Raw genomic sequence first — 72089 nt, forward strand, 5'->3', positions numbered from 1 at the left:
CCATTGCCACCATCTGGGGAGTGAACCAGCATTTGGAAGACCTCTCTCTGCTTCTGCCTCTCTGTAACTCTGCATTTCAATTAAATAAATCTTAAAAATAAATAAAATAAAAAATAAATCTTGTAGGAATACTCAACAAGGATAAATCCTAACTCTTTAAAAAGAAGGAGGAGAAGGGGAAAAAGAGGAGGAAGAGGAGGAGGAAGAATAAGAAAGAGGAGAAAGGGAAGAAAAAGGAGAAGCTGCCCATGTGGCACAGTGGGTTAAGTTGCTACTTGAGACACCAGCAACCCACATGAGTGACCCAGATGGAGTTCCAGGCTCTTGACTTAAGCCTGGCTTCGCTCTGACTGTTCCAGGCATTTGGGGAGTGAACCAATGAATGGATGAGCTCTCTCTCTCTTGCTTGCTCACTCTGCCTTTTAAATAAATAAATAAATTTTTAAAAAATGAAAAGGAGTCAATGCTAATAATTGAATTATTGTGAAAACTCCTAGCAAAAGATAGCAAAAAGATGAGAATGCATGCTTGAGGAAAATACCAAGGGTATGGCTGGACAACTTTTTACTACAGCAATTCGGAGCAATTAGGCATGTGAGAATGACCTAGGGATCCAATAAATTTTCTCAGCAGAAGCCATAAATATAGATAGGCTTATCCAGGAAAAATCTGTGAAAGACTCTTCTTTTTTGCGGATTTAGACCTCTGTGAATTGCATGAGATACCAAGAAAGTTTTTAAGAATGCTATGAGCCCCCAGCCGGCACTGCAGCTCACTTGGCTAATCCTCTGCCTGCAGCGCTGGCACTCCAGGTTCTAGTCCTGGTTGGGGCACCAGATTCTGTCCCGGTTGCTCCTCTTCCAGTCCAGCTCTCTGCTGTGGCCCAGTAAGGCAATAGAGGGTGGCCCAAGTGATTGGGCCCTGCACCTGCATGGGAGACCAGGAGGAAGCACCTGGCTCCTGGCTTCAGATCAGCGCAACGCGCCAGCCACTTCGGGGGTGAACCAACAGAAAAGGAAGACCTTTCTCTCTGTCTCTCTCTCTCTCTCTCTCTCTCACTGTCTGACTCTGCCTGTCCAAAAAAAAAAAGTGTTATGACCCCAGAAACAATGGGATCAAAGCTCAGAAGTGGGGCAAAATGATGGCTGTGACTTCCAAAACCTTACCTGCCTGCAGAGATGTGCTAGCCTTCAAGTAAAAGGGGGAATGACCCCTCTGATGAACTAAATTATATATTGCCCATCACAAAATTCATAAGTCACAAGTGACTCTATTTGAAGATAGGACCTTATTTAGGTCAAAGGAAGCCATACGGATGTGCCCTAATTCAATATGACTGGTACCTTTACAGGAAGAGAATAGGACACGGGCACAGAGAAAGCAGACCACGTGAGGACACAAGAAGACAGTCACCTGCAAACTGAGGAGAGAGGCCTCCGAAGAAAGCAACCCTCTTGACATCTTGATCTCAGACTCCTGGTCTCTGCAGCTCTGAGAAAATCAACATCTCTAGGCTGGAGCTGTGGCATAGAGGGTAAAGCCACTACCTGCAAGGCCGGCATCCCATATGGGTACCAGTTCGAGTCCCAGCTGCTCCACTTCCTATCCAGCTCTCTGCTATGGCTGTTGGAGCCATCTGGGAAGTAAACCAGTGGATGGGAGACCTCTCTCTCCCTCTCTCTCTCTCTCTCCTCTCTTTGCCTCTGCATCTCTGTAACTCTGTCTTTCAAATAAAAATAATAAAATAAATCTTAAAAAAAAAATCAACATCTGTTGTTTAGGCTACCCAGCCTTGGCATCATGTTAGGGCAGCCTTAGCAAAGTAATCCAACTCCCGAGGTGGCTCAGATGCCAGTGGGGCCTCTGCAGGCCTAGAGGGAAGAACATGGGACCTGAGGATTTTACTCAGGCCTGGAAGGTAATAGAATTGGCCCTGCTCAGTTGTGGTTTTACTTGGAGCAAGTAGTACTATTACTGCTTCCATTTTCTCCCTTTCAGAACGAAGAAGTCTATTTTATGTCGTTGCTTTCTAGTCTCATTGACAGAGAGGAATTTTGTCCCAATGAATCACACCTAGAGTGTCACACATGACTGGCTTAGTGATGAGATTGGAGACTTTCTGAGTGGATGGTAGTAAGATGAGATTTGGAACTTTACGCCGGAATGGCTTAGGAATGTTGGGGTGGGACAAACATAGTTTGCACATGGGAAAGACATGAATTTTAGGAGTATGAGAGTACACTAACATGGAATGAGTAGTGACCCTCAAAAGTCATGGTCAAGTCTCAACCCTTCCTATATTGAGAAGGTGACCTTTCCATATGTAATAAGTTAAGACGAGGTCATAATGGGTTATGGTAGACTGTAAATCCAATGACTGGCATCCTTATGGGTGAAGAGAACATAATGAGATTCAGAAGACACACAGGGAGAGAGATCTGCAAAGATGGGAGCGCAAAGGGGTGTGCCACAGCTCCCAGCCAAGAAGTACCCCAAGCATTTCTGGGAGTGCTCAGGAGCCAGGCAGAGTGAAGGAAATATTCTTCCCTAGAGTGTTCACAAGAGCATTGCCTGCTGACACTTCAGTTCCCACTGTCAGCCTCAAAAACATCAAGAAAACATTTCTGTAGTTGGTAGTAATTTAGTAAGACAGTCCTAGGAAAGCGATACACACCTCTCACAACTGTATATGTAAGCATGGGATTGGCATTGGGATTGCTGTACAGTTCTGTTGCCCCAGTTCTGTCATTTATTTGTGTCTTTTACACAGCTGCCTCTTATTTTTGTCCAACTTCCCTTTCTCTTGCCCTCTTTATTTCTTCTGCCTTCCCCCCCTGTTTCAAATCTGGCTTCTGCCCCTTCTATCTACTTTTCCTCTTTTTTCCTAAAACTTTAAAACTTTTTTTTCCACCCCTAATAAAAATCTACTTTCTGGGGGTGGACGTTATGGCATAATGGGTTAAATCACCACCTGGGATGCCTACATCCCATATTGGAGTGGTGGTTCAAGTCCTAGCTACTCCAGTTCCAATCCAACACCGTACAGATGCATCTGGGAAGCAGTAGATGATGGCTCAAGTACTTGGGTCCTTGTCACCCTCTTGGGAGATCCAGGTTGAATTCCAGGCTTCTGGCTTTAGCCTGGCCCAGCCCTAGCTGTCATGGCCATTTGGGGAATAAACCAGAAATTGGAAGATTCTCTCTGTCACTCTGTCTTTCAAATAAATAAAATAAATCTTTTTTTAAAAAAAAAAAAAAAAGCAGGCAATCTGCAAATCTCTTTTGCTTCTATCAAGGATACTTCCCCTTCAGCAGGAATCCCAGAATGAAGACACACAACGGAAATGCAGCAGATCTTCAAAAAACATGGAGCATAAAGAGGAAAGCAAATTACCCTGACATTTTGGGATTATTTCTCACTGCAGCAAAACTTAACCTGGCCAATGCTTTTCCTACATTTCCTAACCTTCAATGGGAACACCATCCATACTCCCTTTTACCAATGATAAAAGCCAAACTGCTTAGCCTGGTATCTAAAATACGTGTAGCCCTAACCTATCTTTCTCCTTTTGTATTTGTTTCTTTTGCCTCAAATGTTATTACGAGAATAATGACAGTGAATTACATCATCCATATTATATTTAGCAGATCACTGTACCCATTTTATTACTCTCTTGTTAATTGCTTCCCGTTTGTCAAGCCTCTCCTGAAGATTTGATGCAAGGTGTATTCAAGCCTACAGAAGGGCTGGCGGAGGGGGCCAGCATTGTGGCCAGAAGGTTAGGCCACTACCTGTGACACTAGCATCACATATCAGAGCACTGGTTCAAGCCTCTGCTGTTCTGCTTCTGATCTAGCTCCTTGCTAATGTGTCTGGGAGGACAGGAGACTCCACCTATGTTGGACACCCCAAGGGAGTGGACCAGCAGATGGAAGATTCTGTCTCCTGTCTTTTCTGTCTTTTCCTCCCTTTCAGATAAACAAATAAACCTTTAAAACAAGCAAAAAAAAGAACAAGAACAAGGGCTGGCAGAGGCTGGCTACCATTAACTCCAGCGAGAGCCTGTATTCAGAAACTGAGGCTGTGAGTTCATAACCAAAAGTCAGCCGAGTGACCCGAAGGAGTCCGGTGCAGGGATGCAATGGTCACGTTGGGGCCCTGGGGAGACTGAAGAGCAGCTAAGCAGAACTGAGACCCAAGTGTTGGAAGCAAGACCTACTGAGAGCTAACCATCGAGGTCAAAAAGACATAATGAGGTGTTATGCACTGAGCTGCTTCCCATGTGTATTGAAGCCCTAACCCCCGATGTGGCTGTACTTGCAGATAGGGCCTTTAAAAGGGTGAATAATGTTCAATGGAATCCTAAGGCTGAGGCCCTAGTCCAACAGGATGTCTCCTTATAAAGAAGAGGAAGCGGCACCACACACAGAGTGGGAGAGGTATGAGGACCCAGTAAGAGGGCCAGCCACCTGCAAGCCAACGGGAGAGGCCTCAGGAGAAAGCAAACCTGTCAACACCATGTTCTGGACTCTCTAGTCCCCAGAACGGTGAGAGAATAAACCTGCTGTGTAAGCCACCGGGTCTGTGGTATTCTGTTACGGTAGCGCTAGCAAACTAACACAGAGGGTAAGCAGGGAACAGGGCCATACAGGCCAAGCCCCGGTCAAGATTGTTAGGGACATCCTGTTGTCACTACAGCTTCCCTCCACCCACATTGCCTCCCTACCCATGGTTCTCACTACTCCCCGGGAATCATGGGACCTTTGCCACTGGGCGCATGTATTTTCTCTCAGACGCCTAAACGGCGGGAACTATGCTATTTCTCTCATGACTCAACTGGAGATTCGTACCATGAACAAAGAAGTGCATTATATGCTTGGGCTTGATTACATTCATCACTCGGCATCCACAGGGGCTTGGTTCCAGAACACTCCCAACCCCTCCACGGAGGGCAAACACTCAAGTGTCCCACATAAAATGGCGTGATATTTGCATATAACCCATGTGCATCCTACCATATGCCCTAAATCATCTCTAGATTACTAATAATATCTAATACAATGCAAGTGCTATTAAATGATTATTATGCTGTATTGCTTAGGGAATAATCACACGGAAAAAGTTGGTACATATTCAGCACAGATGAGGGGTTTTTTTTTTTTCAACAAATTTTTTTTTAAGATTTATTTATTTGGGGCTGGCTTTGTGGCATAATAGGTCAAGCCGCTGCCTGCAGTGTCGGCATCCCATATAAATGCCAGTTTGAGTCCTGGCTGTTCCACTTCTGATCCAGCTCTCTGCTATGGCCTAGAAAAGCAGTAGAACATGGCCCAAGTCCTTGGGCCCTACACCTGTGTGGGAGACCCGGAAGAAGCTCCTGGCTCCTGGCTTCAGATCAGCACAGCTCTGGCTGTTATGGCCCATTGGGGAGTGAACCAGTGGATGGAGGACCTCTCTCTCTCTCTCTCTCCCTGCCTTTCTCTGTGTAACTCTGACTTTCAAATAAATAAATTAATATTTTTTTAAAAAGATTTATTTATTTACTTGAAAGGCAGTTACAGAGAGGCAGAGCGAGAGAGAGAGAGAGAGAGGTGTCTTCCATCCACTGGTTCACTCTCCAGTGGGCCGGAGCTGTGTCGATCTGAAGCCAGGAGCCAGGAGCCTCTTCCAGGTCTCCCACATGGGTGCAGGGGACTTGGGCCATCCTCTACTGCTTTCCCAATCCATAGCAGAGAGCTGGATCAGAAGTGGAGCAGCCAGGTCTCGAACTGGTGCCCATTTGGGATGCCGGCACTGCAGGTGGCAGCTTTACCCACTACACCACAGTGCCGGCCTCTCAAAATTTTCAACCTGTGATTGGTTGAATCCACTTACACAGAACCCATGCATACTGGGCCTGGTCCTTCCCTGGATTAGGAGTTCTTCACATCACAGATACCCTGGCTGGAGCAGGAGCTGAGTGGGGGAGGTTCATAGTAGGCTCTGGGAGCTGGCTGAGGCTTTCATCTGCTTCCCACAAGAAATCCCAACACTAAAGAGTTAAAAGCAGAATTCCAAGTTCGCTGCTGGCGTTTGTGGTGCCTCTGACCAGCACTGACATTCTATGGACCAATAACGTGAGAAGCTCTTTGTCAAAGTTCCCCGTCACATTTGGAGACTGCACACATTTTCTAAATCTGATCGACAGCCCCAGCTGGTAGGTGGGTGTTGTTGTGGGTTTATTGTCCTCAGCTCTATGAGCTGTAAACCGTTTTAGAAATGACAGCTTCAGAAACAATAAGCGTCTGGATAGCTGCCAATGAAAATTCCCAAAATAAAGTCATAGTTGAAAGACATTGTGAATTCAAGGGCCTTTTATGTATTTTTAATTCATTTTTCTCTCTTATCTAGTTGGATTTTTTTAATTATGTTATAGATTAATAAGAAAATCTGTAGAAATGAGTCAAAATTCTCAAGCCTTGCCCCTTACAAATGAGCTTTTACATTTAAGAGATGTAACCAGCTTGCTTTAACCAAATAATTTGTATATTGACAGTTTCTATTAGAGAATATATTTTGATGATTCCATAGGAAACAGAAAATATCAACTTCAGTAGTAAGTAAACAGTTTGAATCCATCAAATCTTTTTTCCATAGCCTTCTAGCTAAAACGTCCTCTACATTCTCATGGAATTGACATAATTACCTGAATCAACCTCGTAGAGACCTCTCAGATAAAGGAGAAATGCTAGCTAGAACAAACAGTGTTGGGTCCCGAAGAAAATTTCCTTTAAGCAGCCAGGACATGATCCTCAGACAGGCCTTAGCACATATCCTGCAACAGTCCTGCCACGCCTGTGCCCTGCAGGAGATCGCTGGAGAAATGGTGCCTATGCCTCCCACACTCCTGACCACAGATGTGCACAGAGGCAGGGGAGAAGGAACGTCGAACACAGCCCATCCCTTCACGCTTCCTCTGAGGAGCCGGCCAAGGAAAAACATCGCATTGTCTAGGGCAAAAGGAGGACGTCACATCCTTTCCTCCTGTCCCTGGAAAGGCAGCTGGGAGTAAGTCATCCTGATTCTGGAGCTGTGAGACGGTTCCCAGCTGCACTGCGACTTGTTTTTGGTTCCTAGGCAAACTGCCCAGTTTCCTCTGCTCCCAAATTCCCCCAACTGCAAACTAGAGATAATTCCTATTACCTCTCACTCACAGTGTTTATAACATAAAGATGGCAAATGTTTCTAAAAGTGCTTTGAAAGATTAGGCTGAGGGCATGTTCGTCGAGATTGTCTGGAATTATAGTTGGGAGGTTTTGTTTATTTCTATTTTGTTTTGAATCATTTTGTTTAGTTTTTGGTCAGCCTTTGGCATTCCTTTAGAAAAGCTAAATTTAATTATAACCATTCATCTGATATTAATGCAATATTTACAATGTGCAAAGCTCTGTGTTAGGCACCTGGAGACTAAAGAGGAGCTGCATCCTCTACCTTCAAGGAGCCAATAGCATGCTCAGAAAAAGATAGGATAAAAGTATTATAGCTCAGATATTACAGTAGAGTAGTACAAGTGTAGCCCTTGATCAAGGTAATTGATTTGGGAACCATTCAGCCTCCCCCAGCTTTTATTTCTTCTTATGCAAACCATAAGAACTCCATATATTGAGTGCCTGGTAGGTGGTACAGAGCGATCTATATAGTTATATTCACTTACTTAAAACTCACAATGACTGAGCTAGATAACATTATCGTTTTCATATTTGCATCTGCATCTCATAGATAGCCCTGAAGCTGAAAGGTGTTATGTATCTTGTCCAAGGTCACACAGTTAGGGAGTAGGGAAACCAGGACACAAGCCCCAGCTACCTGTCCACCACACCTGCAGACTTCACCACTATACCACACTACCCCTCAAATGAGAACACTGTGAAATTCACCTTGGATACACTTGTGAGGATCAAGTGATGCAATGCATAAAAAGCTGTTAGCACGATGTCTGACACATAATAAACAAGCAGGAAGTGTGGAAGTAGCAGTAGAAGAAGAAGGACCTGTATATAAATAACCAGAATGCCAGGTCAAAAATAAGCCACCACCTCCGGTCACATTTCAGGAGAAACTTCTTACAGACCAACCATTCAAACATGGCATCACAGTAGGGAGCTGTAGCAGGAGAACAATCTATATACTGCAACATCTTAACAGGGCTAAGGAGTGATCTACGATACAAGGAGTGATGGCTCACGTGCACGGTAAATTTCTGAAGCTCATTCAAAGAGAAGTTAAAGGATCTGACGGTGCTGTGCTATTAAAACCCAGAGTACCCGTGAGAATGGCACTTCCAGAGTACATCTGCTGCCATTCTGCTCCCCGCCCCCACCCCCATTTAATTCCTACCCCCCAATTTCCTTTAGGAAGAAACAACAGCATGGAGCTTCTTTTCAAAGTCTTAAAATAAAACTCCCCCCAAAAGGGATCTTGCTTACAAAACCTTCCAGAAGGGGGGAAAAAAAAAAACGCATACAGAGCCAAGTGCTTATATTCTAGCCAAGTTATGAGACTGAGAACAAGGGCTTCCAGGGGAGGGCGGTTAACTCCCTCCACGCCAGCAGAGTTCCCGGCTTCCCTCCGGGTTTGCGCTCCCTGTGCTGCACATCGCGCCCTCCTGGGGGCCAGCCTGCTGGAGAAATCCAGGAATCTGCAACAAAAACGATGACAGCCTGTGCCGACCTCCAAATTCTCGCCTGTCACTTCAGACCCTGACTAGTTGACAGAACAGCAGAATTTCAACTCCAATAGACTTGAATGCGCTTCTGGGCAAAGAAGCAGAGCTAACGAGGGAAGGGATTTAAAGAGTTTCTCTTGGGTATTTGTCAAACTTTGATTTCCTGGCTGTGTGCAAAGCGGGCATTCAACTTCCATCTTCAACCAGGGCTCTCTGCTCCAGTCAGCTACCTGAAGGTAAATTTTAATAAATGTATTGTCTTCTCTAATTCCATTTATTCAGCTGATTTGCATGACCTGATAAAGCTAACGCTTTTGCCTAAATACTAAAAAGTCATTTGTTTATTAAAAACCCCTTCGCATGATTTAGAAAAAAAAACTACCAATAGAGAATTTTATCACTTGTTTTCATATTTCCTTTCTTCCTTCAAAATTGAACAGTAAGTATTAATAAATGACAGTGGCTTTAGTAAAGACCAAGAATACAAATGCAAAAGTCTTGTTAGCCAGCGTAGCATTTAGATGTAGTGAAGCCTGAAATACTTTACCAAGTATATAAAAGAAACTAAAAGGAAAGTCATGTGTTTTTTTAACTTTCAAATCAAATGATTTTTATATTTTCCATGTTTAAATTATCTAAAAGCTATTCAGTCACCACCCTATTCCTAGTCTGTACCCAAATGTGGAAATGAGATATTCTGCTTTTCCAAAGCGTAGGAAAAACCCCATTAATATATCCTTATTTGATTATTTTTACATCTTTGTGACTGTTATCCCTTTCCTAATTCCCTCTTATTGCTTTATAGCTTTCTCTTGCCTCCTACTATTATTTGATAAAACGCACACACAGACATAAAATTTCTCCAATTCCCAATGACGTTTCATTTGGAAACGCCACAGTGGGAGATGGGGTATTAAAGAGCTAAAGAGATCATGATGGTTGTACTATTGTCAGATATTAGCATAAAAGCAATACTGCAAGTCCTGCTCACTCATTCCTGCAGCTGCTGAAGGTCACCCTGCAGGAGAAAACCATACTTTGATCTCAGATCAATAGTGCTGAAACTCTGCACCATGAGGTACTGCAGAAAGAGCATCTCTTCTGCTCTGCGTTTCATCTGTAAAGAGGTTAAATATGTCACCTTGGCATAGTATCTGAGCTCTCCTCTGGCCCAGGGCCTAAGCACACTGAACAGAAATGTCCATTCAGTCTAATTCAACAGAACTCTCTTTTTAAAAAAGTCCCCCCTTTCTCGTGGACACCAGCTTTTTCAGTTCACAGCTTACTCAAACCTTGGTGGGTATGAGTACTGTAAACTATGACTATTAAAATATGCATATCTGTTAGGGAAGACTTACATTGGTATTTCTGATCATACAGCAGGACTTAGCAAAGCAGCACAATCTATATCATCTACTTATAGCCAATCAACAAATGCTGTTTTCCGCATTTTGGAAAAGCATATGGATGTGTTACTCATGAATACTGGCTTTTTCTTTCAGAGAATTTTGGTGCATTCCGTGCTCAGAATATGCTGGTAGGGATTCCTTTCCAGGTCCTTTGGGACTTAATCCCCAATATCCTCTCATGGCACAGTTTCACTTATCATCTAAGTAAAAATAATAAACGGTGATGACAGAGATGAAATGACTGGTGATATGTATCTGGACAAGTCCAAAACATCATTCATTTTATTTCCTCTTGGCTATGTTTACTCAGTTGGCTTGTAACAGGGCATGGACACTGCTAGCTTAGGGAAGGTTAGCACAATGTCCAGGACACACTGGGAAGCGGTTTCCTCCCAGAAGAACACAGACAGCTTGTTCAAAGACCTGATGTCCTTAGCCCTCATATTTTACTCCAGAATGATCTTCAGTGGAAGACACAGGGAACCTCACAAATCCAGGGGAATTTCCCTGTAGGCCTGGCTACCCAAAAGATGCCCAACCAGGTTGGGGTCCGGTTCTTACAAGACCTACAGAGCACCTTCTGCCAAACACAAAGCTGAACTTGCCATGGCAAGGCCACCTGGGCTAGCCTGGGTTTTGTCTTTGGCATCAGAGTGTATGACCTTGACTGATTGCTCCCAAGGTAAGGAGCAGGTCCAACAGAGGGAATGAGATCATGGACTGGTCCATATTTGGCTGCATAGACCTAGTTTATAGAAGACACCATAGACCTGGTTTATGTCCAGGCTTTACTACTAAATAGCTCTGTGACTTTGGCAAATGCCTTATCTCCTTTGTGCCTCAGTCCCCTCATTTGTGGAACGGAGATCATAAAATAAGTAGCTTCCTCAGAGATTTGCTGTAGGAATTGAATTCAGAAAGGTATGGCCCTAGCAAAGCCCTGCAGAAAGAGAACTGACTCCAGGATTTCCCTCAGGGTTTCTTTCTGCATCTGTACACATTTTGCTCTGTAATAAAATGCCAGTGCCAGGTCTATGCCTGTGAGGCAGCTCAGCAACGTGGACAGAGCGTAGCTTGGGAGCGTGATACACTTGGGCTGGAATCCTAACTCTGCCTCTGACAAGCTGTGTGAGATTGGGCCATCACTTCATGCCTCCAGGACTCAGTTTACCCACCCAAGAAGCAAAATGGTGGTATTATCCACAATTTGCATTGTGGTAGGAATCAAAGATGTTTATCCAATGCCAAGTATAGCACCCAACAGAGATCTAGACCTGGAGCGGGGGTAGGGATTTTCCTGGCTGCCTAGCAGAGGTCTTATGTCAGGGATAATGTAACTGGTCCCAAAATTGGGAAACAAGAAGGAAATAATGTTTGAATTGTCTTTTGTCTTTAATCCAAAGAAATGTGGCACTCCTGCCGTTCCCTGGGGAGGCTCCACATGAGGCATTTGTTACTGTGAGTCCCTACCACTCCTTCAATTAGCAGCTTCTTAATGGCCAAGTCAAAGGAAACCAAGGAGAGTTTGCTGAGTCGCCTTGCCAGTGCGCAGAGAGAGAAGAAAGGCCGCGGTGCAGTCAGTTCTGTTTTATTGGCCTACTTGGACAGGGGAGAAGGCCTCCAGCGTTTTTCCTTTCGTGTCTTTTCTGAAGGCAAGAATGGGGTTTTGACTTGTTCTAGGAGGTTATTTTTTCCTCTTCAACTGAAATTCAAACGAAAGGGGCTTTTTTGTTTAGCTTTTGTCAATGTGTTTTGTTTGGGTAAACCTCTCCCCCATGTTCCTAGCATTGAAATGTCAGCTGCTTTTTCTGGCTGTGTGTAGCAGGAGCACCCTGTCGTCATAGCGATGAAAGGGGATGGAGAGACTCGGGCCTCATGACTCTCTGTGAAACATCTCTTAGTCTGCTTTAAAATCCTTCTTTAGAAATGCAGGCTCCAGGCATGGCCTGTTTCCCTCCTATTATGCAACCAACTTACGTACACACATTGCAGTAGCTAAATGTTTCCTTTAAAGGTTTAGTGAATAGGTATTAAGAAGATGAACAAGAAAGCTATTAAAACCATGGCCAGTTTACTGTGGGGTGCAGGGGAGAAACAAGAGCGAAGGCAAAAGAAGAGAAATAGACACGGCTTCCCTGATAACACATACTGTAAACCTACTTTCCCAGATCCCACTGCCTCCTCCTGTCTTCATGATGGGCCCCACAGTAGTATAGCAGTTAGCCAGGGCAATGCTGGGGCAAGCTGCCTGGATGCGAAACTCGGCCTTCATACTCTCCACTCTGTCTCTGTTTTCCCATCATCCAACCCATGGTAAGGGTTGGATTCTGAACTCAAAGCCTCAGTCTCCCCCATTTGTTAAACAGAAAACGCGGCCAATGCATAAGATCATTGTAGGATTAGCTGTAATAATGGATGTAAACTCTCAACAAGTAGTGGTTATTGTAATTCTTTCCATGGTTACATCTAACTGTAATGGGAATGGCCTTTTTGAACTTGAAATCTCCCAGGAAGTAAACTGTAACCAACAGTGGCCTCAGAATTATCATGGCATAAATAAGAACCTTGAGTTTCTAAAGGAAAAAAAGAATATTATGATTTGTCTACATTGTTTTCCTCAAATTGGTTAACACTAGGGCAAAAGGTGTTAAAACATCTTTCATCAAAATGCCTTTTATTAAGGTTTCTGTTTTACTTTCTGCAGTGTTTTCTGGGTCACGCAATTATATAAGTAAGTAATAATTTTATCTTTTGGCCCAAACAACTAACGTATTCCATGTTGTATACCTTGTGAAATGCCAGAGATGCAAATGGAAGTCAGAGTAGAGAGGGGCTGTGCTCTTGTGGAGATCAACGTGTCCCTAGGGAGGCAGTCACTAATCAAATCATCACATTAATGAAAACTGCATATGCCCAAAACATAAGGTGACCTTGGGCAGGAAGCCCTCTTTGATTTATCCAATGAAACGATCCTCCACCAAAGTTTTTGGTTATGATATTTAATCTATTGTTACACATACATATTTAAAATCTATTTCACTGTAAATTTTTTTACTTATAAAAATTACTTTTCCCATTCTCACAGTGCATGAAATAGTTTTGTTAAAACTCTTCATAAGCATCTGTAACATCAGAGTCCATGTTCACTGGATCTACTCTGTATGACCTGGTACAGAGCACATGTTGTTTGTGACACACCTTTAGAAACCTGCTGATGCTGCAAAGTTAATCCGCAGGCCCAAGTCCTCAGTCAGTGGTGATGCTGACCATAGCACTTTTCCCAGTGTTCTGTAAAGGGCTTATATTAAACCACTTGTATCTGCAACGGTGATTTTCTAAAATCGGATAATTCTAACTCTTGTAATAATGAAGTCATACCTCAAGAATAACAGCTAAATCTGCTTTGAATGCCTATGTCTTGTTTCTCACCTATTCTGCCAAGGTGATATTTCTAAGAGCAGTATTACTTGGAGTCTGCCTGTCTTGGAGTCCCCCTCCTGGCTGCAGCAGAGTTAAATAAATCTTGTTTTGTTAAAAATAAGCAAACAAACAAGTATTACTTGAAATCGTTTCAGATTCTTTTCCCAGATGGTACTTTGTTGTTCAAGATGAAGTAAAGGAGACAGTGCCTTATAATGTGAGAGATGTTAGAAGCACTTAGAAATATAAAACAAATCCCTCTTTTCCATAGCATGATTGGGGGTAGGGGGAGAGGGTAAAAAGCTCACATTGTATTTGAACACATACAGTATGTGATTATATACCGAAATGAGTGCCATGAGAGCATAGGAGCCTGACCTTGGGCCAAGGTCACCGAAGGCTGTCCCTGATGTGAAGACTGAATGGAGGTTAGTTCTGTGTGTGTGTGTTGTGTGTGTGTGCTCAAGCATGTGGTGGTTGGCCGTAGATGAGAGGAGTGGGTGCTGGCAAGAGAATTTCAAGGGTGAGAATACCTTTTTCAAAGACCCTGTAGCAGGAGCGATCTCTGGCCAATTTGAGAAAGTCAGAGAAGGCCATCTTCTCCAAGAGCAAGGGCAGGCCAGTGAAAGCTGCACACCCTAAGCATCTCGTCATAAAACCCTCTTCCCCGAGCACTCTATGTATACATCCACTGCCAGATTCAGCTTTAACGTATCTATGATGTCTCTGTGGAACTCTGGTTACCAAAGCCCTGGCAGGTGGAAGCCGCATCTGTCACTAGCTGGGACCCGCATGGCAGTAGGTTCAGTTAGGAAGGATGATGGCAAATGAAGATCAGGAGGTCCAGAAAAGTCTGGATTTATCACCTATGCTCCCAGGGCTGGGACAGCTGGATGGTGACTCAGCGGAGAACTCAAAATAGAAGAGTATCTTTTACAGCCTTCAGATGACTTCAATGCCAAGCCATAGACCTCTCCCCAGAGACTCATTAATACTTTAAAAGCCCTAAAGCATCAGAGTTAACTGTGGATCAGGTAGCAGCACGTATGCACCAGCCAAAACGTGGCAAAGAGATTTGCTCTCAGATAACAAAGTCTTTGCCTATCATATAAAAACAAGGGGAAGGAGAAAGCTCTGTTGGAGCCTGATCATGAAGTAGCTATAATCATTTTGTTTACTACATTTTCCAGAAAGGAAATTTTTCCATGGTTATAATGCTTACTAAAAATAGCAGCCTACAAGCTTCCTCTGATATAAACGAATTCAACAGAAGATACCTGGCCTTATTTGGAAGCATAGATGTCAACACTTCAGGAAATTATATGCTATTAGTAACAAGGAAAAAAAATTAGAGGTAAAACAGTCAATGAGAATCTCTCCTTCTTCCAGGGTACCTGGTATGTCTTTCTCAGTTCAACTGACTTTAGACAAGAGGAGATAAATAATATCAAGAGATATCAAGTAGTCATCATGTACCTTGAAAAACCAAAAACATTAAGCAAGTCCCCTTGGTCTGGAGGGAGGGAGGAGGTGTTGTGAGTTTTGCAGAGATTTCCAGCTCAGGAACCAAGGATGGAGGGTTTGGTTACCTGGGGATCTTAACAACAGAGGAAAATTCAATCAGAAAGTCTTGAGGCAATAACTACCAGCACAATAATTTTCAAGGAGTCATTGACGTGGCTGATATAAAGGAAGACTCCTGCTCCCTCTTCCAGAGGTACAATGACTGTTTTTGTATGCTAGTTGCATGTTCAGATAGCTTGCTAATGCTTGGGAGAAAAGGAAAAGAGAATGAGGATCAAAAGAGAGAGGACTACAGTGAAACAAGGAGTGGCCAGGGGAGACAGATGGTTATGCTAAGTAGATGTAAGAGGTGAGGTAATATGCAGAACTTCAAAAATAAAATGTCTTTAAATTCAATGTTCTGAATTAAATAGTGTTCTAAAAAAATTGGAACTGAAAAGAAATCAAATGCAAAAATAGAATCCAAACTTACTCTAATGTGAATTTCTAGAAAATACCATAGAAACTGAAATGGAAGCAATTATAAAAAAAAAGGTACACATGAACCACAGTACCCAAAATGTATTCTGGCCATATAAGTCCACTACTAGACCTAAATGGAGAATAATGTTTTAGAATGATGTTGTGCCAAACTTTAGGAATAGAAACTACAAGACAAAGAGACAGGGAACAGTCTCAGGGTTTCATTCAGGGAATGCCCTGTGTTTCCTACGAAATCCAATGTCCCACTAGTATTTGACTACCACACACACACAGCTTTCCACCTTTTACCTGGAACACCATGCACTAGACCCAAAGCTAGGATTGTTCCATCAGAGACTGGAGATGGTTGACCACATGCATGGCCATTTCTACCTGAGACTGTTAGACCCCTCTCTGCAGACTTGGCTGGGCAATGTTTTCAGCTGAAGGAACAGACATCCAGGCCTCTTTCCTGGCTTTTCCTGGGACAGAGCCCATAGAGCTGCCAAGAAATCTAATTACAACTTCCTTTCATGGTAAAATCCAATTACAACCTCTCCGCTGGTGAAAGCCAGTCTTTGCCACAAAAGGAAGATAAGTAAAGGGGCCTCAAGCAGTGGTGCCTGTGTTCTGCCTTCTCTCTTAGGCACTATGCAGAAAGGTTGCAATGACCATGACCTTGACTTGACTTGCCTTGTTTAGGAACAGCAATCATAAAATCTATCACTACACTTCCCTTCCATAAAAAAGACAAATATTTTCATATCTAACACCAGGTGATTTTCTCAAGTATCCCTTAGTTAGGCAAAGCATATTTTGAGCCAACACTTGTTCCCTCCCACATATACACATTTTTTTTCAGGCAGATGACTTTCCTTATTAAACCTGAATAACATGTTAAACAAGGAAAAAAAGGAGTTATTGAGGTCCCTAAACTTAATTGACATAAATGTAGACAGTACATTTTGTTTTGGGTTTTTTTTTTTCTTCTTCTTACTATTTGTTTAATTCTTTACTTAGTGGAGTGTTAAGCTTATGATTATAAGATAAACTCAAGGTATATCATTGTAAAAATTAAAGAATAAGAAAGGAAGAAGGAACAAAGGTGGGAGTATGGGGTGGGGGGAGGGTGTGAAGTCTCACTATGCTCCTAAATCTGTATAGATGAAACACGTGAAATTTGCTCAACTTATATAAATAAAAAATTATATACAAAATGTATACACTTCTCAAAATGATAATTTATGGGAATTTTTTTTAAAGATTTACTTATTTATTTGAAAGTCAGAATTACACAGAGAGAGGAGAGGCAGAGAGAGAGAGAGAGAGGTCCAATAGTTCACTCCCCAATTGGCTGCTACGGCCAGAACTGCGACGACCCGAAGCCAGGAGCTAGGAGCTTCTCCCGGGTCTCCCATGTGGGTGCAGGGGCCCAAGGACTTGGGTCATCTTCCTCTGCTTTCCCAAGCCATAGCAGAGAGCTGGATCAGAAGTGGAGCAGCAGGGTCTCGAACCGGTGCCCATATGGGATGCCGGTATTGCAGGCCAGGGTGTTAACCCACTGCACCACAGTGCCGGCCCCAGGGAATACATGTTTTATAAGTATGTACCCAAATCTATAATTGCAGAAATAATAAAATTACTAACTACATTCTAAACTATTCTCTACCACTACTACATAATTACTAATATTCCACTGAAAGTGTATAAAATGCAGGTTTGCAGTTCATAAAGAAAAAACAGGCAAAATTTTAGAAGGAACATGTGGCCAATTAAAAATTTTTTTACCTGAAGATGAGTTGAGTGAAGAGTGGTAAATGGTTATTTTTTTTAAAATAGAGTAAACTTTCCTCTAGATTCAAATAAAAGTGTTATGACCCCAGAGTTAACAAAAGTCGACAAGGATAAGAACACACCATTCAAAGTAACCCTCAAAGGGCAGGCACTTGGCCTAGCACTTAAGATGATACCCAAGACACCTACATCCCATATTATCATTCCTAGGTTTGGAGTGTTCCTGATTCCAGCTTCCTGCTGATGTGGACCCTGGGAGGCAGCACTGATGGCTCCTGTGGTTGGGTTCCTGCCATCCATGTGGGAGACTTGGATAAAATTTTCAGCTCCTGGTCCCTGTTCTGGCCCAACCCTGGCCATTGTGGACATTTGGGGAGAGAAACAGTGATGGGTTTTCTCTCTCTCTCTCTCTCTCTCTCTCGCATGCGCGCGCTTTTCTTTATCTCTGACTCCAAATCAAATAAATAAAATTCTAAATGGAAAGCCCCAAAATAACCTCCAAATAACTCTCAAAGTAAAGCATTTTTATGAAATTTGTTTAATTAGAGTTTCCTATTCACCTATAGGAACTCATAGAGAAGTTGACCTCAGATCTACAAAAATGTAAAGAATTCATCTTAATTATAAGTCAGCAAAATCTGTAACTGGTGTGAAGATGCCATGTTTGGTCAGATGCTCAGGCTTTCCTGGCACATTGGAATCTCAAGCTATTAGTGCAGTGGATTCCTCCAACCTTTCACAGGGGCCAAACAACTCAGCTAACTCTCTCCAACTGAATGCAGCATTCTGGTAGAATTAAACACACACACACACAAAATACCAGCTGAACCTCCAAAAATCTCCTTTTCTCTCTTTCTTCCCTGATCACCAACTCCAGCAGCGTAACAATAGGCTTTGAGGCCTAAACAATGGGGGACAGGTTTATCTCTTTCTAGAAAAGCTTTTTAAATAATTCCCTAAAATATGGGAGGAAAGTTCTAGAAGCTTTTATTTTAGACTAGGAAAACTTTTCTTTAAAACTTTGACACAGTCATCTTGCATTCTAGTAGCTTTGGGGACAGACTTGGAAGATGAGCAGGGAAGTACCTGCTTCAGCTCACTGATTCTTGTGATCTGAAAACAATTTAAAGTAAATGAGCTCAAGGGGAAATGTTTGGCCGGCGCCGCGGCTCACTAGGCTAATCCTCCGCCTGCAGCGCCAGCACTCCGGGTTCTAGTCCCGGTTGGGGCGCCAGATCCTGTCCCAGTTGCTCCTCTTCCAGTCCAGCTCTCTGCTATGGCCCTGGAGTGCAGTGGAGGATGGCCCAAGTCCTTGGGACCTGCACTCGCATGGGAGACCAGGAGAAGCACCTGGCTCCTGGCTTCGGATCAGTGCGGTGCACCAGCCGCAGCGGCCATTGAAGGGTGAACCAACGGAAAAAGGAAGACTTTTCTCTCTGTCTCTCTATCACGCTGTCCACTCTGCCTGTCAAAAAAAAAGGGGGGGGGGGATGTTTTCCTACAATTTGAAAAATGTCTTCCTATAATCTGATAGGATAAGGTTACTATAGCCTAAGATCATTATAATATTAAATTCTCTTTCCCACAAGGTGATTCATAAAACCAGCCCATGTTTATTCTGTGTTGGGTTATTTGTTCATTTTTCTCAAGTCTTATGTGTTTGGATGGTAGCCAAAGTAATGTCTAAGGCTGCAGCCATGGCTGGAGGTGGCTGCCTCACATCATTTCTTCCTAGCATGTTGACAACAGAACTAATATAAGGGCACTTCAAAAAGTTTGTGAAAAATACAATTTTAAAAATTGGCACAAAAAAATTGAAATCTATGCATGGCCTTCACAAAATATGCATTTTTTCCATGAATTTTCTGAAGACTCCTCATATCTCTAGGGATCCATAGCCCAGTTCTTGAATGTGATGTGTATATTTCAGAACCATGCAGCCAAAAATAATTATAACCATCCAAAAAAATTAACATATCTTTGTATAGTGCTATTCATCCAAAATACAACTGTGTTTCAACTCGGCAAACTAGACTACCCTTGATCAGGTAAAATTCTATATATTCTGAGACTAAACACCCAAAAACAGTTTTCTTGGAATCATGTTTAAACTATTCAGTCAAGGCAGGAGTTTGGCCTAGCAGTGAAGATGGCACTAGGGATGCCTGCAGGTTCACTGCAGGTGCCTAGGTGCAACTCTTGGCTCTGCTCCCAATCCCAGCTTTCTGGTAATGCACACCCTGGGAAGAAGTAGCTGATGGTTTAAGTAGCTGAGCCCCCACTATCCACTTGGGATATGTGGACCGAGTGAGTTCCTGGCTCCCGGCTCTTTAGCCTGTCCCAGTTCTAGTGAATCCATGATCTCTCTCTTTTTCTCTTTCTCTACATCTCTCTCCCCCTCTTTAAAAAAAATTTTAATGTGTGATCAAACAGAGCAAATGAGTTGGGTCTCCTTGGTATGGAAAAGGACTGGAACAGAACAGAAACAAGCAGAAGGACTCACTTCCCAAGAACCCAGATTAATCCTGGTGTCATAGCCTCCTAGAGATTGCATGAAGAGAGGAAAGGAAGAACACACTGAAGTGAAAAAATGGCATTTTCCAACAAAAATTCATCTAGGTCTAGTTATCCATATTTTCTTCTAAAGCTTTTCAATTCGTAGCATCTTCAAATCTTGTGATTGTATCTGTAAAATCACTTTGTTGAGTGCTGATCACATTTGAATACCTCGCAGCTTCTGGTTCTCTCCAAAGATGAGGACAGCTAGTCTCCATTTAATAAAAAAAAAAAAAGTCTTCCAGATAAGGCAATTCTAGAAAGACTTAGAAGAACACAGCCCTGAGAGTAGGAGGCAGCTTTATTGGCAGCGGACGTGAAAATATTCAAACCTATGAATCCCTACCTTTGAATTAAGTGTTGTACCAGTCAAGGACCCAGCAAGGAAATGATGGATCCAGGCAGGAAAGTGGAATTTGGGAATTTGAGGAGAGTTTAACTAAGGGATTCTTCACCACAATAAGGGAAGGGTGTAGAGAAGTCAAAAGAGGTTGCAAGAAGAGGCAAGGAAGAACGAAGCTACTAAGTGCAAGGGGTGGGACTATTTTCTGAACCCAGAGAGGACGTGCTATGAGAGGGGATCACTCAGAAGGGCTGTGACCCTCAGGAGAGGAACACAGTCACAGAGGGGGACCTGAAACAGATATGCTGACATTACTCTCCTTCCCTCAACCCCTCCTCGCCAGGACTGCCCATTGGCTGAACCCAAGAAACCTCTGGGCAAGAGAACCTGTTGGGACCATTCACACAGGTCCTGAACAGCTCAGGGTAGAGAGGGGGAGAGTGCACATGGAGGAGCAAATGGAAGATAGCTAAACATGCAGAGGGGAATCGCTTCCCAGGGTGACAGAGAAAGAATAGACAGCTGTGGACCAGTCAGGGACCAGCCGTGCACCAGCTGTGGGCCAGCTGCCTGCTTTCCTTGCTTCCCAGAGCTTTCTCTCTGAGGGCATAAACAAGCTCTGGTTTTCCACCCTATTTTCAAAGGACTTCTCAAATTCCAGCCATGAAGTCCACTAGGGCTTATTTAGGAGAAGGCAGGTAACGAGTAATGCTACACCACTGGGGCAAGTAATTGTTTCTCTGCTAAATGTGTTGGCTCTCAGCAAGGCACATGAGAAGTTTCAACCATGCCCTGAATCCTAAGGGGACTTCTGCTTGGAGGGACTTACTTTCCCAGTTGTTCACACAAGAACTGAATACTCATCAAAGCATACCACTGTTCCCAGAGGGTCCCAACACCATGAGAATGAGGCTACTTGGAACTGTTCTTGGGTATTATTTGCTGTTTTTCTTAGTCCTGGAGGAGAACTACCTCCAATGAATAATTCTTGATCCATTCACAGAGCTGAAAGCACTTGAGATTCCTCCCCCAACTAACAGAATTTAACATCTGACTTACCCTATTAGCAAAAGAGAGACCATTTCCACAGAATCCAAAGCGGTTGTCTATTACACCAGTAGAGTTTCACTAATAAGAGATATTAAAATAAGAGCAGTCGGAGGAGAAAGCCAAAACCATAGGCACTCGGGAGAAAGAAATTCCAACAAGGTAAAGAATAAAATAAATTAAGGAGTAGAAAGAAGAACTAAGGGCAGAAAAGGAATAGGGCTAATCTACCTGGTCATTTCAAGAGCTAGATTTCAAAAGGTGAACAACCAAGCAATCAACAACAGGAAGCACCCAAGTCACTATTAAGTCCTACAATGTCACCAATGCCACCGGCCATTGGGAGAGCCATCCTTAGAAATGGATTCAGGATTTGTGAAGCCAGAACTTTAAAAAAAATGTATGAGACCCTCTTTTTTAAAAAACTGAAAGGTCAAAACCATGTACAAGATTTTGTAGCGAGCCTGTGCAAAGGCACCCAAAAATTAAGTTTCTTAATTTTGAGGTGCATCCATTCTGGCCATACTTAGATAACCATACCACAAAGAATATGAAAAATATAGTGTGAGGGGATAAATAAATGTAAATTTGAGAGACCCCTGCAATCACAGACAACACAATAGAAGGACAGATATCATAATAGGATTTGAGCAAAGCAAAATTAACATGACCAAGATAATTTCTCCCACTACACCATGAAGCAAAGTGGTGGAGACTTCCTGAAGGCAAACGCCGACCCCCGCCCTGAAAAAAAGAAAAAATCAAGACCTGCCCCTATATTTGCATGGCTTGTGGAAATCTGGAATGAGACATAGTGAGATTAGCAAGCATTAGTGAGCGGTTTAATGAGAGGAGAAACTCTGAAAGAAATGATGAAGAGGTATGGAAAGGTGGACATTACACAATCTTGCCTAGGATAATCCTGCGGTCATAAGCCTCTAAATAGGATTTCAGTAATCTCTCACTTATACATTACAGAAGAAGAGAGATCTGCTCATTTTCCCTGAGCCAGAAAGGGAGAGAGTTTTGAGAGTGTCCCAGAAAAGTCATCCCTTTTTGGTGCAGGCTTCCATGACTGAAACAGGCACAGTGCAAAACTGTGCAATGGCAATGCACTATGTTCATGAAGTTCCCCTTGGATGGATATTTCTAGGAAGTAGAGGTAAAGTCATAGGTGGGAAAGCTTGCATGGCACCTAGGTCAAGTGCTTATTACCACAGTACCTGGCAAAAGTGATAACATCTCAAAGATTATATCAGTACTATTTATATTAATGAAAATATTTATAAATATATAAATATTTATACACTCATAATATTCATTGTATTTATATATTTAGTTATATAAATTATATATTATATGTATGTAAAATATGATATAAATATATAATGAGTATATTTATATAAATATTATATCAGCTACTATTAAATAGTCAATGATAAAAATTTACTTTTTCAGTAAAATAATATCTTGATGAACATATAGGATTCTACTATTAATGACTACACTTAAGGATATTCCATGTAAAATATTTAATATCTATTTCAATTATTGTTGTTTACAAATGTAGTGACTTAAAATGGCAACGATTTCACAATGTCTCATGATTTTTTGGGTCCGGAACTTAAGCAGGTCAATTGGAAGTACTCAGCTAGTAAATGAGCTGGTCTGGAGTGTACAGATGGCTCCACTCACAAGTCCTGTGCCTTTGCAAGGCCAGGTGGCAAGCTGGGGTTGGCAGGGACTATGGCACAGTGACTTCTGTGGCATGTTGGTCTCTAACACAGTGGCTCAGGGCTTCCAGAGTAAGTTCCAAGAGATGTAGGTACAAACTCCAACGTTTAGCCTAAGAAGTCTGCCTCAGTCAATTGTTCATGTATGTCACTAAGGCCAGTGCAGATTCAAGGGGAGAAAAATTAGGCTCCACCTCCCAGTGGAAGAAATTAACAAAGAAATTTGGAGACATCTTTACTCTATCACAAAATTTATACATATTAAATGACAAATGTAAGAACTTGCCTCAATTTCACTTTACCCCACTTAGAATGACTAGCATTCAAAAATCAAAAAACAATAAATGTAGGTGAGGATATGGGAAAAAGGTCCCTCTTGGTAATGTAAACTACTACAACCATTATGACAATAGTGTGGCGATTCCTCAGAAACCTGAAATAGATCTACCATATGATGAAGCCATCCTACTCCTGTGAATTTATGGAAAGGAAATAAAGTCAGTATATGAATTTCAGCTCAATTCACAATAGTTAATACATGGAATCAACCCAGATGTACATCAACTTATGACTGGATAAAGAAAATTTGGCATACGTACACTATGGAATACTACTCAGCCATAAAAAAGAATGAAATCTTGTTTTTTGCAACAAAATGGATGCAATTAGAAACCATTATGCTTAGTGAAATAAGCCAGTCTCAAAGAGACAAATATCATATATTTTCTCTGATATATGACGGTTAATAAGAATACAAAAAATTTACAGGAATGAGATGGACATTTTGTGATATGATTGTCATTTTTGGCCCTTGTTTATACTCCTGTGGAACTGTGATCTTCTTACTTTTCACTTGTTGAATATTATGGTTAGTGGTGAATTAATCCTGTGAATATAGAGTGGATTAGAATTATGTCTTGGCAAAAACTGATAGAGAGAGGGGAGGGGGAAGGGGAAGTGGGGGAGAAGTGTGGTTGTGAGGCTAAACATACCTATGGAATGTCTAAAATCTGTCCTGTTTCTATTAATAAAAGAGAAAAAGATAAAATTAGGGAAAAAATTAAACTAATTTGAATTAAGTTTGGAAAAAAAAAGAAAAGAAAAAGAAAGCCATCAGGGGAATGGTGAATATGCTCCCTACCACAAAACAATAAAATACTCTACTTTCTCATTGGAAAAAAAAAAAAAAAACTTGCCTCAAGACATCTACAGATGGAAGTTGGAATAGAGTTGACATTTGTGCCCAGAGTTTCATTTGGGTGTCTGTCTCAGTGGTACATGGGCCAGCCAAGAGAAGAACTCTAGGCATTTCACAACCCAATTGCTGGCTCCCCACACCGTGCCCCATCAGAAAAGCCACACTCAGAAAAAGCAGTATAACTGTCACCTTTTTAAGTTCTAAGTGAGGTTCTCCTAATACTTTAGCAATGAGATACCCTGTCCCCAACAAAAGGCAAAGGCCCTGCTTAAAGTTCCCAGCCACTATAATTTTTAACCTTCCTGGATTCATGACAAGAAACATTGATATGAAGGAAACAAAGAACGTAAGGACTCTAAGTAACAGGATAAATTAAAGTCTCTTTGAATTATTAATTATTAGGGTTATTAAGCCATCTATTCTATGAGTGCTTCAAAGAAATGATATCTTTCATTTCATTTTTAAAGTATTTTCCATTTTTATTTATTTATTTAATATGTTTGAAAGTCAGAGAGATACAGAGAGGTCTCCCATCCACTGACTCCTCAAATGCCTGCAATACCCAGGGCTGAATCTGGCTGAAGTCGAGAACCAGGAACTCAATCCTGGTCTCACACATGGGTGGTAGGAACCCAACCACTTGCTATCTCCCAGAATGCATATTAGCAGAAGCTGGAATTGGAAGCAGAGCCAAGACTCAAACACAGGCACTCCAATATGGGATGTGGGTGTCCCAGGCAGCATCTTAACCACTGCACTAAATGTTTACCCCTCTTTCATTTTACTTTTACAGTGGGTGAAATTACCAAATGACTACATTATCACAATTGAGTCTCAAAACAACCCTAGATACAGTTTAAAAACTTGCCATGGGGCCCCAAATTCCCTTAAGCTGGGTGGGAAAAATAGTATTTTAAGTGTTAAAGTAATCATATTGATAGGATTAAATGTTAAAATGATCATATAAATAGGATTAAGTGTTAAAGTGATCATTTAAATAGGATTAAGTGTTTAGTAATAATAATAGATAGAAATAAAAGGGAAAGAATGTTCCAACATGGGAAGCAGTTCACACAGCAGACTCATAGAATGAGAATCACTTTAAGTAACACTCTGACCTCAGAATCAGCCCTTAAGGCATTCTGGTCTGGCTGAAAAACCCACAAGAGCATTTCAGGCATGGAAAGCAAAGACACTGTGGCAAAAAAATGTCCTACATGAAGGACCTCGGTGGGTGAGACTCCAGTAGAAAGAAGTGGTCATCAAAGAAGAATGCACTTTTCTCTGAACAGAGGAGAGAACTTCCACTTTGCTCATGGCCTTGTCTAAATACTGACAGAGTTTGGATTCAAAAGGCTTCCATAGCCTAGGCAGCTCATGTCAACAGCCTCAGGTGATCACTGACATATTACATAAGAGTGTTGTTAAATTAACGACAGGAGTCGCTGTACACTAACTTTCCATGCAGGACTCCTGTCCTCAAAGAGTGGTACTATGAAAGTTAACAGTAAAACTTGTTCTCAAAGATTTACCTCATTTTAGTGTATTAAGTGGAGGATATTCTTATATCTTACACATTTTAGTTATGCTTAAGTGTCCAACTCCATTGCTTGTTTTCTTAGGTGCTTCTTTAATTAATGATAAAACTTGCTCTCAGATTTACTTTCTTTTAACATATTGAGTGAAGGATATTCTTATGTCTCATAAGTTATAGTTATGTCTAAGTGTTCTCAAAAGATGTATCATTCTTGGATGCTTCTAAGTTTTAAGTTTCTCAAAGAAAAAAAGAAGTGAAATTGACTTAAAGATGCAATGACTTTGAACAGCCCTTGTCTTGACTATTGAGGAACAGGTTTTTTTTTTGTTTTTTTTTTTTTCATACAAATTGTTGAACTCTTTACTTAGTATAGAGGTAATCTTATGTGTGTAAAGTTAATTGAAAACAGATCTTAGTAAAAAATAAACCGGGAATAGGAGAGGTAGGGGGAGGTGAGGTGGGAGAGTGGGTGGGAGGGTGGATATGGTGGGAAGAATCACTATATTCCTAAAGTTGTATGTATGAAATGCATGAAGATTTTATTCCTTAAGTAAAAGATTTCTTTGGGGGAAAAAACAACAACAACAACCCTAGAAGACAAATGTGTAAGGCACAACTATTTTCCTACTCTGTAAAGAAATCAGTGACTTGACCAAAGTCTCTTGCTTAATAAATGGAAGTTCAGGTTTGTAACGGATCTACCAACTGCCTACCAAGTATTTTTCAACTATGCTGCTGCCTTTGAGTAAGCGCATACACTAGGAAAATAATATTTATCTAATTTCACATCCATGGTGGCTTATGTAAGTTTTCAAGAATAGCTACTCTGTGTATTCAAAAATTTTCTCATTTCTGCATTTTTCATCTAGAGTTTTGTCTGCAAAAAATCACAGTCTGCATTTTGCAGAGTGCACACCAGATTTGATTGTCTCAAAATAAGTGGCTTTCTACTTATCCAAGAATAAATGGCATTCATCGTACTGAGCAAGGACATCATGGTTTTCATTTGCAAAGTACTTTGCAAGCATCAGCTAATTAAGTTCCCTGAGTCTTCAGTTTGACAGTTGTTTTCAAAATATCTCTCATTTCCCAGGAAAGTGCTCCACTGTGTCTTACTTACACAAATCAGCACATTTGTTCAGCTTAAAATAAAAAGCTAAAGGCCATGAAATTATTTTGATCAATGTGTGGCAAATACAATTAGCTCAGAGAGACAAAAGTGCCCAGTGACTGGTGTGAGGCACAAAATGGAACACAAGAGATGAATACAAGATACTGGTTGTCCCTCAAGGTCCTGCCTTTAGAAATACAGCACAAGTACTGAACCTTGACATGGTGCCCCGCTTGGATCATTCCAACAGACATGGCATTCTGTCTTTAAATTTTATTTTCAATCTCAGAATGGAAATAAACACAAGACCAAATGGAAAAAAATAATTTTCACCCAGAGACACAGTAAACAATCAGGGCCCTTGCAGGGAATGTGGGATCTCAAACAGCCCCCACAGCTGCCACACGATGCTCCATGGCAAACCCCACACTTAGTTCTGAGCTTAAAAGGCTTCTCTTCAGCTATGTCAACATTCTCAACACTCTAGTAGCTTCTTTTGGTTAAGGCCAACATGAAATACTGAGAATAGTCCAAACATTAGGGCCTGGCACTGTGGCACAGTGGATAAAGCTGCCGCCTGCAGTGCTGGCATCCCACATGGACACCAGTTTGAGTCCCAGCTGCTCCACTTGTGATCCAGCTCTCTGCTATGGTCTGCAAAAGCAGTGAATGATGGCCCAAGTCCTTGGGCCACTGCACCCACATGGAAGACCCAAAAGAAGCTCCTGGCTCCTGGCTTCAGATCATAGTAGCTCTGGCCATTGCAGCCATTTGAGGCATGAACCAGCAGATGGAAGACCTCTCTCGCTCTGCCTCTCTCTCTGCTTCTCCTTCTCTCTCTGCTTCTCCTTCTTTCTCTGTGTAACTCTGATTTCCAAATAAATCTTTTAAAAAGTAAAAAGGAAAGAATATTAATTCAGGAATATTCTTATCTCCTAATTATGGCTTCAATACACATAAAAAACTAGGATTCAGGGGTGGAAGCTTGGCACAGGGGTTACACACTCCTGTCCCATATCAGGGTGTTTCAGTTCAAATCTCAGCTCCAGCTGCTAACTCCACCTTCCTAGAGAGACTGGAAGGCAGCAGGTGATAGCTCAAGTAATTGGGTATCTACCATCCACTTGGGAGACCCAGATTGAATTCCTGGGTCCAGGCTTTGGCCTGACCCAGACCTAGGTGTTGTGGGCATTTGGGGAATAAACTGGTGGGTCAAAGATTTCTCTCTCTCTCTCTCTCTCTCTCTCTCTCTCTCTCTCTCTCTCCCTCTCTCTCTCTCTTCCTCTCTCTCCCTCTCTCTCTCTCCCTGTCTCTCTCCACACCACCCCCCATAAAAAATAAGTAAGGAAAAATAAATAAATAAAGGGTTTCTAAAAAGTCATTAAAACACCCTAGGATTTAAATGTATAGACATGTGAGTTTGTTTTCAATAAGGGAATTAATTGTGGATACCTAGAACTAGGGCTCCTGGATAGCTTGAAATCACTGAGAGGAGGAGGGCATGGAAGGTGGGAGGAGGAAAGAGTCAAATTCTTCTCACTAACGTCACATCTAACACAAATCATGAAGGAATCATGCTAGTGTTGATGAAGGGCCACAGGCAGAGCTTCGGAAAAAATGACCACATATGCTTAGTGCTGCAGAGTGTGCAGGGAGCTGCCCCACCTCAGGCGCCCTTTGACACAGGGAAGGAACTGTTGGTCCCTTTCCACAGATGAAGTTTTCAGAGACTGGGTGACCTGCTCAGGGCAGCATTTAGTACATGGCAGGGCCGAGGCCTAAAGCCGGATCTTCAGATCTCTAGCCTCTAGTCTGACCCATTAAACTGTTATGAGAACACTGGATTCTTTTTTTTTATTTAAGATTTATTTATTTATTTGAAAGGCAGAGTTACACAGAGAGAGGTTGGTTCACTCCCCAATTGGCTGTAATGGCCAGAGCTGCACCGATCTGAAGCCAGGAGCCAGGAGGTTCTTCTGGGTCTCCCACATGGGTGCAGGGACCCAATGACATGAGCCATCATTCACTGCTTTCCCAGACCATAGCAGAGAGCTGAATAAGAAGTGGAGCAGCCGGGACTCAAACTGGTGCCCATATGGGATGCTGGCACTACAGGTGGTGGCTTTACCCACTACGACACAGCACCAGTCCCAGAGAACTCTGGATTCTGAATCCAAAGCTCAGCCTTGGAATTCTTGCTCACCTCTCACCTCTCATGTATTTGGACAGATAATTAGATTCTTGAGGCAAAACAAGAAAACACTTTATAAACTGTGAAATGCTATACGAAGGTAAGAGGCATAACTAACTCCATCTTAATGAACTGATATTTCTGGGGTCCCTCTCTTAGTACATCCTTACAGGTAAGCTTTCCTCCCTTTTGTCTTAAGGAATAAAGATTCCCTCCTTCTCATCAATGTGCAACCTCCTTCCTATGCTTTACTATTAGATCAACAAATATTGAGGGCTTACTAAGATTGTGTCAGCTCTCTTAATCATCACATCATTTTGCATATTAAGAACTGAGGCCCCCAAAAGCTGAACAACGTGTCCAAGATTGTATAAATTAAGTATTAGTGCCCCAGAGGTCCTGTTTCACAGTCTAGCCTGTTAATCACTATTAAAGTGAAATTAATCACTATTAAAGTAAAATTGTCTTCCCTGTGGCTCAGCAAACTTAACCTATTTTCCCGTTTCAGTTATCTATTGTGCTATAAGAGTGCACCCCAGAATTGGTCAGCTTAAATCACATCCCCATATCTGATCATGATTCTTCAGTCTGGACTGGGCTCAACTGGATGGTTCTTCTGCTGATTTTGTGTAAAGTCATTCAAGCAGCTCCAGCGACCTAGGAGCACAACTGGTGATGAACCATCCAAGATGATCCCTCACCCTCCAAGCTGCTTTCCATATGGCCTCTTATCCCTCAGCAGTGTACTCCCAGCTTTCAAAGAGTGTGGCAGATGACTTCCAATGTGAAAGGGCTTCCGAGCCTTGGCTGGCATCAAGCTTGCTAATATCACCCTGGCCAAAGCAAAGCACGGGGTCAAGGACAAAGTCACAGAGACAAGAAGCTCAGGAGCTGAGGTTCACTGCAAGTCCATTGATGTTTCCACATCCACTTTCCTTCCCTTTTCTTCAGTTTCTCATTCTTCACTTATGCTTACTCCTTAGCACAGAAAAAAACACCAAATAGAGGGCCAGTGTTGTAGTGCAGTGGGTTAAACCACAGCTTGCAAAGCAGCATTCCATTTTGAAGCACAGGTTCAAGTCCTGGCTGTTCTGCTTTCAATCCAGCTTCCACCTAACGACCTGGGAATGCAGATGATAGTCCAAGTACTCGGGACCCTGCAACCCATATGGGAGATCTGGATCGAGTCCCTAGCCTGGCCCAGTCCAGCTGTGTGGGCAATTGGGCAGTGAACCAGTGGATATAATGTGTGTTTGTGTGAGAGAGAGAGAGGAAGAGGGAGAGGGGGAGGGGAAGGGAGAGGGAAAGGGAGCCTGACTTTTGAATGAAGCAATGTTGTTTTAAAAAAGAAAACACTCTGATGATCATGGTTAAATACAAATGAAAGTTTCCCAGCCTGAATATTTCCCTTTAGTTACCATCTTAGTCTTTAAAGAGTGCTCTGTACTCACTGTCCTCACCTGGTCACTGCTTAATCACCCTCCAGCCACTGCAGAATGGCCTCCGCTAACACTGTTGCAGCAAAACCGCTCTCCCCGTGCTCTCTAATAACCTCTGTATTTCCAAAGGCAACGGATAGTTTCCTGGTCTTGTTTGCTTTGCCCTTCTGGGATATTTAACACTTCATTGGGCTCCCATAACTTTTCAGCCAGAATTTAAAATCCCTAGTTTGATGCACTGAGGCTTTCATCATCTGGACAGCTGCCTTGTTTTTGAGCCTTATCTCCTCTACTTCTCCATCAACGCCCTCACAATTCAAGCATACATTGTAAAATGCCTCTGGGCCTTCACCCAGGCCACTTCCACCTCTGAATTACAGGCTGACTACAACTTATTAGTCTTCAAATCTCAGATCTAGAATTGCCTTCTCTAGAGGTTTTCTACATCCAAGACCAGTGTTACCATAAAAGTTAAGAACATAGGCCTTGCAGGCGCCGTAGCTCACTTGGCTAATCCTCCGCCTGCACCCCGGGGATCTAGTCCCGGTTGGGGTGCAGGATTCTGTCCCGGTTGCCCCTCTTTCAGTCCAGCTCTCTGCTGTGGCCCGGGAGGGCAGTGGAGGATGGCCCAAGTCCTTGGGCCCTGCACCCGCATGGGAGACCAGGAGAAGCATCTGGCTCCTGGCTTCGGATCAGCGTAGCGCACCGTCGCAGCACACCAGCCATGGTGGCCATTTGGGGGGTGAACCAACAGCAAAAAGGAAGACCTTTCTCTCTCTCTCTCTCTCTCACTGTCTAACTCTGCCTGTCAAAAAAATAAAAAATAAATTAAAAAAAGAACATAAGCCTGAAACCAGATATCAAATATCTGCTCTGCCACTTCTTAGTTCTGTGACCTTGAACAAGTTATTTATTTGACTGCAGTGCCTGAGACTCCTGACTATTGAAAGGATGACAATGAAGGGCTTGCTTCCTAGGAGGGCTGGGGAGATTACAGATTCTGTGCGAAACACTACGAGCAGTTGCTTAGAACTCAAGTTTTGTAGGAATCAGTAAATGCTAGTATTACCTCATTTTAAATGCTTCTTATCTCTCTTTCCATTGTATTATGTATACAGTCACCATATTATAGTAAAACCATTGATTCATGTGACTTCATCCTTTTTAACTCTCAAGACAGAACCTATGTATCCCTGTGCTTAGGTGGGGCATATAAGCATTCAGTAAAAGAGTAAAAGGGTGAATGAATGATGCACGCACTGGTCAACTAGACACAAGTTTCTTCTCAATTCCTTAAGCTACATTTAGATTTAAGAAAGTGAAAGAATTGGCGAGGTCCCATATTCAAATTAAAAAGGAAATATTGTCTCAGATTTAATTAGTAGTACTTATCACTACAAAAATTCAAAATGAAATGTCTTATGACCCACAACATTTCTGATGATTTTTACTACATCTTATGATGATTCTTGCTTTCTGTTTGTAAGAATAGGTGATAATATTCTCTTAGTCTAGCTCCACTATTATTTGTGATGAATGAGGGAAAGTTCCTAGGGTTAAAGGAGGCTTTGGTAACTGTGAGGTAACTGGTATTTTAAATGTGCCACTGAAAAATTATTCTGACTTCATCTCAAAACTTAAATTACACTATTTCCTGACATTTTAAGTTGTTTATTCAAGAATCACAGCTAAGGGGCTGGAAGTAAGGCATACCAGATTAAGATGCCACCAGCAATGCCAGCGTCCCATATTAGAGCATGGGTTTGAGTCCAAGCTCTTCCACTTCAGATCCAGTTCCCCACTAATTCAGCTGGGAGAGTGATAGAGGATGGCCCAACTGCTTGGGCCCCTACCAACTACAGGGGAGACCCAGATGATATTCTGACCAGACCTAGCTGTTGCAGCCATCTGGGGAGTGAAGATGAAAAATGTGTGTGTGTGTGTGTGTTCTTCTCTGTCATTGCCTTTCAAATAAATAAATCTTTATTTTTAAAAAAATCACAACTGAACTTCTCTGGAAGTTCAGATACTTGGAAGACTCCTCATATTATTTTGTATTTCTATAGTTTCCAAAAATAGTAGCAAGTACTGATCTAAAATATGTCACTATAGTTCCACAAATTTAATAATTATTTATGGAATAAATAAATAAACAAGTGTTAAACTTTTGGAATATAGAGGAAGGAAACTAATTTTTCAATGATTCTTTGCAATTATTCACTAAGAAAATAAAATATTTCAAATTATCATTAATACTAGAGAGATAGGAAATAGATACTACATATTTACTCCAAGCATTAAATACTCTATATAAAACATTTTATGTTGCTACAGTAAAATCATAGAATGTGTTTTTAGTGTGTTTTAGTTTAATAAAGGAAAAATAAGGGCAGCAATTTGAAATTTATGGAATTATTTGCAGTTTTAGTCTCATAGAATATTAGGGCTAGGGGACCATGTAGGTCATGCTCTTCACTGTTCATCACTTGAGAAAACTGTGTGTAAGAAAGAGCAACCAAACTGCCCATTCATTGTAAGAGAAATCAAGGAGTAAACCAAGGAGCAATATTCACAATGACACAACTGGGTTAAAAACGGTCATTGATCTGTCTTTATACATAAAATCAATAATCACTTTAAACTATAAAAGATGATATCTATATCGGAGCTCAGTGTTTGCTAAGATTGTCTTTTAATCTTTCCTGAGAAAATTTTACTGATCGCTGACACTTATCTTCTTGGTTCACAGATCTAGGAAGTATGAAGACTGCGCTTTTTCTCCTATACTTCTTGGGAAGTGCAGCTGCCATCCCGGTAACTTGCCTTTCTTCTCTTTTAACATCTTTTCCTACCGACATTTAATCAATAAACCCTCTATTTAAAAGAAAATGTTCTTATACAATGGCCTGAGATTCTCTTTTTTATTAGCTGTATTTTTTTTTATTGCCCAAGCAGTGAATAGATGATTTGAAAAATCAAGATAAGGTACTTAAAATTTTTTTTCACAACTACCAGGTACTACAAGCTGGAATAAATATGCTGTTGGAAGTGCTGGCCATAAGTGTATTGGCCACAGAGTATACCAAAGGGACAGGAAAAAATAAATTCTCCTATGGGAGCCTACCACATTGATATGAGAAATCTAAGAATTTGAATTGGAGTGCATATCCACATTCTCCAGCATTTTCTTCAAAATCAAATACATGCTGGCTGAGAAATTCAGAGAATCTGTCATAAAAACAGGAGCCTACAGTTTAGGGGCAAGAAATGATCTGGTGATCATAAACTGGATTGTAACTCGGCATGCTGCAAGCAGACAGGACAAAAACATTCTCTTCTTCATCATCTGATATACTGGCCCCAGCAACTACATGGCAGTAAAGCTGTGATACACAAATCAGATGATCTGAGACCATGTCAGCCTCAAAACTACTTGCAAGTCAAGAAGAAGGAAGGAAGGAAGGAAGGAAGGGAGGGAGGGAGGGAGGGAGGGAGGGAGGGAGGGAGGGAGGGGGGAAGAATAGAATAGAAAAGAACCGTGGCTTGGATGATCATCAAGGATATTCCACAAATGATCCCTATCAGCTTTAACTAAACCATAGGATTTGTGCCACTTCTTTTTTACCAAATGGGGGGAGTCCACCTCCTTAGATGGACAGAGAAATTTCTCTGCTGTCCCTTACATCTTTTTCACTCTAGGTCTGTCCTTTTGTTGGATCACTGGCAGCTATTCTTGTTGAGAGATGTGTCAGCAAAAGCAAGCTGCACAACACCCAGAGCAAACAGTTCTTAAAAAACTGAGCGTATGACCACTGCTAAGAATCATACTTAAGTAGTATGGAATCACTCCAGCTGAAATTATACATTGTACTCTAAAATTACAAAAGTGGGACAAATTATCATCCAACACAGAAAGGAGCTCCCTTGGAACCACTGTTTTCTCTTGAAAATGTGTCTTACAATTCCACTGGTTACTGCTGTGTAACTAGGCATCAAAAGTGTCTTTGAACCAAATGTTTGAATGGCATGCGTGCATATAGACACATTCCAGATGCTTCCTTTCTAGGGAAATGTGTTACATGCAGACCCAGCCCAAAGCTAAAAACCTAAATATCTTCTCATAATGTTGACACATTAAAAGTCTTATATCATTTTTCTTGCTAGCTGAATTCTCCAGAAATAGAATCTGTGTGGGCAGGAGATTCCAAACATATTTCCAGAGCGGTATGTTAAATAAATCTAGATGTGGGCATAATGATAAAACAGAATTTTAGTTACAAAATATTTCTGAAACAGATAAGCTGCCATGTCTTTTGTGCATTTCTTCCTGTTTGAGGTGGGCCAGAGGGAGCAGGTGAGGAAGAGAGCAGCTACCCAATAGTAAGTCTAAAATCTCCCCATGGAGCCACTGTTGCAACACACCCAAGTGACCATCATTCTATCTCCTTTTCCTTTACAACTTCGGAAACTCTCCTGAATGTTATTATTCCTCATAACTGAAGAAAGCATTAAAGAGGCAAAAGTGCAAACCAACTCCCAAATCAATCCTGCATGTCATGGCTTTGTCTATATTATATAATCAGCACTCCAGGACTTGCTAGTGGAGTAAAAGTAAGCCAATCAAAACAGAATCCGAGCTTTATCCTTACTCCTGGATATGTCTGCCATCTGAGTGTCCACAGTTCCTGTATAATAAAGGTCCCTGGTGAACACCTGCCTCAGTTATTGGGTAGTTACAGCTGTTTCCACTGTATGACATTACAACCAGTATTACTGTAGTATTTTTAACTTTGACAACTCCTTACAATTTACCAAATAAACTTTGTAAGTTGATATTTCAGCTCACACTTAGGAGATGGCAGGTCAGAAATGAAATGACTTGTTGAACTACCAATGGAATGTAAATAGCAGAGTCAAGACGCGAAGGGAGGCCTTTTCCCTCCAAGTGCAGTTGTTTACTTGTGCATCATGGATCACTGCCTAGTTTGTGGAACTCTCCAGTCTTCCTAGAAATAGACAGAGCCATCTAGCTCTGTCTCAAGTCCAGCCGTTCAACTTCCAAGTCCAGTTGTTCTACTTCCCCATCATACATCACTGCTCAGCTCTTCATTGATGTCTCCAATCTTGCTAAAAATAGGCACAGCCCTCCCTCTGGTTGAAACAGTACATAACTGCCATTCGATCCTGGGCTCAGTGCCCTGCCTGGTGCCAACTTTGAATTAATTCTAAACTAAATTGGTTTTTATTAGATTTCCTGGTAGACATCAGAGTATTAAGGAAGTAAATAAACATTGGATAAAAAGGTTTATAACCTTTCCTGTTAATGATCAGTGAATTTAAATGTAAAATTAAGAAAATATACATTGTATCCTATGATTTACTTTATTTGACTTCAACTTTCTGCTGAAAACATTTTTCAAAATATTACATATTAATGCTTCTTAAAAGTTTGAAAAATACTTGGCCAGTGCCGCGGCTCACTAGGCTAATCCTCTGCCTGCAGCGCTGGCACCCCGGGTTCTAGTCCCAGTTGGGGCGCTGGATTCTGTCCCAGTTGCTCCTCTTCCAGTCCAGCTTGCTGCTGTGGCCCGGGAAGGCAGTGGAGGATGGCCCAAGTGCTTGGGCCCCTGCACCTTCCTGGGAGAACTGGAGGAGGCTCCTGGCTCCTGGCTTCGGATTGGCGTAGCACGCTGGCTATAGCGGCCATTTGGGTGGTGAACCAATGGAAGGAAGACCTTTCTCTCTGTCTCTCTCTCACTGTGTAACTCTGCCTGCCAAAAAAAAAAAAAAAAAAGTTTGAAAAATACAGCAAATAATTCCAAAACTCAAAAATCACCTTTATTGGAATCATTTTTGATTGAATTTTTAAATGTTTTCTGTAGATATAAACTTTTCTTATATATACTTGGGATTATGCATTCATTCAACATTAGATTCTGGGTATTTGCCTGTATCATCAAGAATTCTAAAGAATATCTTTTAATCAATGTTATGAATGAAGCTTATATGTATTATTGTTATTATTGAGCACATTGTTGATAAATAACGGTGATAAGAGTAACTAGGAATTTTAAAAATTAGCATTTAGATATGAATAATACAAACTAGTTTTAATTTTTTCAGACAAGTGCAAGGTTTTTATCTGATCATTCCCAACCAACTGCTGAAATATTGGTAACACCTGAAAATACAGAAATCCCCTTTTTAGAGGTTGAAGATGAAGAAAATGAAAAGGAAACAGTGGTATCCATAGAAGACCAACCCAACTATAAGGTAAAAATAACATGAATATAATTTTCTAATTCTTCGAAGGTCTCAGTCTAAAGCATGGTCAATGAAAGTGTTCATGTTTCTTTGCTTCTCGGCCTTTTGGCTAAGATCAAGTGTAAGAAGTAGTCATGTCTCAGTTTAATTTCTTTAACCATGATGGTCACATCAACTGCCTCCAGTCTCTAAAAGAATTATGAGAGTCAGTTTTATTCCCTGGGCTAAGGTGCTATGTAACAGTTTTTTGTTTGTTTGTTTGTTTGTTTGTTTTTTGACAGGGAAAGTTAGACAGTGAGAGAGAGACAGAGAGAAAGGTCTTCCTTCCATTGGTTCACCACCCAAATGGCTACAACGGCTGGTGCGCTATGCTGATCCAAAGCCAGGAGCCAGGTGCTTCTCCTGGTCTCCCATGCGGGTGCAGGGCCCAAGGACTTGGGCCATCCTCCACTGCCTTCCCGGGCCACAGCAGAGAGCTGTACTGGAAGAGGAGCTACCGGGACAGAATCCGGCACCCCAACTGGGACTAGAACCAAGAGTTCCAGCACTGAAGGCAGAGGATTAGCCTAGTGAGCCCCAGCGCTGGCTGTAACAGCTTTATTTTTTAAAATTTCAAATTCAGGTTAAACCTGTGCCTACAGAACAAAAAGAACATTGTAAAATTTTTATATGATAATATGCAAAGTAAAAGAATAATGAATAGTACATGTTAGCTTAAGAATTATAAATATGACTATATTATCATTTGTTTCAATAAAACTTTCTTCTTTGAAGGATGAAAAGTCTTCTACATTAAAAAGCCATGAACAGGCAGCAGAACAGGACAAGAGCTACAGCCAAGAGTTGGGACTGAAGAATCCAGAGCACAGCCCTAGTGACTTAGGTGTGAATTTGGAGTCTACCCCAACTGAAGGCACACTAGACTCAAAAGAAGACACGAGTGAACCGCAGAAGAAGATTCTCCCAGAGAACACTGATTTCCCTGTTTCTTCTGTTAGTCCCTCTGAGAATTCTAACCAACAAGAAACCATCACAAAGGGAGAGGAAAACCAAGAACTACCTATAAATGAGTCCGGTCATCAGCTGAACAGGAGCAGTACACACACCCCAGAACTAGGTGATCAAGGAAGCCAAGAAGATGATCCAAATATTCCCAATGGAGAAGAGGAAAAAGAACCAGGAGAAGTCGGTCGTCCAAATGATAACCAAGAAGAGGACACAGAACTTCCCATGGAGCATTCTAACAGCAAGCAGGAGGAAGACAATGCCCAATCTGATGATATTTTGGAAGAGTCCAGTCAACCAACTCAAGTAAGCAAGATGCAGAAGGATGCATTTGAGCAGGGAAACCAAGAACATGAAGATATCACCTCCAATGCAGAAAGGGAAGAGAAAAATGCATCAAACATCAATAAGCACATCCAAGATACTACATGGCTGAATCAAGAAGGAAAAACTGGTCTTGAAGCTGGCAGAAAGACTGTTTCTGAGGCTTTGCACATGGAACCTATGGATGATACTAACATCATGCCCAGAAATCATGGGGCTGATGAGGATGAGGATAGCAATCATCCCAAGCATGGTGCAAGAGATGACTACTTTATCCCAAGCCAGGCCTTTTTGGAGAGTGAAAGAGCTCAATCCAATTACTATCACATCAAATATGATGAAGAAAGAGAAAGAGCACATGAGAATGAGAGTGTAGATACCAGCGAACCTGGAGACTATCAAGGGGTGAGATTACCATGGAGCTTGTCCAACAGAAATTAGCATTATCAGCAAATAGCCATAACCTTTCTCTGTGCTGTCCTGGTCCTCTTATTTCTTTCAGTAAATTACTAAAATATTTAACTATTACTAATTTTTCTGTCCCCTATTTTCTCCTTGAAGCAGACCCTGGATTGGAATGTCATTTGTTTAAGAAGTGTAGGAACCAAACATAGAGGAAAGTAGAAAAGTGATACAGGGAAGGATATATAAAGAAATTCTCAGAATTTTTCTATCTGGGGCAGGGAGTAGGGTGGTGGCTAGGGCATTTATTTTAGCTGGCAATTGCTAGGGGAGGGTATTAATTCTCCAGCACTTCCAATGTGTCCTTTGAGCAGGCCAAATAGAATTCCAGCTGGTACTCTAGTTCCTCAAAAGCAGGTGTCTTGGTGTATTCAAGTTGAATCAACAAGATGTGACAAAATGTCTGATATGACAAGAAATCCAGCAATGTTTGTCAAACTAGTTATTATGGTTAAGGAACTACTTTATTATGTAACCATGCCATAATAAGAATCTGGAAACCAGTGGGAGTGGCATCAGGGAGGAAGACTAGTACAATTTAGTTGTAAAATAATTTAGAGCTTTCATGCAAAACCCACAAATAGGAATTGACACAACTTGGAGTGGAGAAGGCCATTAGTAACCTCAATTACTGAAAGTTCTGCTGTCATTCTAAAGTAGGAGTTTTCTTACACTTAGAAAACCTGGTGAGAAAGCATTACCAACAACTTAATGGAGATTCCTGGAGTAACCTCATCTTAACTACAGAATGGCAAGATAATACTATATTTCTAGTGTTTTCCCAAATCCAGTAGGGAGATTCCAACTCTTGGTGAGCAATCCCCTGAGATAAAACACTGAATCCAATTGGGCAGAAATGGGTCTAACTCTCCAAGGGTTACTGTCTACCTCTGCCTTTGCAGAGGTTTCCTTTTTTGAGATCTAAAATGATTTGGGCATGAAAACTCAGTAAATATGCAGAATGGGAACATAAATTAACTAATGACTCCTTCTTGATAGTTTAACTTCTGCTCTCATTATTTCAAAGGCTAAGAAGGCAGAAAGCTCAGCAAATGAAGATGAAACTTCAAGCGAAGGCAATGTGAGAGTCCACAGTGTTGGTGAGTTTGTTTGTGACTAAGTCAAGGAAAAGGAGGAATCTACCCCTGGGTCTCATCCCTTCCTTCCTTTAAGAATATAGCACAGGCTTTTTTCCCCCTCCAAAAAGAGATACTCTCAAACATAGTTGGTATTTTCTGGTATATACGTGTTACACAGCTATAAGTAAGTGTGTTTACAAATTGGTAGACCTGTTGAGATGTTAGTGCAAAGGTAGGCCTCTTCCCTAAATCCTTCTGCTTCTGAGAATTTGTTCTACCTTATTTATTCTCCAATCTTTAACTTACTAGTGAATTGTGATCCAGTACTTAAGGGCCTAATTCCTACCTCAGTCACAAATATTTCGAATTCCAACATTGCTTATTTACCTTCTGACCAACTCACATAACATCACAGGAGACACTTTAGACTATGACCATCTCAGACAGGCCAAGACGAGTTGTTGGTTCTTCTTACATTTCCAAACTACAACAAGAGGAAGCATAGACCACAATATAAAATAATCTAATGTCAGAAAGTTCCACATCCATCAAGGTGGTTTCTACTGTTTTCTGACTTTCAAATTTTCAAATCTCAGTGGTTTCAAATTTGGGGGTCAGCATTGTGGTGCAGCAGGTTGAATTACTGCTTACAATGCTGGTATCCATACCCAAGCACTAATTCAAGTCCTAACTGCTCTGCTTCCAAGCCAGCTCCCTGCTAATGTGCCTATGAAAGCAGCAGAAGATGGCCCAAGTGCTTGGGCCCCTACTACCCATGTGGGGGACCTGAATGGAGTTCCTGACCTCTGACTTTGGCCTGGTCCAATCCTGGCCATTGCAGACATTTGAGGGATGAGCAGTGGATGGAAGAATGAACTCTCTCTCTCTCTCTCTCTCTCTCTCTCTCTCTCTCTCTCTCGTAAATAAATCTTTTTAATTTTTTTAAATTTTTCTCCCTCACTAATGAGAACAAAGCTAACTGAATGAGTAAATCTGTGCTTACAATCTCAATTTGGCTTTTTCCATGTTTCCTATCCAAATTTTTCTGTTAGATTCATGTGTGAACTTCCAGTGTAAACGAGGGCATATCTGTAAGGCTGACCACCAGGGAAAACCCCACTGTGTCTGTCAAGATCCAATGACCTGTCCTCCAGCAAAACTCCTTGACCAAGTAAGTATTCTACAAAATGGTCTTTAAGATGTACACAAAGGTCAGAGATTTGAATGAAAATAGTTTGCAACTTGAAGATGCACAGCTTATCGTCTAACATTTGATGTGATAATGAACAGGAAAAATGTCAGCAAAATCGAAGAATTTAAACTGTGTCATAAAAATGGTAATAGCATTTGAACTGAAGAATTCATTTTACAACTCATTCTAGTCTTGGAACATCTGCAGTTTTCATCTACTGAGCTTATTTAGAGCTAAACTGTCATCACCATTGATATAATTTGTTGATAGTTATGGTGCCAAATGGAAAAATCGTGATATTAATGGTCTCACCTATCTGATCACATCTTTGGCACAACACCATGATCAGATAGCTTAGGAGCTTTAAGGATCAGAGTATTTTCCAAGAAGCACCTGTAACAGCTTTTCCTATTGCTGATCTTTCCTAGGTTTGTGGCACTGACAATCAGACCTACACTAGCTCCTGTTACCTGTTTGCCACGAAATGCAAACTGGAGGGAACCAAAAAGGGACACCAGCTGCAGCTGGATTATTTTGGAGCCTGCAAATGTAAGATCTCATCACTGCTGACAACCATAGTCTCTGAAAGCGTTAGGTGAATCCAAATGTACCCCAAACTGTATACAAGGGGACTTAAAAGTTTATGGAAAATGGAATTAAAAGATGCTTATCTTAGTGCAAAAAAATTAGAAATCCGTGTATATTAAGGGTCTTTAAAATGTCATGGAAGATGAGTATTATGAAAAACACTATGCATGGACTTCAAAATAGTTTTGCACCAAATTAAGCTTATCTTAATTCAATTTTTCCAGAAGTTTGTTAAAGTACTTTCATATACACAAACAGAAAATCTAAATCCAGGCTGCACACTAAAATCAACTGGGGAAACTTAAAAAATAAGAAGAGCAATTCCTGGTTCCTAACCTAGGCGATTCAGATTTAATTGGAGTGGGCTGGAACACTGGCATTGGGGTTTTCTATTTGTTTTTTAAGTAACCTAGGCAATTCTAATGTGCTTCCAGGATTCACAACCTCTATGGCAACATTATCCACTTAATAGAGATGAATCACTGGTATTTTGCTAAATTATTTCCCCTCTTCCCAACCTAAGTCAAGCCTTTATCAAGAAGTTGCACGACAACTTATTCTTCCAGAAATTTTATTCTTAAGTTGTCTTCGTTCCCCAGGATACTTCCAATTGTGTTTGGCTCTCCTTCCCACTAAGTAATTTTCCACACTAGCAGTGCTTGCGAGTATCTCCAGTTCCTGTCTCCTCCTGGATATGAGAGGATTAAATGTGCCAGCCCCTTTGATGTTCAGTGTGGTCATCTGACTTGCTTTATCCAGTGAAATGTGAGCAGAAATCATCCATGTGCGTTCTGGGCAAAAGCACTTGAGAGCTAGTGTATGGTTTTCCATGCCCGCTTCTCTTGTCACCACAAACCCTGAAGCTCTATGTGGATGTGGTAGCCTTCAAAGGTGTTGGTTCTCCATCATCCTGAACCCCAGGGGAGACTGCAATGAGCCTTGGAGCAAGATGAAGAAATCAACTTTCGTTTCATTAAGCCACTGAGTTTTAGCATTATTTGTCACCACAGTGAAGACTTACCTCTACCTTTTCCCCTCATCCCCTAAAATAAATAGCTCTTGTACCCACCACCTCTAAATTCCAACTCTGGCTCTACAGCACTGGTTCTTGGCTCTAGATGCATATCAATTGAAAACACCCTGATGGGAGTGAGTATTTAGCCTGGGATACTCACATCTCACATTGGAGGGCCTGAGTTCTTTTCCTGGCTCCAGCTCCCAATTCCAGTTTCCTGACAAAGCAGGCCGTGGGAAGCCGCAGGTGATGGGTCAAGTAATTGGATCCCCACCACCCACCTGGGAGTCCTGGATTAAGGTCCTGGCTCCCAACTTCAGCTCAGCGGTTGAAGGCACTTGAGAAGTAAGCCTCGCTCTTGCTCCTTCTCTCTCTCTATCTATCTATCTCTTTCTCTTTCTCTCTCTCTCTCTCCCCCATGTGTGTGTGTGCATGTGTGTGTGTCTCTCTGTGTACTTGACCTTCAAATAAAATTTTCAAAAACAAGAACAACAAAAATCCAAATGCCCAAATCCATTCTAAACCAATCAAATCTTTCTTTGGATGAAAGCTAGCACTGTTATGTTTTTAAAACACCCCGGACAGGGCCAGTATTATGGAACAGCAAGATAAGTAGATGCTCACAATGCACGCATCCCATATCAGAGTGCGGACTGGGGTCTTGGCTGCTCCATTTCCAATCCAGCTTCTTCTTGATGCAGCTGAGAAGACAGAATAAAATGGCCCACGTGCCTGGGCCTCTGCTACCCATAAGAGAGATCCACTGAAGGAGCACTGTTAGTAATGGGCAGTCAGGAATGTGTTAAACTTCCTGTTATGAGTAAGCCCCAAAGATCACAACATACTTTCTGTTGATAACAGCTATTCCTGCTTGCACTGACTTTGAAGTGACTCAGTTTCCTCTACGGATGCGAGACTGGCTCAAGAATATCCTCATGCAGCTGTATGAACCTAACCCTGAACACCCTGGATATCTCAACGAGAAGCAGAGAAACAAAGTAAGTTACCCATGAGTCCAATACCAAGTGTCTATCAACACAGCCAAAGGGAAAACACTGTGCTGGGGTGCGAGGGCTCCTACTTCTCCACTGTGCCTCCTTGTACCTCGTGGGTTAACAGAATAACAGTGGCCACCATTCTGACAAGGTTTGGGACACTGCCAAACCACCTCATTTCTATGAAAAAAAAAAGCAGTAGCCTGAATTTAAATAGAAAAAAGAAAAAAAAGGGGGTAGAGCATGCCAATGGGTGAAAGAATAAGAATTTTAACTAACTAAACAACCATTTTACCAGTTAGTTTAGCCCTTTTCTTTTTTTTAAGATTTATTTATTTGAAAGTCAGAGTTACACAGAGAAAGAAGGAGAGGCAGAGAGAGAGGTCTTCCATCCGCTGGTTCACTTCCCAATTGGCCGCAATGGCCGGAGCTGAGTTGAGCTGAGCTGAGGCCAGGAGCCAGAAGCTACTTCCAGGTCTCCCACATGAGTGCAGGGCCCAAGGACTTGGGCCATCTTCTACTGCTTTCCCAGGCCATAGCAGAGAGCTGGATCAGAAGTGGAGCAGCCAGGACTCAAACCGGTGCCCATATGGGATGCCAGCACTGCAGGTGGTGGCATTACCCGCTACGCCACAGCACCAGCCCCAAGCCCCTTTCATTAAAACCATCTCATAGCTTTAAGGAATGCTGTGTAAGCATTACTTAGTTTAAAAAAATCAAAAAATACTTCAATTTCCTCTGAAAACCACAGATTCCTTACAATAGCTGTTACTTTATGTAGGCATAAGAAAGTATGAAGTATGGATTAGGAGACACTTAATTTGGTCACACCTGATGCCCTGGGCTTATTTTCCTCTGTCATTTTACTGCTATGTTTCAAGTGAAGCTTAGAAAGGGACAATTCCGAGAAATCCAAGATGGCGGAATAGGAAGGGAGCACACTGATATTCTTCGGCAAGACACAGGTTAATAAAAGTGGAGATACTGCAGGGTCAAGGAAGAGTAGGGGAAGAAACAGCAGAGGAAACTCTTCCGGAACTAGTGATTCACAGTGGACCTGCGTGGAGAGCGTGGGAGCCCAAGTTCGGGACACCAGCAGCAGACTCAACGCACCAGCGCTGGAACGCGAGGTGAGCCGAACCTCCATAGCCCGAGACACCAGCGGGCAAGCGGAAAGAGGAGGCTAGAGGGAACGAGGCTTGAACTCCGTGGGGAAAAGTTCACCAGGCTAACTAGGAGAGAGAGAGGGAAAAAAAAAAGTGACCGAAACGGACACGAGTTTCTCTCTCTCTGCTCACCCCTCAAGGGCGAGCAAGACAAAGAGCAGGCGCCATTTTGGAGATACGTCATAAGCAGGGCGACCTCAGGTCTGCACCGGCCCTGAGCCTAGCAGAAAAACCTGACTCTGTGGGGAGGGGTGAAATAACTGGAGATTAGCATCTAACTTGGCAACCCAGTGGGAGACTGCAGGAGAATTGGAGCCCACACCGAGGGCAGCAGAGATTCCCTGTGTGGTCCTTGGGAAAGAGCTTCCAATCTCTGGCTCCTGTGGGTATATCGTTTGCCTGCTAACTACCTCCAATTACATTCAGCTGTGCGGAATTACTTCCCTTTTGAATCAACAAAAGAAAGAGACATTTACCACACCTAACCTGGGAGTGTCATCTTGACACACCCTCAACCCTGAGGAACCAAACACAGCTCTCAGTCCACACCCATCTCAAGCCTCTAAGGCTCCACCAAAAGCAGACAGTCCACTTAATCTAGAGTCATAGTATAACAAGAAAAAAAAAAAACACCACAGTGAAGAAACCAAATATCTCCAACATGCCAAACAACAAACGCAAAAACCAAGCTAACAAGAACAAGGAAGACACTATGACGCCCCCAAATGAAAAAGACACCCCAATGCAAGATTATGAAGATGATGAGATCGAAGAAATGCAAGAAGTGGATCTCAAAAAATTGATAAGAACATTAAGAAGTTCTCAAAAACAAATTCTTGAACTACAGAAATCCTTAATGGACAAGATAGAAAATCTCTCTCGTGAAAGTGAAATATTAAGGAGGAATCAAAATGAAATGAAACAACTAGTGGAACAAGAAACTCTGATAGTGACGAGAAATCATAATGAAATGAAGAGTTCAATAGATCAAATGACAAACACATTAGAGAGCCTTAAAAACAGAATGGGCGAAGCAGAAGAGAGAATATCAGACTTAGAAGACAGAGAACAGGAAAGGAAACAGGCAAACCAAAGAAAAGAAGAAGAAATTAGAAATCTAAAAAATATTGTCGGGAATCTACAGGATACTATTAAAAAATCTAACATTCGGATTCTAGGAGTTCCTGAAGGCATGGAGAGGGAGAAAGGATTAGAAGGCATTTTCAGTGAGATACTAGCAGAAAATTTCCCAGGTTTGGAGAAGGACAGAGGCATCTTAGTACAGGAAGCTTATAGAACCCCTAATAAACATGACCAAAAGAGATCCTCACCACGACACGTCATAATCAAACTCACCACAGTGAAACATAAAGAAAAGATTCTAAAAGGTGCAAGAGAGAATCGTCAGATTACTCTCAGAGGATCTCCAATTAGACTCACAGCAGACTTCTCATCAGAAACCCTACAAGCTAGAAGGGAATGGCGAGACATAGCCCAGGTACTAAGAGACAAAAACTGCCAGCCCAGAATATTATATCCTGCAAAGCTCTCATTTGTGAAGGAAGGTGAAATTAAGACTTTTCATAGCAAACAGAAACTGAAAGAATTTGTTGCCACTCATCCTGCCCTGCAAAAGATGCTTAAAGATGTCTTACACACAGAAACACAGAAACATGGTCACCGATATGAAAGAAGGTAAAGGAAGGAAACCTCACAGCAAAAGATCACAGGAAGCTCAATTTCTCTTTGACATAGAATTAAACTCTGATGCACTGTTAGAGCAATGTGTTAAAGTAATCTATTATGTTCTCTTGATATCTGTTAAATTCTAATTTGTTCAAAAACAGCTGAATTTTTATTAAGAGCTATGGGTTATTTAACTATGTGCTTATTTTCAAAGACTTGAATAATCACCTTGTAACAATGATCAAATTTGGTCTATGTTATGTCATGATTTTAAGGAATCTTAGTTCAACCAGATATTTTGGATTTTGATATTGGTCTATTATGCTATGTTATATGTGCGTACATATTGTATGTCCACATACAAATTTATTTTAAATGGCTTTTAGATAAGATTGTCCATAAATTTAAGCTGCTAAAATCAATCAAAGACACATTTTAATTTGTGTGACCTGAATCTGTGTATCATATGTTTTAAACTTGTTGGTAGAAAGAAACTAAAAACATTTTATATGGTTGTGCTTAAGTTTACTAGTTAAACAAACTACACCATGTTAGATATTTAAGAGATGTTTTCAAATGCATGATTCTTAAAATTTATAGAAGGCATTGGACCTTCTGGTAAATGTTTTATTAAGTTCTTATCTAAGGGTTGAAACGGTTTGCTAAGTATTCATGTAATATTGCTATTGTCAGCAAGTGATCTAGGACTTGCTCCCTCATTTCTCTATTCTAAGCCCAACTTCTTCTTTCATTTCTCTATTCTCTTCAAGGTAGGGAACTAATTCTATTATGAAGGAATCTGTAGGACGCACAATTTAATCTTTAGACCTTATAAGAGATGGCTAACATTTTTCTGTAATAGCATAGCCAAAATAAGAGCTTAAATAATAATCTCATAGCTAGATTCACATCGCCATCAGCGAAGTATACAGTAAGTAAAAAAAAAAAAAAAAAAAAAACCTCCCTTTCAGACCAAAGGGAAAGAAAGTTTTAAAGTGAGAATATAATTTTCCTCATGGGCATTGTCTACCTTAGAAAAACTACTACAGAACATGCCTGTGACTATAGACTTGTAGTTCAGGCCACCGAAGATTAGAGATGGGACATGGGCACTCCCTTGACTTGCATCCTCTGGTCTGCTTTAACACAAACCAGGAGGAAAAGAAAGCTAGGCATCAGAAGCAATGGGTGGCAGGCCTATTAATGGCTGATCTGTACGGTGATCTGCCCTCAAGGAGACCCAACAGGCCAGTCCACTGCAGTGGCTTTCAATGTGGCAAGTCTGGGCTTCAGCAGAAGTCAGCTTGTGAAGAGCCCTGGCAGCTCTGCCAAGAGTTGGGTCACTGGAAATGGACCTGCCCTGGAGTCGAAGGATGCCCAGGTCAGAGCCACAGATCTTATTGGCTCCAAGCTGAAAAGCCCTTCACTCAGCCCAACTTCCAAAGTGACCACTGCAGCTGAGGGTATGGTCAAGTAGGGTCAGCAACATTGCAGGCAGAACTGTAAATTTCTTGTTAGAGATGCCACCTGCCTTTACCTGGCCAGCTCTCCTCCCAGCCCAGCCAAGTAATGAAAGTCAACAGAGTGCCTTCCCCTAGGAGGTTCACACCTCCCTTAGGATATACCCCATGTGAAGAGATAGATAGGTCTGGGCCTCTTAACTTACAAGGCCTAAAGCCCATCAGATGATTATCAAGCCCCTTCTATCAGGTTCTATTTGCCTCTCAATCACAAAACTTAATTGTAGCTTAGACAGGACCTTTCTTAGCTCCTCTAATAATGACTCTGTCCTTTGTTCTAGACCCTGTCTAGCGTACTTGGGCCTCATTCCTTTGTAATCATAACCTCTACTCTACCACCAATGGCTCTACTCCCAACCTGTGTGTACTGATGGTCCTCTTCCCCACTTAATGCTGTATAATTGTTCAAACCTGGTAAATGCCACTCTTAGGATCATTGGTTACTATCCTCACTCTGTCTTTTATGACCTTGTCTAAATATGATCAGAGTTGGCAAATTTGGAAGGCTTCCATAGCCTTGGCATGTCATGACGACAGCCTAGGGTGGTTACTGGCGCCAATAAACTAGAGTGTCAATTTGTTGGGTCAACAACAGGAGCCACTGTGCACTTGCTCCTCATGTGGGATCTCTGTCCTTAATGTGCTGTACATTGTGATTTAATGCTATAACTAGTACTCAAACAGTATGTTTCACTTTGTGTTTCTATGTGGGTGCAAACTGTTGAAATCTTTACTTAATGTATACTAAATTGATCTTCTGTATATAAAGAGAATTGAAAATGAATCTTAATGTGAATGGAAGGGGAGAGGGAGCGGGAGAGCGGAGGGTTGCGGGTGGGAGGGAAATTATGGGAAGGGGAAAAAAAATTATGGGAAGGGGAAGCCATTGTAATCCATAAGCTGTATACTGGAAATTTATATTCATTAAATAAAAGTTAAAAAAAAAAAAAGTTATGCTTAGTGAAGTAAACCAAACCCAAAAAAAAAAAAAAAAAAAAAAAAAAAGAAAGGGACAATTCCATTACACTTGTCTGATGCTCTGATAATCTGTCTTCCTAATTTTAGGTCAAGAAAATTTACCTGGATGAAAAGAGACTCTTGGCTGGGGACCATCCTATCGACCTTCTTTTAAGGGACTTCAAGAAAAACTACCACATGTATGTGTATCCTGTGCACTGGCAGTTTAGTGAACTTGACCAGCATCCCATGGACAGGTAAAAATTGCTCACTCTCCCATCAAGAGGCCATCTCTGCAACCTGATGTCTATATAACTATGCAACAGGGAAATCTAAACAGAGCTGGGAAATTTCTCAGTCCAATTTTAGAATGCTGAAATGCCAAACAAATGTGGATAGAAACCTAAACCCAACAAATGCTTTAAAAATAACAGACTATGGGTACAGCATAGCTCTCATGAGTTTACACATGAGAGCCCAGGCTCCCACAGAGACTCCCTTAACTCTTTCTCATCCTTGATCCTAAATTCCTGAGATAATATTATTGACCCAACTTGGCCTCATCTGGAACAACAGGTATAGCTCTTGAGTATGAACCAGATTGTACAAATGCAATTTCTGGATGCACTCCTATAAATTTAGGGAAGAGGGAAGACCATTTCCAGTAAAGAAAGAAACTTTATGAGCCAACAACCTAAAAGCTATCAGCTTTATCCACATTAATGTACTATTTATTTGCAACCCTGTGGAAGAAAAACAAATGTTCTTGGGGATCCTAAGAGCTAATGCTTCACACCCAAGCTACTTGGTTAATGGGCTGCTGTTCATTTCATTGCAGAGTCTTGACACATTCTGAGCTTGCTCCTCTGAGAGCATCTCTGGTGCCCATGGAACACTGCATAACCCGCTTCTTTGAGGAGTGTGACCCCAACAAGGATAAGCACATCACCCTGAAGGAGTGGGGCCACTGCTTTGGAATTAAAGAAGGTAAATGCACCGCTAGCCAAAGGAGAGCCATGTCCTCTTCCTCAGATAAGCCCTCAATCCTGCAGTCCTCATGGAGGGGTCTCACAGTGTATTCAAATTGAAACCAGAGACAGAAAGGTGGTAGCATCCCAAATGGGATTCCCTTGGTACCCACATTGTTATTACAAGGTCCTTTCCCATTGCCTTTACGACACTGCGTTCTCGGAGGCTGGCAAGGATGAATACGCACTGAGATCTCAGCAGATGGCTAAGTCTGAGACACCACCGTGAATCCAGAGAGCTGAACTAACTCTCAGCTGGCTTCATGTCCTTCCTTATTTTATACCCGTCCTTAACTGGGTATTGGGTCAAAATTTTCAAAGTCATATGTGAAGAGTACTTCTGACAATGAGAGATGTCAGAAGGCATCTTAAAAGTCATTACTGACAGCTAAAGACTGGATCTTACACCAGCCCTTGTGCCCACATACTTTAATCCACAGCTGACCCATGCAGACATGGGCAGGGGACAAGGATCAGAGGGTTCTTTGTTTATCCATGCAATGGAGAAATTAAAATGTAGACATTTGTTTTGTTGGGTTATATCTTCTTTTTAATTTTTATTTATTTGAAAGGCAAAACAGGGAAGAGAGATATAGATAGAGTGAGGGAGCGAGAGATCGATCTTCCATCCACTAGTTCATTCCCTAAATGATGGCAACACTCAGTACTGGGCCAGGCCAAAGCCAGCAGCCAGGATTTCCATCCTTGTCTCCCACATCCTTGGCAGGGGTCCAAGGACTTGGGCCATCTTTGGTTGCCTCCCAGGTGCATTAGCAGGAAGCTGGATTGGAAGCAGAGTAGCCAGGACTCAAACCAGTGCTCCCATATGGAATATTGGCATCGTAAGCAGCAGCTGTACCACAATGCGGGCCCCTGGGTTATGTCTTAATCTCTTTCCTTTTATTTTCCTAAGTTAGAGTTGACTTTTTACAAGCAAGCATGTTTTTGAAAAATCAAGATATTAAAAATGCCCCAAAAGCAAACATTCAAAACTGCTCACAGAATGTAAGTCAACCATGATCATCAAATCTCTACAACAGAGATATGTTTATGACATACATGTGAGATGAATATGCAGCAGTAAAGAAATCAAAGGTCAGAATTTCTCAAAAAGAGGTAACGTGTGTGATCTGCACTTTAAAAAATATTCTTCATGCAAATGTATAATCCTTTTAGTAGAAAGAACTGAAGGTAGGAAGACTTGGGCATTTGATAAATAGGTAACTCAAAATGGTTAGTTTTTTCCTCTATAATACTATTCTGTGAAACAAGCACAATGATAACGAGCAAAATAAAAAAGGACTAATTTTTTTTAAAGATTTATTTTATTTATTTGAAAGTCAGAGTTACACAGAGAGAGGAGAGGCAGAGAGAGCGAGAGAAATCTTCCACCCGCTGGTTCACTCCCCTAGATGGCTGCAATGGCCAGAGCTGCGCCAATCCGAAGCCAGGAGCCAGGAGCTTCTTCCAGGTCTCCCACGCGGATGCAGGGGCCCAAGGACTTGGGCCATCTTCTAATGCTTTCCCAGGCCATAGCAGAGAGCTGGATCTGAAGAGGAGAAGCTGGGACTAGAACCGGCGCCCATATGGGATGCCGGTGCTTCAGGCCAGGGCTTTAACCCACTGTGCCACAGCGCCAGCCCCAAAAGGACTAATTTTATAAGCACCTAGTTCTGGTTATTAGTTGTCAATTCTGAGTAACAAATGACCCACACTTAGCAATTTAAAACCTCTCTCACAATTTCCAAACAGTTTTTTTTTTTAAAGATTTATTTATTTATTTGAAAGTCAGAGTTGCACACACAGGGAGAGACAGGTCTTCCATCTGCTGGTTCACTTCCCAAATGGCCGCAGTGGCCGGAGCTGAGCCAATCCGAAGCCAGGAGCCAGGAGCTTCTTCCTGGTCTCCCACACGGATGAAGGGGCCCAAGGACTTGGGCCATCTTCCACTGCTTTCCCAGGCCATAGCAGAGAGCTGGATCAGAAGTGGAGCAGCCGGGACTTGAACCGGCACCCATATGGGATGCCAGCGCTGCAGGCTGGGGTTTTAACCTGCTGCGCCACAGTACCGGCCCATCCAAGCAGTTTAAAATCTCTCTCACAATTTCCAAGGCTCAGGAATCTGGATGGTTCTGTTGGTCACACTGGACAACCTTGCGACAGTGTGGGAGGAAAACATATAAGGTAGGGGATCACAAGATAACATCTTGGAAGATGGATACCATATACTATATGAAAACTATTAGCACTAATATGAAATTAATAAGCTATTAAGAACCTGGCCCATACAAGTAGCATCAATTTCCTTTCTAGCAAGGTTGTAGAATACAAAAATTACAAATATAAATTATTCTGCAAAAAAAATCAAATATATCCTTAAAAATGGTCTTTTCCACCTCTTATATTAAAAAGATATTTAGCCTAGCAGTTAAGATGCCATATTCCATATTGAAGTTCCTGGGTTCAATCTTCAACTCTAGCTCCTGACTCTAACTTCCTGCTAATGCTAACCTTGGTGGGCAGCAGGTGACGGCTCGAGTAGTTGGGTCCCTGCTACTCAGTGGGCAACCTAGATTGAGTTCCTAGCTCTGGTCTTCAGCCTAGCCCAGCCCTAGTCATTGTGGGTGTTAAGGGCGTGAACCAGCAGAAGGTAACTCTGTCTCTCTTTCTTTCTGTCCCTCAAATAAATCTATAACTTAAAAAAAAAAAAAAAAAAAAGACAAACCATACCCAAGTACAGTTTTCTCCTAACCTGTGTGTGATCACCAAGAGGGAAGAACTTAGCCAGGATGGGAAATATTTATGCATGCTCTTTCATGGGGCATATGATTTTAAAAGACTCATAAAGATTTTAAAAGACTCTGCGCTGTCGCACAGAGGGTTAACTCCCTGGCCTGAAGCACCGGCATCCCATATGGGAGCCGGTTCGAGTCCTGGCTGCTCCACTTCCAATCTAGCTCTCTGCTATGGCCTGAGAAAGCAGTGGAAGATGGCTCAAGTACTTGGGTCCCTGCACCCGCATGGGAGACCCAGAGGAAGCTCCTGGCTCCTGGCTTCAGATTGGCACAACTCCAGCCCATTGTGGCCACCTGGGAGTGAACCATCGGATGGAAGACCTCTCTCTCTCTCTCTTTCTCTCTCTCTCTCTCTCTCTCTCTCTCTCCACCTCTGCCTCTCTGTAACTCTGCCTTTCAAATAAATAAATAAATCTTTTTTTAAAAAGTCATAAAAAGACAAATTCGAACATAGATCATTCACTGAAGGAAGAAGGTTTTTTGCAAAATTTCTGGCAGCTCTTCAGCATGTAAGCTCACCCAGGCTCCATGCTGGGCAGCTGTCTGGGAGGAGCAGGAAGGGCTTAGGGTCCAGTGACTTGCAAAGCTAATAATGAGCTTGTTTGTGCACTGTGGTTTGGCCATCATCATGCTATTTTGAAGAAAGGAAGGAATTATAACATAATAAGCCAATAAAGCAGATAATAGATATTCGGTCAGAACAAGTAACAAAGTTACTGCTTTGATGCAGCTAGGAAAAGCAAAAAATAAAATATCTATTTGTAAGTACACCCTTCCTTCCCTCAGGGCTGAGAAATCCACAGAAAGAGAAGATAAATGTTAGCCAGTGTTTTCCTGAATTTTAACTGCCTGTGATCTGAACTGGGTGTACTAAAATATTCCAGCTCTGCCATGACCCAGCCATGTCAATTGGGGCATGCCACCGAGCTTCAGTGAATTTCATTTTTCCTCATCTGTAAAAACAGAGCTCATTTGAGAGGTGTAGTAGTCTTCACTTATTCAGTGTCCATGACATTGACATATAGTCATCTTAATCTTTAGGAAAACCTTCCAAGTGGCACTAACGGGGTAAACAAGTCAGATCATGCAGGTCTTACTTAGCCAATTATAGACATTAACTAAGAAGTCTAGAGATCACCCAATAAGAAGTGATTCACCTGGGTTTGCATTTAACATTCCTCTGGTTACATTGTGGGGAGACCAGGGAACATTAAGAGGATGTCTTAGTAAATCCAGGCGAGAGTTGATGAGAACTTGAACTAGGAGAGTGATCGTGGTGGGTGGGAAGAGTAACATATTCAAGATATATTTAAAAACATAATCCTACTCAAGACGTATAGCATGCAGCAGTAAGAAGGCAATATTTGATAGGAAATCTGTTGGGGCTGGGAGCAGACAGGTGATAGCCTGAGAGAAAGAGAAGTACTATGCCTAAGTTCCTGGCTCTGGGGAGGCAAGGAAAATAGAAAGGCCTTCCAGTAAGGTAGAAAACACAGACTAGATGTAGATCTTGGAAAAGGGACTAATTCCATTTTGGATAAGAACCCTGAAGTACTTGGAAGGAAATGTAATGCTCGTAGCTAAATACATGAGTCTTCATTTCAAGACAGAGTTTTAGAATTGAAATATCTATCTAGGGATTAGTAGCAGAAAGGAATTAATTCTCCCAAGGAAAATGTATTGAGTTACATGGAAAAGGATCTAGGGTCACATGGAAAGAGATCTAGAACATGGAGAGGTTGGATAGAAAGGAAGGAGGGGAATGAGAAGACTTGGCTGAAATGAAGAAAGAAACCTAGAATAGCACCATATCAAAGGAGGATTTTCAAAGAGGAGAAAGATATCAACAGTGTCAGAAACTGCTGAGATATCAAGACAGATAAGGCTGCCAATTGTTCACCGGATGTAGGGAGATAAGAATATCCTGGGTGGCTTTGGGAAGAGCAGTTTTTGGTGAAGTAGGGTAGGAGCTCCATTCTACTGGTTGAGAATGAACGGCGGAGGAGAAAGAGTAAAAGTGAATGTGTGAAAGCAAGAAAGAGCTAGAGGTGCGTACAGAGTTGAGGAAGCATTTTTGAGAATAAGAGTCTTGAGCACTCCATTCGTTTATTCATTCATTCATTCATAAACTTAACCAATCTTTAGTGATGGGCTACATAGTGGCAGGCACCGTTCCAAAGCCTGTATATACAGCCTCTAAAGGCTAATGGGAGAGACTCAATGTTAAAAAAAAAAAAGAAAAGAAAAGAAAAAAGAAAGAAAGAAAAAAAAGGAAAGCAAAGGTTAACAATATAATATAAGAGAGAAGGAGGAGGGCCGGTGCCGTGGCTCAACAGGCTAATCCTCCGCCTAGAAAATAGGAGACTCTTGAGCACAGGTAGATGAATTAGCCTTAAGGTCAACGGGAAGGATTTCTTTCATCCAAATAACAGGAAGAAGTAAAGAAGTATGTGTGCAAATATAAGCAAATTTTAAGTAATGAAATTATTATCATCATTTTACAAATGCAACTAGTACTCAGAAAAGACAAAGCAAAACAAAACAAAACATCAAAGTCCAGGATCTTGCACACCTCTGGGCAAGATGAAGACTTATTTTGTCAAGAAAATTACCTGATGCCCCAATAGGGTGATAATTTAGTATGCTTCCAATTCATCTGCTTTAGATACTTGTTTAACAGTTCCTGAGTTAGTGTTGGCCATACAGATAAGGAGTGGTCTTATATCCACTTGAGGATGCTGTGAAGACATAGGTATGGCAATGCATTCTCTGGCAGCTCACTTGGAAACATGACTTAAATGGCCCTACATTACTATTTATTTCTGCTACATTTTAGCTTCCCTGACGGATGAGTAGAGGTGGCACTCCTTGGCTGGGCCTCCCTTTAACCTTTTCTAGATCTGTCAGTGGATCTCAGCCCTGCATCAGAACTACCTGCAGAGTTTTCTTCGTGTCTACATGCCCTTGGCCTAGGACCCCCTAGTGATTCCGACTCCGAGGACAGGAGTGAAGCATTAGAAGACCACTTTAAGAGTCCCTGGGTGATGTTGAGAATCACTACTGTGCTGCCTTATTAGATGGCTTCTCTAATCCCCCAAGTCCAACAAGTTTGTTTATGCTACTTCTTTGGCTTCTTTCTAAAAGTGTTTTGTTTTTTGTTTTTTGCAGAAGACATAGATGAAAATCTCCTGTTTTGAAATAAGATTTGAAGGAACTCAAACTTTCCAGCATCTTCCTCTGTTCTAACTAGTTCTTCAATATATGTAGCTGTGAGACTTGTGGGTATATAGTTAGCAAAATGTTTGCATGTATGAAAAGACAATGAGAGTAATTCTTGATAACAATATATGCACTTGACATTTAACATTAACTTTGGAAATAAAACTAAGTCAATATATGCAAAGTACTACATACTGCTTATGAACAGAAGTTTAGAGTAATTTCACTCTCTGCTCAACTTACAATTACTAATTATAAAACTTGCAAAAATAATGTGTTCATGTTGTCCATAATATCATGTGCACATCAAGAAAATGAAATATTGTTCTTTTGTGGTTAACATGTATTATTCTCAATATCTTAATATCCTAATAAAGATTCCATAAAATCCAAATATTTATTCATTTACTTCCATTTATTTAAAAAATTAATGTGTGCAAGATCAACCTAATGTGTCCAAGATCAATCACATTTCATATTAAATTATAATTGTTCATCCTAGACATTACTCTTAAAAGTAAACATGTTAGTATGGTTGTTTAGAGAAAAAATGCAAGAAATTTTCCATGGGAAACATTCACTTGTAAAATATTAGCAGCTCTTGAATGTCCTTTGTTGTTATATAAGTTTAAACAGAAAAATGGAATCCAAGGGCTTTTCAGAAAAAATGCAATTTCAAATGTGGATGACTGTGCACTGCTTGATTCAACTTGTAGCTTTTGTGTCATGTTGTATGTTGGGGGAGAGGAAAGTTGTGAAAAACCTCTATTTCATTTTCTCAACATAAACATAAAGTCAAGGTCACACAGATGGGTGGAGAATGATGTTGTCCAATGACGTGAGAGAGAAATATTACTGGGGCACCGGATTCTGTCCCAGTTGCTCGTCTTCCAGTCCAGCTCTCTGCTGTGGCCTGGGAGTGCAGTGCATGATGGCCCAAGTCCTTGGGCCCTGCACCCACATGGGAGATCAGGAGAAGCACCTGGCTCCTGGCTTTGGACCAGCGCGGTGCGCCGGCCACAGCGCACCAGCCACAGCGGCCATTGTGGGGTGAACCAATGGAAAAAGGAAGACCTTTCTGTCTCTCTCTCTCACTGTCCACTCTGCCTGTCAAAAAAAAAAAAAAAGTGATAGCAGAAGAAGGTGTCATAATAGAAAATTTATGTTTTCATTGGTGCTCTTCTTCAGTAACTATTAGAGTAAAAGCTAGACCAGAAAAGTACAAAAGACATAATAATAGTTTCCCAAGGTCTGAAGTAAGGCAATAAGAGAATGTGTCACCCATTTTTTTGTAACACTTACAAGAGTTGGATAAAAATGATTTTTTACATACTTTCCTAACTGAAATGGAAGATATCAATGCAATTGTCTTTATGTTTTCAACCAAAAGTTTGCTGTTGTTCTTAAAAGCCTTACCTCTGATGGTCACTGAATGTGCCCAAGGACTTGTACATGGACAACACTTCAGGGAAAGTTTCTTTCCTATCAGAATAATCTGCAGTTACTTCAAAATTATATTTGTTGTCTCTTTTCTTAGCTCAATAACTTGTTTTTACTCAAAACCATATCATATCATGTCCTTTTTAATTAAATTCAACTTTATTAATTAAAATCTTAGTATTATTTGTAATTTTTCCTACTAGAAAAAAAATTTTAGAAATTATTACAAATTTAAGAGGTTTTTTAAAGATTTGTTTATTTATTAGAAAGTTACAGTTAGAGAGAAAGAGGGAGACACAGAGATAGAGATCTTCCATCCTCTGGTATATTCCCCAGATGGCCGCAAATGCTGGGGCTGGGCTAAGTTGAGGTCAGGAGACAGGAGCTTTTTCCAGGTCTCCCATGTGGGTGCAAGGGCCCAATCACTTGGGCTATCCTCCACTGCTTTTCCCAGGCAATTAGCAGGGAGGTGGATTGGAAATGGAGCAGCCAGGACTGGAACCAGTGCCTATATGGGATGCCAGTGTCCAGGCAGCGGCTTAACTCACTATGTCAGAACACCGTTCCTCAGAGTATTTTTATGCATGGATAAAAGAAAGGTCTTAAGTAATTAGAAACCCAGCTATTGGGTGAATGAAATTATGTTTGGTGGTATTAATGAGACTTCTTTTACCTTCAGGCAACTTTTTAAAACATTTTAAAATAGTGAAAAGTGACCAGGCCGGCGCTGTGGCTCAACAGGCTAATCTTCCACCTTGCGGCGCCGGCACACCAGGTTCTAGTCCCAGTCGGGGCGCCGGATTCTGTCCCGGTTGCCCTTCTTCCAGGCCAGCTCTCTGCTGTGGCCAGGGAGTGCAGTGGAGGATGGCCCAGGTCCTTGGGCCCTGCACCCCATGGGAGACCAGGAGAAGCACCTGGCTCCTGCCATCACTGGCCGTGGCGGCCATTGGAGGGTGAACCAACGGCAAAGGAAGACCTTTCTCTCTGTCTCTCTCTCTCTCACTGTCCACTCTGCCTGTCAAAAATAAAAAAATAATTAAAAATAAAAATAAAAAATAATAAAAAAGAAAAGTGATTTTAATGACAAGGATACCACATAAATATTTATTAAATGTTTTCATTTGAAAATAATTTTCATTTTAAAATGAAAAACATTATTTAATAATAGAAATTTAGGGGCAAAAATTTAGCACAGTGGTTGTCACTGCTTTAAACACCCACATCCCCCATTGGAGTGCCTGGTTTGAATCCCAGCTCCTCCACTTCCGGTCCAACTTTCCGCTATGGCTAATGCACACCCAGAGAAGCAGCAGATGCCTGCTCAAGTACCTGGGTCTGTGCCGCACATGGGGGAACTAGACTGAGCCCCAGGCTCCACGCTTCAGCCTGGCGCAGCCCCGTCTGCTGCAGGCATATGGGGAGTGATCCAGTGGATGGAATATTCTCTCTCTCTCTCTCTCTCTCTCTCTCTCTCTCTCTCTCTCAAATAAAATGAAAATAATAGTTTTAAATAATTGAAATTTTGAACCTTAAATCTCCTCCTTACGGGGCTGATGCTGTGACAGTGGGTTAAGGTGCTACTTGCAATACTGGCATCGCATCTGGGCACTGGTTGGAGTCCTTGCTCCTTGCTAACAACGTATCTGGGAAAGCAGCAGCAGAAGGACCAATCCTTGGGCCCCTTCCATCCACGCAGGAGACCAGGATGGAGTTCCTGGCTCCTCACTTAAGCATGGCCCGGCTCGAACTGTTGTACCCATTCAGGGAGCGAACCAGCAGATGGAAGATCTCTTTCTCGGTTTCTTCGTCTCTCTGGCACTCTAGCTTTCAAATACATAAATAAGTAAATATTTAAAAATTATTTTCCATCACTTAGAGCTCCCACGTGTATAACGATGATATACTGAAGAAGCATGTTAATATCCTTGGTGGTCATAATGTTTAATTGTAGGTTATTTGTGATAGATACTAATCCAACCAAGGAGAAGTTACTTTCTTAGTAATCAGTCTGTAAGCCGATCTCTGTGTAACTGAGTTTTAGACATTGGAGTTTCTAGTCTGAAACCAATTATGTAGTCTAGCTTTGAATTCTGTGACTCATATTACCCATGACCACAAAGGCATTAGTGATATTGCTTAAATATTAGATGGGCATAAGGATTGTAGGAGATCACACTGCTCCTTGAATTTGTTGCTCCGAGGGCCATTTCAAGCAAAGGTAATTAAACAGCTATACAGTATAATTTACTAGTTAAAGAATGTAAGATATTCTTGTGTTGGATAATTTAATGATTACTTCCACTTACCAAGGAAGAAAGAAAATCAAGCGTTTGAATACAGAAAAGGAAAAAAATACAAAGAAAAAAATGAAAAATGAAGGAAAAGAGGATAAGTTGGCTAAATTCTAAGATAAATTAGAATTGACTTTTAAGTATATATGAAATAGCTCAAGAATAATTAGATAAACATTTAATCTGCCTCATATACTAGAGATATCTTAATAAGAAAAGGATGAAGTTGTTTTTTCCCCAAATCCAATTCCAGAGCACAGTGATCTTGTTTGAAACTCACAAGGTAATTCATCTGAACTAAATGTGATTTTAAGAACAGAAAAAGATTTATATGTAGAACCAACAGGTCCATAAAGATCACATAAATTTCTTTTATCGAATTTACTTATACTGTATTCTCTACCAACCAATTTTACCTTACAGAATTTTTCCTTTACAATTTCCTTCCTGAAAAACTAAAATTGCCAATAACAGCATCCAGACCATAGGGAGACCCAGCAGGGCTCACAGAGATGCAAGCACCTGGAGGATTTATTCACGTACCACAGAGAAATCTTGGGTTAGCCAGTAGGGATCAATTCCCAATAGTAAGCATGACGCAGCCTTCGTTTGGCGATTACAGTCTTAAGCAGATATAGATTGAACTGTAAGGTTATCAGGATGATCTGGAAGCTCATACTGGAGCCAAAGAGTGCACTTCTCATCTAAACACATTCAGTGTTATTTTGTAGGCTTACCAAACCTGAATTGGAAAGCAGGATTTAGTCTGGCTCCTATTTCAACACTTCTAACTCAACAATCTATTTACAATGAAATAAGATGGGGGGGGGGGGTGCCAGGTGTTTCTAGAAACGATCTCTTAACCCTTCATTTCCAGGCTCAACCTTCAGGATGAAATTTCTCATCTTGGCTGGCCTTCTGGGCATGGCCACTGCTCCGCCCATCCCTGTGAGTACTCCCTTCTCAGCTGTCAGCTCAATTTCAACTTAAGAGGCACAGTATTTTTGTGCTAGTCAGCACTTTATGTTTTCATTTCATAAGAGAAGAAAGTAGAATCCAGGAAAGTCGTGGCATCAGGGAATAGCCATTCTTGCTCAGCCCAAGGCTCTTCCCAGTCCACATCTCAGCTCCATGCACTATTTTACCAGCGGTGTGACACTGAGCAAGGAGCTATCCTATGGTTTCCAGGTCTATAAAAAGAATTACAAGAGCAACTTGGAGGTGTGTGAAGATGATAAAAATGCACCTCAAATTCTGAAACATGGGAAGCTCTCAACATACTTGGCAGTACAGAACTAGCATTCCGCAGTAGCTGAGGTCTCAGTTAGGCAGTTTGAGTTGAGCTTCATCTACAATACCCAGCCCCAGACCATCTCGGGTTTTCTTTAAAGGCTGTTCTGGAGAAATGCTGACACCAAAGGATATTTGCTTTCTTTCAGATTTGATTTCATGGAAATGAATATTTAAGACTACAACTGGTTTTTGAGTCCCTCATACAGAAATATCCTGAAAGGCTTCCATATAAATTTTTAAAAGTTCAATTTTTGAAAACCAGCATCCATATTTAGTGCCCCTAGGGGGGAAAAAAATGTTTCTTTAGACACTGTCTTTATTGCCCAAGTGGATGAGTGTTATAATTGTCTAAGGCTTCAGGCAATCTCTATTCACTTGTTCTGTTAAGATTATGATGCTCCTGTTTCCTGCAGTTTACATATTCCATTAATTCTAGTATATGCTTTTTTCATACTTCAGCATCTCTGAAATTGAGATGTGCCTTACAAACATGATGTGATCAAGTATTGAGCCAGTCTAACAACAGTGCTTTTCCTTTTCGGTAATAGATGAAATAACAGTGTGTTTTACAATGATGGCATCTTAGAGTAGTCCCCAAACACCATTAACTTCACTTTGCAGACCTCTGCCATCAATTGACTACAGCTATGACTTCTGACATATAATGAGATCCATGAGTAGGATCTGTATTATGGTCCCAAAATGTAGGACACCACTTAGGCAACAAACTCTCTCCTCTGCATATTTGTTAACAGAGGAGCTTCTAAAGGACACAAAGAGATTTCAAAATGTGTTTGCGGACAAAAAATATAAATTCCCTCTTCCATATGCCCTTCATGTTTAATGCATACATGCTGAAAACTAAACCAAGAACACTTGTTGATTTTCAGATTTCTTAAGGCATGAAATTAATCTTAAGAAGCACCTGGCTCCTGGCTTCGGATCAGGGCAGCACGCCAGTGGTAGCCCACCGGCCGTAGCAGCCATTTTGGGGGTGAACCAATGGAAAAAGGAAGACCTCTCTCTCTCTCTCTCTCTCTCTCTCTCTCTCTCTCTGTCTAACTCTGCCTGTCAAAAAATTTTTTTTTAATTTTAAAATTTTTTTTAAAAAAGAAATGCAAAATAAAAGTATTCTTTGGATATAAGTTTAAAGTCAAGAAGAACTCAGTGTTCTAATTCTTTGAGCAAAATTATATTCAGCTTTTCCCTGTTACACACTCAACTGTGTTGCATTTCCGAGGTGAAGCTCCATCTCTGATGGGGATAACGCTCAGTAGCGGCTTACTACCTATTCTCATTGAGAATAAAACCTCCCTTTGATGTGTAGTAGATTGTCACAGGCTGCTTTCCCTTGTTGCTGTTGTTTTACAAGCTTCAACAATTCGGAGGAAGTTCCAGTGAACAGGTAAACGTCTATTTATATTTTCAAATGATGCATTCATTTGAAGTTTGCAGTCGTCTGTATGCCTAACATCGCGTCTCTCTCTACAGAGATTTACCTTTTACCCACCCCAAGTACCACCGCTTTTTCCTCAGATCCCCTTTCCTCCCTCGCCACCACTGCCTCTGGTAAGCACCGGGGAGAGGAATCTCAAGCTGCGACGGTAGTTATTAGTTGGAAGATGGCTCAGAAATTTTCCAACTTTGGATACAGAAATGTGAGGTTTAAGAGGTCGTCAGGCATCAGCTATTCATACTTGGCTCCCTGCAGAGTTGGTGGGAGAGTCCCCTCCAACCCGCTGCAACCTCTTTCAGAGCCTCTCTGTGCTTCTCTTCGAAACGCTGTTTGGGTTGAATTACTTGCGTTGACTATGATAAGCCTAGTTACTCTTCATGAAGAGAATACAAATCTCTTTGTATGTCCATTCTCAATTAATTCTTAACCTCACTTCTTTCCTTTCAAAAGTTATTTTCCAGGTCTTTGGTCAAGCAACATAATTATCCAGCTCTTCCTGTTGGGCTCTCTCCAATCTCTCCTAATATCTGGATTCTTATAAATTTTTTTCAATGAGAGCCAGGCAATACTGAATACTCAGTAGAACTCCCTTTATAAATAGCATGTTTGTGGTAAGAGACAGGTAGCATTCATTCAGCTAATACTTATTGAATGTCTACTACATAATAGGATAAACGATGAATGTTGAAAAAAACAAAAAAGCATGAGATGGGTTTACAGATCAGTTGAGGAAAAGAAATTCATAAATAAAAAATGCTGAGCAGCTTATTAAGTGCTCCTGGATACAAAAACAAAGCCAGCTCGGGGTGTAAGTCAAAAACTTCATAGAGGAGTTGGTATTTGAACCAGGTCACGAAGGATGAGGAGTGAATGGGATATTCTAGGCAGAGGAACATTAAGTTGATGGATGGGTACAAACCCAAAAAGTACAGGGAGGAAGAATGACATAAAACAAGGCTGCAACACAGATTGGGGCCATGTATTAAGGGCAATGATGTTTTGAAAAGTGGACACCCATTTTAAAATACCATCATGCTTCATTTGTTTAATTCCCTAAATATTCTTAATATTTTAAAATGCAAACATGATTTGCATGACTTCATTTTTATATCTAAATGCATTTAACACTTCCTCTTATATTTGATTTCAAATTGCTCCTTTCAACTTTAAGTAGGTTCATGGGGATTTGTCATTAGTTACAGTCCTTGATGGGATTCTTCTTTCCCTTTCATGTTTTCACACATTTTAATTTTTAAGTACTTGCATTTATAATTAATTGTTAATCTTTTGGTTCTGGTGGCAGCCAGGTGCAGAGTTTCTCTATTTTTGGCTGAAATTAAATCAGATTTGTTTTAAACTCATGCAAAATCCTGGAGTCTTGATTCATAATTAGAATCAGTAATCACCATTAATACCTTCTATCTAAAATTGCATAATCTATGTGGAAATCAATAAAAAGGTTCACTAGTACTTGAAGGGAAAATTTCCTACCACCAGGTGGCAGTATAGTTCTTAAAAGTAGGCAAAGAATAAAATTCTACCTTAGAGAAACTGTTGAAATTACAAGAACTGATGCTTAAGACAGATTCCTGAGCTGAAGGTTTGAGTAAACAAAATAACCATACTTCTTGAAAGACAAAAAATTATATAAAACTCACTAGACTATCTACACCCTAAAAAGTGTTTTTATTGCTGTCCCTAGTGTTAGACACAGAATTGCACAACACATGCCACATGCGTGGATGGACAGGTGGATGGATAACTGGTGAATGAATGAAGAAATCAGAAAAAGCCAAAAGAAAATGTTCACTTTCTTTTGTTCATAATTCACTCTCCCTTTTTTTTTTTTTTTTTTTTTTTTTGTAGATTCCAATACCTTTGCCTTTTCCTTACGATCCAAATCAGGTAATTATGCTTAAAGATTCCCTTAAGAAGGTACCCTTCTCCGAAGGGAGGAGAGAACCTCCACTTTGACTATGACCCTATCGGAATAAGATCAAAGTCACCGAACTCTAAAGGCTTCCATGGCCCTGGCAACTCATGACTAGAGCCTAGGGAGATTACTGACACCATGAACAGGAGTGTCAAATTGTTAAGTCAGCAACAGGAGTCACTGTGTACTTACACCCCATGCGGGATCTGTCCCTAATGTGTCGTCTAAAGCCAAGTGATGCTATGACTGGTACTGAAACAGTATTTTTATACTTTGCGTTTCTGTGTGGGCGCAGACTGATGAGGTCTTTGCTAATTATATACTGAAGTGATCTTCTGTATATAAAGAGAATTGGAAATGAAAAAAAAAAAAAAAACAACCTGGTGTTAAAATGGAAATGGCATAGAAAATTAATTATTTTGAAAAAAAAAATTATGTAGGATCTCTGTCTTTAATGTGCTGTACATTGCTATTTAATGCTATAATTAGTAATCCAATGGTAGTTTTTTCACTTGATGTTGCTATAGGGGCAAAATGTTGAAATCTTTACCTAATATATACTAAACTGATCTTCTGTATACAAAGAGAATTGAAAATGAATCTTTACATGAATGGAAGGGGAAAGGGAGCGGGAGGGGGGAGGGTTGCGGGCGGGAGGGAGGTTATGGGAGGGGGGAAGCCATTGTAACCCATAAGCTATACTTTGGAAATTTATATTCATTAAATAAAAGTTTAATAAAAAAGAAAAGATTCCCTTAAGAAAGTATTTAAATTCAGTATATACTAAGTAAGGATTTCATCAGTTTGCACCGACACAGAAACACAAAGTGAAAAATACTGTTTCAGTACTAGTTATAGCATTACTTCACATTGGACAACACATTAAGCACAGATCCCACATGAGACGTAAGTACACAGTGACTCCTGTTGTTGATTTAACAAATTGACACTCTTGTTTATGGCGTCAGTAATCTCCCTAGGCTCTAGTCATGAGCTGCCAAGGCTATGGAAGCCTTTAGGGTTCGTCGACTTCGATCTTATTCCGACAGGGTCATAGTCAAAGTGGAAGTTCTCTCCTCCCTTCAGAGAAAGGTACCTCCTTCTTTGATGGCCCCATTCTTTCCACTGGGATCTCACTCACAGAGATCTTCCATTTAGGTCTTCTTTTTTTTTTTTTTTCCCAGAGTGTCTTGGCTTTCCATTCCTAAAATACTCTCATGGGCTCTTCTGTATATAAAGATAATTGAAAATAAAAAAAAAAAAACAAACTTGGTTTTAAATTGGAAATTGCATAGAAAATCTATTTTTTAAAAATATCATGTAGGATCTCTGTCTTTAATGTGCTGTACACTGTGATTTAATGCTATAACTAGTACTCCAACAGTATTTTTCACTTTGTGTTGCTATGTGGGGGCAAACTGTTGAAATCTTTGCTTGATATATACTAAACTGATCTTCTGTATATAAAGAGAATTGAAAATGAATCTTGATGTGAATGGAAGGGGAGGGTTGCGGGTGGGAGGGAAGTTATGTGGGGGGAAGCCATTGTAGTCCATAAGCTGTACTTTGGAAATTTATATTCATTAAATAAAAGTTTTTAAAAAGTATTTAAATTAATATAAAACAAAAACTGTAACATTTATTTGGAGAGGGATTTGATAAACAAGAATTAATCATTGATACTCTCTTTTGAGGACTACTAGTTACTGATACTGATTAATATACAAACCTCATTTACCCCTGAAAGCTGAATCATGTAAGACCTAAACTTCCAGTGATCATGTGAATTAAACCCTGGGGAGCAGTAAGAAACCATCTGACTTGAAGTCAAGTAATCTGGAGATGCAAGCCCCCAGTCAGCTGCCCAATATAAACTTGGAGTAATCTTAGACTCCTTTGAGCCTTCGCTTCTTCTAGAATACAGAAGAGTGAGAAGAGATGATTTAAAATTCATTTCTCCTCCAACATAGTATGCTTACATTAGCTATTAATAGGGGAGAAGTACATTCTGAGTAAAAATGCAATCTCTTCTACATGCTTTTAAACTAGACTTAAAGTTGGTCATGGTATAAACGGTATGTTTCAAGTTTACTTTTGACCAAGTATTACTGAATTAGTGATAATTACATGAGATTGAGTTCAGTCACAAAGCAAAAGAAAGGGGGAGAGAATATATTTTCCACATGTTTACATGGTACTCCTATTACAATACAGGACATAACATTATTAAAGTTTCTTTATTCATAAAGTGATCCTAGAATATAGTAGTTTTTCCAGCCTAATAAGCATAGGTTTAATGATTTTTCATGAACTCCTTGCCACACCTATAGGCCACAAAGAAAAATAAAGACTATGTCTCCAGAGACAGGTTTGTAGGGGGAGGAGGAGCACATGAAGTTTACGTGAATATGAATCCTGGTGGGTAAAAAGTATGTTTTCACTTACAGGAGAGATAACATGCTGAATTACATCTTCTTATTTGTGTTTCCTTTATTCTAGGCCCTGACACCTAATGATTTTATAGCGGTAAATATATTCTGCCCTATTAATCTATAAAGTCTGTAAAAATATTACACTCAATATCCTATAAAATTACTGTCTTTATTAGTCTAATTAATTTGGACACAAAAGTAAGCAGTGCTGTTAAATTCAAAGCCAAACATATCAATGCATAGGAGTTCACATTCATTTACTCACTTCAGACAAACTATAAATCAACAAAACAATTTCTTCTACCACTGGTGAGACTGAGAGTATAGTCTCACCACCACCCAGTGTGCTTATCCGATCTCAGAAGCTAAGCTGGGTCCAGACTGATTAGAACTTAGGACAGTAATAGAAAAGTCAGGAGACTCAGGGTCACAAAGTAAATTTCTTTAGGAAAGACAAAATAGATGTGATTATTTTTTCACAAGAATGAACATAATGCATTAAAAATTATCAAATCTAGGCTGGCGCCGCGGCTCACTAGGCTAATCCTCCGCCTACAGCGCCGGTACTCCAGGTTCTAGTCCCAGTTGGGTCGCTGGTTCTGTCCCGGTTGCTCCTCTTCCAGTCCAGCTCTCTGCTGTGGCCCGCAGAAGGCAGTGGAGAATGGCCCAAGTCCTTGGGCCCTGCACCTGCATGGGAGACCAGGAAGAAGCACCTGGCTCCTGGCTTCAGATCAGTGCAGACGCCGGCCGTAGTAGCCATTTTGGGGGTGACCCAATGAAATGAAGACCTTTCTATCTGTCTCTCTCTCTCTCACTGTCTAACTCTGCCTGTCAAAAAAAAATTATAAAATCTAAATCCCAACAGATGTTTTTAATGAATTACACATAATTCAATTTTTATGAGGTCCTTCATTGATAGCTAAGTTACAATCTTAGTTTTTGAAAACAGGAAAAATGTTTGAAAAGTTTCAAAATTTAACACCAAAAAATTTCAACTCTGGCTAAAACACAGTCTAAAATCAAGATCACACAATAGAAAAATATTCAATCTAGGATTTTTTCTTTAAAATACTATTAACAAAATGGATCATTTTAGAACTGATAGTAGCTGAGAATCAGGAATGATATTTTGTAAAAACGTCAGAAAGTTAAAACCTTAATCATTTCTGTGACCTAGATAAAATTTTTCAGGATTATTCAACAGACTGGCTAAAGGCAACCATCTTGAAGAATGTTTAAAATGTCACAGAAAATTCAAACAGGAAGCTTTTGAACCTAATTAATCAGGAGTTTAAGAATTTTGCAAATTGCTAGTGCTCTTCTACACTCTACTGTTTAAGCAACATCATTAGCCCATTTCCAAAGGGAAAATCATTAAGCTTCTAGCATATTTCTAAATTTTTTTTGAGGAAATGACCTTCAATGATTATTTACTGTTGATTCCAAAATTAGGTTCTTTACATCAAAACATCACTAACACACTGGCGTATGAATAGAAAGCCTAGATTCTAATCTCATTTGTATGAAGTCTTCAAAATGCAGAAAACTGAAATAAAAGATGTTTACTTTTGAGTAAAAAAAGAAATTGAAATTCATTGGTTGACTGAGATAATCAAAGTCTGGCTGTAAAATCGAAATTAAAGTTTACTCAACTAGTCAATCAGGATTTGTTCGCAGAAACAGAAGCCGAAGCTGGCCGTTCCCTAAGTGTGACTTTACTTACAGGTTTCATACTTTTCTTACAAGGTGAGTACCTGCACTGAGTCAGGGTTAAATGAGAGATTTCATGTGGATGTCAATCACTTTGAAAATGGAAGAACATCTGACTGTAGCTAACGCTTGATTATTAAGGAAGCAGAGTACACTCCTACACTCATTCCCACACTTTCCTGCCTATATGCAGGGAGAGGCAGACAATGGGTCTGGTCTTTCCACAATGGTCCTAAGAACTGACACTGGCTCTTTCTTAAGGGATGGGAGTGGATGTCTCCTTGGCCACCATTAGAGTTTGTTTAGTGGTCACCATTAGCTAAGTTTAGGGAACGTTTCCTTGTTCACCATTAGAAATGTGATGAAAGGTCATGCTACCAGCTGCAGGTTGTCCTCACAGCAAGGACAGCACCCTGGGGAGTTAGCTTCTAGTCACCATTTCACTGCAAAGTCCGCAAATACAGATTTTTGATAGTATGCATTTTCCATAGAGTTTTTTAGTATTTCCTCCCATACATTTAAATTAGCTGAGATCTCAGATAAAATGTATGAATTTATCTCCCGTGTCCCTTCCACTGAAAATACTGACTTCATAGACAGCCGACTCATTCGAATTACCACAGATTTTTAAAGCACTGTTGGCCACAACCTATCATGGAAAAGGATCCTGACAGAACTTACAGAATGGCCATGTCCACGTGAAGATGAGACCTTCCCCCTTTTTTTCCTTCACTGGTCCTAATGAAGGCAGGGAGCAGGAAAAGCATTCTAAGAACAAATAAACACCATCTAGCGGCATTATTTTTACCTGAGAACTGCCAAGGTTGGGACAGGGCTTACCTTAAATATTCTTGCACACATTCTCAGTACCATGGCCCACAACAGCCAGGACTGGACTAGGCTGAAGTCAGAGTCTGGAACTCAATTCAGGTCTCTCCAGGACCCAAGCACTAGGTCCATCACCTGCTGCCTCCCAGGGTACACACTGCATGAAGCTGAATCAGAAAGAGAACCAGGACTCAAACCCAGCCAGACCAATATGGAATATGGTATTTTAAGCAGTGTCTTAACAGCTGCAAAAAATGCCCAACTCCAGTAATTTTTTTTTTGTTTTTTTTTTTAAAGATGTTTATTTATTTGAAAGTCAGAGTTATGGAGAAAAGGGAGGGACAGAGAGAGATCTTCCATCCACTGGCTCACTCCTCCACATGGTGTCAAAGGCCATGGCTAGGCCAGGCCAAGGGCAGGAGCCAGGAACTTCTTCCAGGTCTTCCACCTGAGTAGAGGGCCCAAGCATTTGGGCCACCTTCCACTGCATTTTCCAAGCCATTGGCAGGGAGCTGGACCAGAAGTGGAGCAGCTGGGACATGAACCAGTGCCCCTATGGGACAATGGTATTACAAGTGGTAGCTTTACCCACTACACAATGCTGACCCCCAGTGGGTTTATTAATCATTCAAATAAATGTTATAACTTTAAAATATACGGAAAACAGTTATAAGACAGAAGAAAATACTTCTGTGAATGCAAATTAAGATAGTGCATCTTCATTTTAAAATCTTATACACATAATAATAAAATTGGAATTTTCAATAAAAACAAAGATTGTCATATGTAAGATACTTTAACTTTCATTGTACTAAGTTAAATTTTAAAATAAACCAATTGGGAGTACTAATCATTGATTTTTCTTCTCTTATAGTTAATAACTTCTATTTTGAACCAACTTGGGGTAAGCTTCTATTTTTTATACCTTAATGAACTATACATTTATTAATGGGTTGAGTAAATACTTTTTTTTTATTTTCAGGGCCTTTTGGGGGTAAGATTTTATTTCCATGATTATACTGATAAAAGTAAGTGACACTCAATGCCAGAAAAGGTAAGGATAAATCTGAACTAGAAAAACACATGGCAGACTCAAACCAACTGATCTAGAACTCATGAGTCATAAACTCAATTCCCTCCATGATATTTAGATCAAAACTTCTGCAGATCTAAAAAGCATTCTATTCATAACGCCCATTGTATTTCATAAAATTTAAATTGACAGAAATGTATGTAATATTAAGAAATCTCAAACAGTAAAACTTATGTTCATTTTATTTTTATCTTATAGACAATTCAAAGTAAACAATAAGAAAAATCTACTACTACTTGGTAATTACCAAGCTTGGATACAGCCTGGTCTCAAGCCAATGCCTCCCTCAGCACAAAAGCAGTAGTTTGCTGGGTAGAAAGGCTATGCACTTTGAGACTTCTACTTTGGCTGTCACCCAAGTTTGCTTTTATTTAAAAAACATACTCAAAAAGTGTAGACACTAAAAAGGTATTCCTTTTTAAAATAACTGAATCAATGTAATTAAAATAACACACAGTGTTATTAAATATTTTCAATCTAAATTTGGAAAAGAAATTGGATTTCCACCCAACAGTTTACCTTCTAACAAGTTTTACTGTACTTTGTAAGTATTTAGTCCTTCTTACAATTTGCAACAGGGTATCTCAGAGGCTGAGTAAGAGAAATTAAGCTCGATGTTGCTAACAACACAGTTGAATATTCTGTTTATCAGCATAACCAAATCACATTATTTTCTACTCCCAGCACTCACAATTCTACCAACATTAATGAACTGGCAATTAGAAATAACCATAAAATGGGAAGTGTGAAGAAAGATTTATGATGAAAATATCTTCATATAATAACTGTAGCCTGTATTGTCTATTTTGACAGAAATAATTCTCACAGTACTATGCCAGAAGTTACATAAAGGTTAGTAAAATCTCCAAATATCTTTATTATTACATCTTAAATATTTTTATCATAAGAGTTTTATCATCTCAGATTGTACCCACATCAGTAAATTAATAACATAATGATACTAAGTGTAAACAAGACCAATTTAATTACAAATGCTTTCTTCAAGTGGTATCTTTTCAAAATCAGTTTATTTATTAGAACTCCAGTATTTTAGAATACCAACCAGTAGAAGTCTTCAGCACAAGAAAGCTTAGGCTAATATGCAAAAGTAGCCTCTAAAAGTCAATAGAATATCCAAGTTCCCTCCTTCACTAACAAATATTTAACTTTTTGGATCATTGTGATCTTAAGTAAACTCATTAAGTACTTCTATTTTGACTCTGAAATGCTTCCAAAAGGTCAAGAATATCAGCTGGCAAAACAAACACCAAATGTAACCACTTATCCTTAGGTGAAGATATTATCATAAAAAACTGGCCAAAATTATGTTAACAGTTTTGAAATGCTAGACAAATCAGTGTAGCCCTTAAATTTCACATCACAAAGCATAACTACAATATTACAGATAACATGACTAGTTATTGCCCAGGTAACATAACCTTCCAAGTTGCATACTTTAAAGTAACAAATCACAAAAGAGTCATGTCCTTAGCAGGGAATACAACAATACAAAAGAGAATAGATTTGGAATTAGGCAAATCCTACTCTATTTTATTTTAGTGAATGAAATCTTGGATAACCTATCAATTTCCTATCTATAAAATGAGAATACCACCTAATTTTCACAGGACTGTTGTGAGGATTAAATTATATAATATAAATATTCAGGGGCTGATGCTGTGGTGTAGTGGGTAAAGCCGCTGCCTGCAGTGCTAGCATCCCATTTGGGCACTGATTCAAGTCCTGGCTGCTCCACTTCCGATCCAGCTCTCTGCTATGGCCTGGGAAAGCAGTGGAAGATGGCCCAAGTCCTTGGGTCCCTTCACCCGTGTGGGAGACCTGAAAGAAG

General features: G+C 40.8%; 1 protein-coding gene across 1 annotated transcript; it reads left to right on the forward strand.

Moving 5' to 3' along the window:
- Positions 1 to 8604: 8604 nt before the first annotated feature.
- SPARCL1 (SPARC like 1) lies at positions 8605 to 56158 on the forward strand. Its single transcript, XM_062199174.1, has 11 exons — positions 8605 to 8941; positions 33219 to 33283; positions 36593 to 36742; positions 37508 to 38467; positions 39552 to 39624; positions 40656 to 40774; positions 41224 to 41344; positions 43260 to 43396; positions 48831 to 48979; positions 49561 to 49709; positions 55714 to 56158. Exons 2-11 carry the CDS (start codon positions 33230 to 33232, stop codon positions 55740 to 55742), a joined length of 1941 nt encoding a protein of 646 aa, XP_062055158.1. The 5' UTR covers positions 8605 to 8941; positions 33219 to 33229; the 3' UTR covers positions 55743 to 56158.
- The last annotated feature ends 15931 nt before the right edge of the window (positions 56159 to 72089 follow it).

This window comes from Lepus europaeus, chromosome 8 (assembly GCF_033115175.1).
Source record: "Lepus europaeus isolate LE1 chromosome 8, mLepTim1.pri, whole genome shotgun sequence".
NCBI classification, from domain to species: Eukaryota; Metazoa; Chordata; class Mammalia; order Lagomorpha; family Leporidae; genus Lepus; species Lepus europaeus.

Bases quoted from the DNA above. Each gene is read 5' to 3' on its own strand.
- SPARCL1 (XM_062199174.1), top strand. From the start codon at position 33,230: ATGAAGACTGCGCTTTTTCTCCTATACTTCTTGGGAAGTGCAGCTGCC. The intron at 40,775-41,223 runs GTAAGTATTCTA...GATCTTTCCTAG, and splicing joins CAGCAAAACTCCTTGACCAA to GTTTGTGGCACTGACAATCA. The intron at 43,397-48,830 runs GTAAGTTACCCA...TCCTAATTTTAG, and splicing joins ACGAGAAGCAGAGAAACAAA to GTCAAGAAAATTTACCTGGA.